This window comes from Saccoglossus kowalevskii, chromosome 4 (assembly GCF_978046115.1).
Source record: "Saccoglossus kowalevskii chromosome 4, keSacKowa6.1, whole genome shotgun sequence".
In the NCBI taxonomy this organism is placed as follows: Eukaryota; Metazoa; Hemichordata; class Enteropneusta; family Harrimaniidae; genus Saccoglossus; species Saccoglossus kowalevskii.
The window spans coordinates 22,674,629-22,746,717 of NC_140644.1; the positions used below are offsets into that span (position 1 = coordinate 22,674,629).

General features: G+C 35.8%; 7 protein-coding genes and 1 long non-coding RNA gene across 8 annotated transcripts in view; 7 read left to right on the plus strand and 1 right to left on the minus strand.

Annotated features, from left to right (window-relative positions):
- Window positions 1–990: 990 nt before the first annotated feature.
- LOC102800508 (fatty acid hydroxylase domain-containing protein 2-like) lies at window positions 991–6,647 on the minus strand. Its single transcript, XM_078008593.2, has 5 exons — window positions 6,366–6,647; window positions 6,032–6,147; window positions 4,452–4,660; window positions 4,013–4,285; window positions 991–3,778 (listed from the first exon to the last, which is right to left on the minus strand). Exons 1-5 carry the CDS (start codon window positions 6,460–6,462, stop codon window positions 3,592–3,594), a joined length of 882 nt encoding a protein of 293 aa, XP_077864719.1. The 5' UTR covers window positions 6,463–6,647; the 3' UTR covers window positions 991–3,591.
- An 8,388-nt stretch (window positions 6,648–15,035) lies between these two features.
- Window positions 15,036–21,126, plus strand: LOC146747196 (uncharacterized). The gene is made up of 2 exons (XM_085498324.1): window positions 15,036–15,737; window positions 20,401–21,126. The coding sequence occupies exons 1-2, from the start codon at window positions 15,036–15,038 to the stop codon at window positions 21,124–21,126; spliced, it is 1,428 nt and encodes a 475-aa protein (XP_085354450.1).
- A 10,764-nt stretch (window positions 21,127–31,890) lies between these two features.
- LOC100374823 (fatty acid hydroxylase domain-containing protein 2-like) lies at window positions 31,891–34,542 on the plus strand. The gene is made up of 6 exons (XM_085498325.1): window positions 31,891–32,002; window positions 32,417–32,567; window positions 32,982–33,159; window positions 33,269–33,474; window positions 33,742–34,014; window positions 34,351–34,542. Exons 1-6 carry the CDS (start codon window positions 31,891–31,893, stop codon window positions 34,493–34,495), a joined length of 1,065 nt encoding a protein of 354 aa, XP_085354451.1. The 3' UTR covers window positions 34,496–34,542.
- Window positions 34,543–43,619: 9,077 nt separating this feature from the next.
- On the plus strand, window positions 43,620–47,494 carry LOC102810269 (fatty acid hydroxylase domain-containing protein 2-like). The gene is made up of 5 exons (XM_085498326.1): window positions 43,620–43,659; window positions 44,568–44,683; window positions 45,738–45,946; window positions 46,318–46,590; window positions 47,281–47,494. The coding sequence occupies exons 1-5, from the start codon at window positions 43,620–43,622 to the stop codon at window positions 47,432–47,434; spliced, it is 792 nt and encodes a 263-aa protein (XP_085354452.1). The 3' UTR covers window positions 47,435–47,494.
- A 2,071-nt stretch (window positions 47,495–49,565) lies between these two features.
- Window positions 49,566–51,212, plus strand: LOC146747197 (uncharacterized). Its single transcript, XR_014929184.1, has 2 exons — window positions 49,566–49,692; window positions 51,119–51,212. It is a non-coding gene; the product is annotated as an uncharacterized LOC146747197 (long non-coding RNA).
- Window positions 51,212–57,299, plus strand: LOC144350406 (fatty acid hydroxylase domain-containing protein 2-like). Its single transcript, XM_085498328.1, has 4 exons — window positions 51,212–51,235; window positions 54,547–54,755; window positions 55,050–55,322; window positions 56,694–57,299. The coding sequence occupies exons 1-4, from the start codon at window positions 51,212–51,214 to the stop codon at window positions 56,845–56,847; spliced, it is 660 nt and encodes a 219-aa protein (XP_085354454.1). The 3' UTR covers window positions 56,848–57,299.
- Window positions 57,300–65,593: 8,294 nt separating this feature from the next.
- Window positions 65,594–69,902, plus strand: LOC100374674 (fatty acid hydroxylase domain-containing protein 2-like). The gene is made up of 4 exons (XM_085498329.1): window positions 65,594–65,614; window positions 67,505–67,713; window positions 68,134–68,406; window positions 69,622–69,902. Exons 1-4 carry the CDS (start codon window positions 65,594–65,596, stop codon window positions 69,773–69,775), a joined length of 657 nt encoding a protein of 218 aa, XP_085354455.1. The 3' UTR covers window positions 69,776–69,902.
- Window positions 69,903–71,854: 1,952 nt separating this feature from the next.
- LOC102808050 (fatty acid hydroxylase domain-containing protein 2-like) overlaps window positions 71,855–72,089 on the plus strand; it is a 4,529-nt gene continuing 4,294 nt past the window's right edge. Inside the window, exon 1 of the mRNA XM_085498549.1 lies at window positions 71,855–72,037. Within this exon, the coding sequence (XP_085354675.1) occupies window positions 71,929–72,037 (109 nt within the window). The 5' untranslated portion in view covers window positions 71,855–71,928. The remainder of the gene's footprint in view (window positions 72,038–72,089) is intronic.

Genomic DNA, 72,089 nt, shown 5'->3' on the forward strand with positions numbered 1-72,089 from the left:
ATCTTTTTTCTATTGATCCAATTTGCAACCCTTTTACTGTTTTTAAAGTCCCTCATTCCTCTTGTGTTAAATGAAACACTGATATTTTTAATTCCATACTGAGATTGGCTTTCATTAAATTTCGCCCTATTTCCTGTACCCATTTTTTTAAAACAAATAACATCAACAATAACAACAATAACACTGATGCAAAACATTGCACTCACTTTTAGATGCATACTGAATATAGAAATATAGATTAGGTACTGCGTCCCTGGACGGCTCTCGTTCAAGTTTAAACATCATCCCTGCCATAGAATTGTCATAAAATTCAACTTAAATTAAAACAAATTAACACTTTTGTTTTCCAAAGTCCCACACAACTACTCAGTCCGTCATCCCAGATCTTTCAATATGGCCGATTTCCTCTTTCCATCCTTTCCTTCAACCATGATTGTCGCTGGTACCCTCCATGCAATATACGTCTTTTTTCTTGGGTTCTCCTGATTGTATTCCTTACGAAATTGCAGCAGTCTCTTCCTTTCTGTTATGACTCCTTGGCTCACATCGTCAGTTATGAAAATGTTCTGACCATGAAATTTGTTTTCCTTGGGCGTTGCCGGACCTGTAAATTCATGAACTAGAGTTTAATCAGTTATCCCGGACATAAAGAAAAGAATGGAGGTCGCTGCAAATATCAATGTAGTACACAACTGCCGATACTGGCTCTATCAATTACACTTTCCCCACGCTTTGTAAGGAGTAATAATGTCATCATACCATACAGATTTGTTTAGGATAACTTTGGGTTCCCTTCTGTACTCAGAAAATCAAAAAATCTTTCATTCGGTTCAAGTTGTTATTGCTTCTTTAACGAATACGCCACCTGTCCACATACTCCCGATAGTTTAATTCAATTATCTCATCTCGTCTCTCTATCTCGTCCCCTTGAGGTACGGGATCGGGAATGTCACTTTAACTTTACAGTCAAATAAGGCACACACAACGAAATACGTTTCAGCTCTCGTCTTAGTCGGTCAATCGAGCACTCTATAAGACACAGCGCCCTGGGGAAAAGTCCCCAAGACTCTCACAAGGCTGAACCAAGACTCGCCCAAGACTGGACTGCCTCAAGGCTCGCCCCTGGACTGGACTCTCTCTCAGACTGGACTCCCTCTCAGACTGGACTCGACTGCCCAAGGCTGTGTCTGTCGTGGAGTATTCGCCAAGACCAACTCAAACTCTCTTTATTCATTTTCACAACTCTAACCAATTACAAAGCAGTAAAAAGACTCTAGGGCGTAACCTTCAATCATAAAGCCAATCACATAAGTACTGAATACGTCATATCTTTTGATTAATCGTTCACTACATTAATAACTATGAATATAAACTGTCAAAATCGCGACGGTTATCTGGTAATTAGTTCCAAATCACTGAGCCAAGTTCCGTCCAAAACTTCAAATAGGCCTACACGATGACAGACATAACACAGCAATTCGCTAATAATCAGTTAATTAAGTCGGTCAACAGATACGCGAAAACAAATTCATGACACAATCATGAATGAGCGTGCGCACGACGCAGATTATTAGTTACTTGAACACGCAGCATGCATTAATGTTCATCGTCGTTTACGAAAGGTATCTCAAAATATTTGCAAAGAAGTAGCAAACTAATTTAATGTTCATTATTTGTTTTCATATTGTATTTATTGTAATAATTAAATTTCTACAACAGTTGAATAGTTATTTATTATTACAGGAATGGAGGAGCTCGTTTAAATTAGTCGCAGATTCGCACATGTTCGTGGTAATCATCATATTGGAATTCAACACCGAGGCTCCGCCAATAGAATAACAGTTGTAAAGAAATTGAATCTAATGATTAGAAAGATCACAGAAAATGATTGCCTGTTCAGCGCAGCGTCATCCAGCTTACTAACTCAAACATTGATAACAACACTGTGCATGTTTAATTCCATCGGTTATGATTCCATTTACATAATTTACATTAATTTATCACTACTTGTACAGTATGACTTGCAGACAAATTTGACGTGTGTGAGCATTTTTTCCCAATAAATATGCTGCATACAGTCGATAATAAGTATTGTGTCTATTATAGATGCATACCGTAGACGGCATACAAAAGTGTCATGTATATAATCGGGTGTTTTACCTTGAAACATTGCATGTGTGTTTGTTTTCTGAAGTGCCTCAAAATAAAACAGTTTCAAAGAAAAGTGCTTTAGTTACTCTTATGACCGTTTGTACATGTCGTCTACATAAACACTTATAAAACATGCATTGCCGAGTGTTTTACCTTGAAACATTACATGTGTGTTTGTTTTCGGATGTGCTTCAACATAAAACAATTTGTAAGGAAAGTGTTTTAGTTACACTGATGAAATTATGTACATGTCGTGTACATAAACACATGTGAAACATGCATAGTCAAGTGTTTTACCTTGAAACATTACATGTGTGTTTGTGTTAGAAAGTGAGAATGTTCAGATGTGATTGGACTACAACGACCATTCACCAAATGCGGATTAACAAAAATTAGCTTCTAAACCATGCTTCTGTTTCCTGTCAAAATTGGTTTATTGGTACATCTGTTTACTGTGAAGAAAGTGCCGTCTTGAACACTGTCTACCAGTTGTCGATTTTGCAGGGCAGCAGCTCACATTTCACTACTTCAAATCTATGTAACACTGTTCAACCAAAAACAATGCCCCGACGGCGTTTTGAAGATAAACACATTTGAGAAAATATCAAAAGGTCAAAGCGTCTGCACTAAAAAAAAAGCTGAGATAATTGCTAATTTGCATAACAATTCACTCAGTAAAAAGTTTGCTAATTTAAATGTATTATTGTTTTGTTAAAAGTTAAATATAGAGCATAATATGGAGATCCCGTCATTTCTTTTTTCACCATGTTTCTTTTTTATTACTTATGTACAGCCTTGCTAGATTTTGCTAGCCATTCAACAGAGAGAATGTTTGCACCTGTTATCTATATTTTAAAGGCGTTTTTTTGAGTATGTTCCACTATTCACAATTCTACAAAATTTTAACAGTCTGTTTGGATAATAAAAAGCAAAAAAAATCACTCCCAAGTGCCCACGAACCTGCATCTCTACCTTAATAACTTCCTAAAACACTTTTCTGAAAATACTAAAACACTACTGTTTTGATACAGGTGTTTTATAAACACACGTTTTTAATTACAACAGTGTATGTGTTCTCAATTAAAACGGTGTGTTTTAATGAAAAACATGAAAGTGCTTCCAAGATTTACAGTGTGTCTATATTGTTGTCATGCAGCCCGACGTTTTTGTAAAAAGAAAAAACATATATATATATTTTACAGGCGTTGGATACGTCACACTGAACAATATAACTTTAGTATTAATGCCAAGAATTTTCGAGATAAATGACGTTAACGAAAGAGATCAGACCAAAACAAGTATAACTCGAGAGTGAGTGTGTCCTATAACTCAAAGTATATCAGTCCTCTTGATGAAAACGACATACAAGCCATAAATGCCACACTGCTACAAGTTTTTTTGATGAAAAATGTAAGATCAAGTGATCGCTAAATTATAAAATCATTTCTTAAAGATATTAAAGTTGTATTTGTCTACTGCAAAGGTTTTAGTATCGGGGTATGTCTTAGACATTGGGGTTGTTCCAAGCAGTATCTTGTGTCGCTTGAAGGCGATACTGTCTCTAAACATGGCGTCAGTGCCATGTAACCGATCCAGTATTCCAGTAGATCCATAGTTGGCGATGAATCTAGGAAACAAATATATTGAGAATAATTGAGTGTGTTTTTATCTTCACATTTCATTGCATTGTGTCACGTCAGTTCATATTCAATCACATCACATCACATCACATCACATCACATTACATCATATCGCGTCGTATTGTATATCACATTACATGGATCGAATCACATTTCGATCAAATCGCAAACACCAGATGACATAGATCTTGTATATCAACTGTGAAAACAAAATTACTCACTTTGAATGGTGGAAGTCGTGATTTTCAGGTGATCTACTAATCGGGAAATGATAACCACTATGACCCAAAATAGTGCTATACATTGCAATCACTAACCACAGCCAATGTACAATGAGATGAGATCCCATCACGATGGGTCCACCAATCACAGATATTATGTTTGAAAACACAAATTCGATTGGATGAGCGTAGATGCACGTTAGACCAATGGGAGCCGTCCATTCATGGTGGAGTTTGTGTACATGTTTATACATGAATGAATGATGCAATGCCCTTGTAAAGAAACATTATTGTTATAAGATAAAGATAATCAATGGGTCGCAGCAACGAAATATACAATGCAAACAGTGACGTGAAATATACACTGCACCAAGGACGTGAACTGTTATCATGATCGATTAATGGTCGATTAACTGCACCAATAGAAAAGTGTGCTCACCTGTGTGAGTAGTAAAATGTGACTTCAGCAAAGATCAGACAACCGAGTAAATCATAAAGTATTCTTTCGCCGCTGGGCAAGTCACTACTGCTGATACTGCACCCACGCCACATGGCGCTCACGTAGTACATCCACATCATCAGAGGGGCGTAAAACAGTTGGTTGAGAAGTACCACCTTGAATAACTTCTTGAGTTTAGCAACTTCGATCTAGTAGAGATATGACATCAACGAAATCTTGAGTTATATAATTCAGACATATTATATTGTTCAGGATAAACAAAGTCAATCCATACATAATTACTTTATTTTTAAACTTAAGGCGTATTTCAAGTTCATAGCGATATACATATTTCCATCATAGCTTTAGAATGAATCTCTTTATTGCGTTTTTTTCTAATAAATGATTCCTTAAAAGCAAGATGTCGCAACCAAATATTTGTTTGTCATTTTACATAGAATATCCAAATAAATGATAAAAACAATAAGTCATTTTTCATTTGTATAAGAATTCCTTAAATGGTATCCACAGAAGAATTATTGAACTTTTCTTATATCGCGGCTATAGCGACCAGGTTTAAGTAATTCAACTTGAAATCGCACTTTATGGTTCATATGGTTAGAGTGGTCTGCGCATTTTTTTTCGATAATTAGAATGAACGGAGTACTTTATTATTCGTATATAGACATGATTTTAAGATATATAGAATACATGTTCGATTTTGATTAACAATGATTTGAATAGATCTTGTTATTTGAGAATAAACCAGTGATTGAGTGTTATTTTTTCTTCTCGATCTATGACTCGTGACTTAAAACAATTTGTATTGACTTTCATATGGCGGAACAAGCCTACGTAGCGGACCAAGTAGCAGATCGATGTTTGTTCACGGAGCTAATCGATTGTATACTAGTATATAAGCTGCCATAGGTCACGTGCTTTTGGGTGTGACGAATATAATCCCCCATTTTGAACACATTGTATGTTTGCAAATTATGACATACTTGTATTTGAAAGGGGAAGTCAAACAACACAAAAAAAAACAAGACAAAGCTCCACAAATGTAGGAGAATGCTATTTACAGTTTTTTTTATATCACTTTCATTCTCTAGATATTCAATTTTTCATCAATTTATGTAGACCGCCATCTTGATTCTTCAGCAAAGGATTATGGGTGACGTATGACATCATAGAGTCTGTTGTCAGAAATTGAAAAAATGATCGAGAAAGCGATATAAACAAACTGTAAATTGCATGTTATTACATTTGCAGAGCTTTTTCATCGTTGTTAATTAAATAGGATACTAGAGTATTTATTTATTGTGATTATGATTAATTAAGTGAGTAATTAATAATTTGTATTTGTCAGGATTTGTGGACTTATTCGGGTCAGTTTTGGCACAATTTAAATAAGTTTGTGGTCGATTGTTATACAATTCATAGGAAATAAAAAAAAGTTGTTCTGCAATTTCGTTTATTTTTGTTTTTCTCGGATATCATATCAGTTGTTTTTTCTCAGAAAAATCTATTGATATATATATAGCATTGATATATATATATAGCATGTATATACCACTTACCGGTTTATCCATCTGCATTTTATACTGGTAAATGAATCTAGGTCTGTGCGTCAAATCCATACACAGTAGTGGTATACTAACGACCCAATATGTTACAAAAGCCGCCAACCATGACCCTGACAAAGTAAAATTACACAAAACTGCTGTGGACAAATCTTCAAACAAATATTCTTATAGAATATGAATGAAAACAGGACACAATATCAAAACCTTGACATACCCAGTTTTTGATGTCCGGGATGTATAATTGCACTTCAATTCATACAGTGCTTGATAAATTGTGTATTCCATGTAATGTGGTGTCACATAGGTAGCCTCTCCAAAGCATACTTACCTAAGCAAAATATTATGACATCGCTTTTGCCAGATAGCTGATATATACTGTCCCATGTATCCACAAATAATCCGTAGCTAGACAGCGTGTTTTCCATCGTGTATACTGCGGCAACAGAAGGTAGTATATAACAGACCGGGCACTGCCGTCTAAACTGCGCATGAGGACTGTGTGATAATATACGTAAACACAGATCGTAGGTTTAACAAATTTTAAATATATATATATTAAACAATTTAGATTATAAGTCCTCGGCTACGAATAATGATTTCCAAAGCAGAGCATCTAAAGATCTAACCAGCATGGATATGATGGGATGGATGACGTCACAATGGGTGCCCGTGCATAGATGAGCATAAATAATGACGTCACAATGATTGAATATTAGTGTGATTAAATATTTCTTAACACCTCGAAAAATACGTACATACATGTAAATGTGCGGCGTGGTTAAATTAATTTTTCACGTCACGAGAAATACGAGTACATAAACGATTCGATTAAATACACAGAAGAGTGAAAAGTCAATAATTATACAGTAAACAGTGAACAATAAAAATAATTCATTCTATATATACATATGTTGTTCATTGTTTATATTTTTTCAATTATTTTTTTAATTGGATGTTTTAATTATTTTTTAATTGGACGAGCGTGGACGTCACGAAAGATTTTTCAGAATGTATCGTAGAGGGCACTCACACACATACGCTAATAAATCCAAGGCATTTTGAAAACTAACGGAGTTTATTGCACACAAGAGGTAAACGAGAATGAAATATTGACATGGAGTATACATTCATGGCGTGGTTGAGTTTTTTTTTTAACGCCACGAAAAAAACATACGATGTGAGTAAGGAAAATAGTTGCATAGCACGTAAATGTATAGTGTGATTAAATATTTCTTAACACCTTAAAAAATACGTACATACATGTAAATGTGTGGCGTGGTTAAATTCATTTTTCACGTCACGAGAAATACGATTACATAAACGATTCCATTAAATACACGGAAAAGTGAAAAGTCAATAATTATACAGTAAACAGTGAACAATAAAAATAATTCATTCTATATATACATATGTTGTTCATTGTTTATATATTCTTACCTCATATTTGCTTTGTTTTGTTTGAGTAAATTATTTTTAACGACACGAAAAAATACGAGTACATAAACGATTCGATTAAAAACAGAGAAAAGAGAAACGTCAATAATAGTAAACAGTGAACAATAAATAATAATTCATTCTATATATACATGTTCATTTTTACATTTCTTACATCCTTTCAATGAGTCAAACAGCCTGTACACTTTTTTTCTTTTTTTCTTATTCCATCCCTCTAATCAGAATCGCTCATCTGTCATAAAAGAAAAAAAGAGAGAGAGAGAATAATATTAAAAACCAATAGTCACCCCGTAAAACTGCGGTCATAAAGCCGCTAAAATGCAAAGTATGCACAATCAGTACAGTTTGGTTTTCAAAAAATGGCGGACTATGCTACTATGAGTTAAAATATATATTTACCTGATCGTTTTACAGAATAACTTTGACATACATAATCATCACACGGAATGAGTTTACGGTGTAACGTAGCTATTTTCGTTTCCCCAAGGCAAAGAAGATCTACGCAACAAGTCATACAGAACGTATTGGCCACACATGGCTTGAAAGTATTCGATGATTGTAGATCCACGTACGAGAAATCTTTTAAATTCCGTGACATGACTACCGTACGAGTAAAAATAGTCATCGGTGTTTGATACGAGCGATGTGTATTACTCCAAAGCACACTCGTGAATGCCAGTTTGAACTAAATCACACGATTAAGTTTAAGGCATAGGGGTTATTTATAACTCGCTGGTCACAAGTTTTCCCAACGTGAAATAGACCTCCCACGTAGATGATAAACAACAGATGTTGGTGTATTTGTATATTTATGTTATCTAAAACATGAACACTCGCAAGCAGGGATATTGAATAGAGTTTCAAGTTTAAAGCGTCACCCATATGCATGAATTTCGACCTGCGTGTATTGAATCGCGCCTGGACATAACAAACATCGAGCAAACAAACCTAATCTCGTTTATGGCGATTAGTTGTATACTGTTCCGTTCGTGGCAGTGTAACTTACTACAGAGTTGAAATTCACCATGAATGAAAGTCGAAATACTCACATATTTCTAACATCAGTCACTTATAACAGGACTTGACATTCTGTTGACCCCAGGCACTATCAGTCAATTCACTTATTCTTATCGATTAGGCTTTGCTAAAATACTACCGTCCTTTTCGACACATAACAAAAACACATGACCCACAGCGGAGGGATTTGATCTCCCAAATAAATGAAATAAAACACGTACGTATGGATATTATCGGAGCGTTCAATCCCATCGTTTTTTCTTCAGATTTGATAACGTCAGACACCCTGCCAAAATAATCTCGTAAATAAAATGACGCGTTCCCCATGCCAATGTTATGATTATACTCCAAATTATACAATAAAAACTGGGTCAACTTGATTCAGTCAACATGAATCTGACCCAGGCAGTATGATGGTTCCAGTCCGTCACCAATTCACTTGTTTGAAAAAGCACCCCCCAAGAGTGTATGACGCCTTGTCTCAATTCAGACCGAATCAAAGACTGTGCACGCCGTCGATCTATATTTGTGATCGGTGTAGATGAGAAACATTCCACCACTCTGATCGTTTCTATATCATCGGTAATTCAGTGTACCGCTCGAATGTAATGCATCAATCAATAGTTTATTTTTGAAGGTTTTTTTTACAATGACTGGAAACCCGACCGAAATCGCGAAATTTTAGGATTCAATCTTTACTCAGTCAACCATCAAAACTATTCAGTTCATCTTCACTAATGAAATGGCAGTACTCAGCAAACTATCATTCATCGTTTTTTAAACATCATTTCGTGTATCCGCGATTTCGAAATACTAGAAGAGGCAAGAACGAACGTTACATTTGAATGGTCAAATGACAAGCTGCTGACCCCGCTCGAACGTGCAACAGAATGTATTAAATACATTGACCCATTTGAAAGACAGAGTCAACCTCAAAACATTGAGAGCCATAGCCGATGCTTCAAACAGCGAGTTTCTCTTTAAATGGTTCAAAACCAAATTAAATGAAGCACTATGATTCGTCACAAATTACGCTGACATCCTTAGCAGCCTGGCAAAAGAAATCACTCAACTAACCTCACCACCAGATTCAAATTTCCACGATCAACGACAAAAACGAAACATTATAGGCGATCTCCTGTTCGAGGTAACGAGCTTGGCTTGGCTACAAAGAGACAATTGTAGCTACTAGCTCGCCAAATTGACCACTTTGAAACGAGACATTTAGGCGATCATCATCATCAAGACATCGGCTCAGATACTGTACGCCTCGGCAAAACAGCCAATTGACGAATTCGTAGACTCAAATTCCAACAAGAACAATCCTGACATAATACTTAAACTACGTTCCTTGCAAGAACGTGTAGACGTCAACACAACATTTCTGGAGACCCACGAGATGAAGGACACAATTTTAGTATATCTGTTAATTACTGTTGATAGAACACATTTTATGAATGAATTGGTTTTCCGATTTGAAAAACATTGAGTACGTATTCATGCGTTAATTAATAATGTTCAACCCATTGAATTTGTGTCTCACCCCCCCAAAAAAATCAGAACAGCATTACTAGACATCTCCATATTTCTAAGACAAAATTAACCAAATTTTGAAATTATACATATTTTAATACCAAACTTGCTATTTTTACCATCAAACTACTGAATCACTGTACGTATAATTACGTATGCCATTGACAAATTCAGACTCCGCTTATAAATTATACTCGATTATGTCTTTACCAATCATTACTCCGCTCATCATTCACGATTCGATTGACCACGTTCTGAATAATTTGTACATATAGGTAAAATGATTTTTGCGATATACATGTACTTCTTGTTTTCAATACAAAACTTACTGCTTATTTGATCCCTCAATCAAAAGCTGTTTTACTTGAGATTGACGTTTGCACGTTTCCACGTTGAACTGATGTGACGACATGTCGGTCATCAACGTTTTTCAGAAAGGGTGATTGTCGAAAAGTAGGACACCACTAATTTAATATAAACAGTTATATTGGAGAGAATGAGATGAAATTTTATTATTATCATTGTAGATTCAATAAGCAAACGGGAAGCGGGTCAAGAAATCGTAAATGTTTCATATTATAGAGATGGTGCGTAGTTCGTTCTTTGACACGTACGCATTGCATACAGAGTATTTTCAATGGCGAACATCGACCAGTAATAATGGCATACACTTTGTATGCTAATTCATGTTTAATAAAATGCGCTAAGTTTTGATTATTGCCAAGATGTACAGGGAGCACTCGCTTATCCATTAGGCAGATTCCATTATACAATTATAATATCCTGACCGTATTGTTTACACTCTCATAAATCGACTGTTTGACGTGACTGGGGCACCGCTGGACGAGGAATGCGTGCGTGCACGTTACATTTCGTCAACACCTTCATTGATAATAGTATCATTTGCAATATGGCGTAATATCAATCGACGATCCTCAGAATACTGTATGTATGTATGCACGTTGTAGTTCGAATGATTAGATATTTCTTTTATTTTGCCATTTTTGGCGATTCTTTCATTATGAACAGTGTTGACTTGTTCTCGAAATAAATACTTTTACACCGATGTTACCGTTTGTAATGTTTATAGTGTGTACGTGAAAGATGTTCGCCTTTGAAATAATAATTGAAGACACAACTATATAGTCTTCAAATCAGCTGGGCGTTATTATTGAAGTAACGCATGAGGCGTGATATTGTTGTAATGTGGGGTCTGATCGCGTTTCATAACTCCTGTATTGAATAATGCCATGAATCAAATTGTCCTAACAACATGGTAAACACGGGTCAGCAATAGGTAGCTATATTATCAGTGAGGAAAGATCTGCTTCTTGATTGCGATTATGATTATGTCTAATATAATGTATAATAATCTATTACTCTACGTACACAACTTGAAGCGGGCTTTTCAATTCAACTCACTGCGGCCGTACACAACATGGCTAGTTACCCCTTCGAAAGAGTGCGTCCGTGTGTTGCGTTAGCAACACTATCTGTGACCACTGAGCTTGTCAAATATTTACAAAGCACGATGTGATAACTGAGGTGGTAAACTGACCATGATGTCAATATTCAACCACCTAATTTGCACAATAATAATTAAAATTGAAACCGTATTCATGCGTGGGATCTTGGTTGGAAATACAACGAAGTAACAAAAAAACAGCAAAGTGTAACAATAATAAACTCACAAACATGCGAATGTAAAGCAAAAAAAAAAATATGTGGTGGTTGGTTTAGGCATTTGGCATTTTAGGATTTTTGTTCTTGTCGTAACCTGAAACAGATGTGGACGAATTTTTCTAGCTCAATGATTGTTTTGTCATTTTAACTTTTTAGTATACCTGTTAGGTGTTCATCATCTGTCCTAAAGTTGATTTTATTGTATTTAATATTTTAATCATGATTTTTTTTATTGTTTCTCCTTGTATAGATTACAATTGAGAAGATATTGTTTTTCGTTCTCAATTTTCTAGTTGTCACAAACTGAGCAAATTCAGTCTTCAGCTATAAGGTTATATACGATAAAGCAACAAAAATAACCAAAGTGTAACAATAATAAAATCACAAACATGTGAATGTAAAGCAAAACAAAAATATGTGGTGGTTGGTTTAGGCATTTGGCATTTTAGGATTTTTTTTCTTGTCGTAACCTGAAACAGATGTGGACGAATTTTCCTAGCATAATGATTATTTTGTCATTTTATCTTCTTAGTATATCTGTTAGGTGTTCATCGTCCGTCCTAAAGTTGATTTTATTGTATTTAATATTTTAATCATGATTTTTCGTTCCTCCATGTATAGATTACAATTGAGAAGTTGTTTTTTCGTTCTCAATTTTCTAGTTGTCACAAACTGGGCAAATTTAGTCTTCAGCTATAAAGTTATTATATCTACCCCTTTCTATTTGAAGGGTATGAGCCCTTATTCCGAGTTTCGCCTTAGCACAGCACTATGATTTAGATTTTTGATTGTGGTGAGATGTTTTTCATATGCAAATTCTGTTTTAATTTTTCTGTAGGTTCGTAACTTGTTTTCTACAATTTGTACTTTTATTTGCATCATGTAATGCTTCTGTGCTATGGATTTCAAAGGATTGTTCGAATTACCTGTCAATGTTTCAATGATGTTTTTTTGTCATCCTGAGATTTATGTGTATTCCAAAATATTTTTTTTCCATAGTCAAATTGTCTAAAATCTGATTCATGTCTTTTACAAGGATATTTTCTCAACTCTAACAGGCTTGCCAAATTTCTTGGTTTGCTATTTACTTTGATTCATGTCTTTTACCCAGTTGTCTTTTCCTTTTTCGTCAAGATGTATTCCAAGTTTGTGAGCTTCGTGAACTAGCGAGTTTGGGTTAGAATTATTTATTTTGATCCAATATTTCAATCTAGTTGCTATGGGGGTGATATTTTCCCAACTCTAGCAGGCTAGCCAAATTTCTTGCTTTGCTACTTAATTTTAGAAGGTATTTGCAGTAATATATTTTCATTTTTTTCCATTGGTCTGGACAGATTTGCCGTAAGACGTGATTTTTTGTGTGTGGATGGTATTAAAATATGTATAATTTCAAAATTTGGTTAATTTTGTCTTAGAAATATGGAGATGTCTAGTAATGCTGTTCTGATTTTTTTTTGGGGGGGTGAGACACAAATTCAATGGGTTGAACATTATTAATTAACGCATGAATACGTACTCAATGTTTTTCAAATCGGAAAACCAATTCATTCATAAAATGTGTTCTATCAACAGTAATTAACAGATATACTAAAATTGTGTCCTTCATCTCGTGGGTCTCCAGAAATGTTGTGTTGACGTCTACACGTTCTTGCAAGGAACGTAGTTTAAGTATTATGTCAGGATTGTTCTTGTTGGAATTTGAGTCTACGAATTTGTCAATTGGCTGTTTTGCCGAGGCGTACAGTATCTGAGCCGATGTCTTGATGATGATGATCGCCTAAATGTCTCGTTTCAAAGTGGTCAATTTGGCGAGCTAGTAGCTACAATTGTCTCTTTGTAGCCAAGCCAAGCTCGTTACCTCGAACAGGAGATCGCCTATAATGTTTCGTTTTTGTCGTTGATCGTGGAAATTTGAATCTGGTGGTGAGGTTAGTTGAGTGATTTCTTTTGCCAGGCTGCTAAGGATGTCAGCGTAATTTGTGACGAATCATAGTGCTTCATTTAATTTGGTTTTGAACCATTTAAAGAGAAACTCGCTGTTTGAAGCATCGGCTATGGCTCTCAATGTTTTGAGGTTGACTCTGTCTTTCAAATGGGTCAATGTATTTAATACATTCTGTTGCACGTTCGAGCGGGGTCAGCATCTTGTCATTTGACCATTCAAATGTAACGTTCGTTCTTGCCTCTTCTAGTATTTCGAAATCGCGGATACACGAAATGATGTTTAAAAAACGATGAATGATATTTTGCTGAGTGCTGTCATTTCATTAGTGAAGAGAGAATGAACTGAATAGTTTTGATGGTTGACTGAGTAAAGATTGAATCCTAAAATTTCGCGATTTCGGTCGGGTTTCCAGTCATTGTAAAAAAAACCTTCAAAAATAAACTATTGATTGATGCATTACATTCGAGCGGTACACTGAATTACCGATGATATAGAAACGATCAGAGTGGTGGAATGTTTCTCATCTACACCGATCACAAATATAGATCGACGGCGTGCACAGTCTTTGATTCGGTCTGAATTGAGACAAGGCGTCATACACTCTTGGGGGGTGCCTTTTCAAACAAGTGAATTGGTGACGGACTGGAACTATCATGATTTATATTTCAGTCAGTTTGACAGTGGTTGCCATGACATATACTGATAAATGTTAATGACAAGACCAGATGGCGAGCTGGTCGAAATCAACCAAAAACATCTTATGACTCTGCAGTTTTTAAGATACAAGACAGTAGCTGTAATTCTAAACCAATGTTGTTTGTGATTTTAAATAAGGTAGTATCTTTGTGGAATGTTAGTGCGAGATTATTACCCCATCAATATTAGTTAGCGTTGACAATGTATAGAAATGTTTTCTCTAGACAGCTTGACGAGTAATTAATTGATTATGATGTGTAAAACTTTCATGTGATTGGTTGTTTGTTGGAAGGCAAGGCCTTGGAGTCTCTTATACTGATTGTAATTGGTTAAGGGGTGACAAGAAATAAAGATGGATTTAATGCTGTCTCGGGTGAAAACCAGGGACTTGGCAGAGAATCGTTTTGGGAACATGAACGAAGCTTGTGTGTGTCTTTTGTTAGCCTAGCGTGGAAACGACCGAACCCTGGTTACCTAAGTGAAAGGTTTTTAACCATCAAAAATACCTATCACACGTGGTGGAGAACCCTTGGGCATTGTGTTCAACACAAAAATCATCCTGGGAACACTGTATGATTACAAGACAAAAGACATACATGATGGAAGGGATTCGTGAAGTTTTAACGGAACATCTTGGACAAATGACAAGCCATTGCTGGAGACCAAAGAATGACACAACAAGCGGTAGAAGGAATTCAGGAAGTGGTGGAAGATCTTCAAAATCGTCCAACGCCTGTCAACATGGGAATTGGGCCAGCTCCGTTTAAAGGTAAACAATCAGAGAACGCAACATCCTGGTTACAGAGATTTAATGCGTACGCAGACTTTAACCAACTGCCGAATGATAGAAAAGCGGCAGGATTCAGAATGTTGATGACTGGCCCAGCCGAGATGTGGGTAAATGAGTTGCCAGCCCAAGTAAGAGATGATTATGAAGCTTTAACGGCGGCCTTTATTGCATATTTTGAAAACGCCGATTTAGACTGGATACTAGAACAAGAACTGTCTGAGCGAAAACAAGGGACCGACGAATCCGTAGAAGATTACGCGGCAAATATCAAGTCGCGTTGTGCCCGACTTCGTAAAACACCCGAAGAACAATTACGTTATTTTCGCGCCGGGCTACGGAATGACATCAAGAGTCAGGTGATTGTCCATCAACCTCAAACCATTGATGAAGCGAGACGAAGAGCCAGACTGAGTGAGATAGCTTGTCAGATGCAGGAAGGTGAGAAAAAAAAGAATGGCGCAGATCTATCAGCGATTGAATTCAGCGTGGAAAGGTTAGCACAGAAAACTGAACAATTATTACAACAACATCGACCGCAGTACGTATACAGCCCGCAGCAGTTCCAGGGACCAGAGAGTCAGGTTGGTTCAAACCTAACTTACCAAGGTAGACAATTCAATACAATTCCGATATGTGGCATTTGTAATAAGCAGGGTCATTCAGCAGCCGGCTGTTACAGCCGTGGAAATTATTTCAGTGGAAATTGTTATAATTGTGGCAAAAGGGGTCATAGGGCAAGGGAGTGTCGAAGAGAGGCACAAAAAGGAAATTCGAGAGATATAATTTGTTATAGTTGTGGGGCGAAAGGCCATATTGCTAAAAATTGTGATAACGAAAAACAAGGGGGTAATTTAAACCCAAAAAGTCTATTTTAGTAAGGGCGGAGAATAGACTGACTAGCCATAAGAAAAGGATGGTAGACAGCCCTCTTTTGTGTTCAGTATCAACCGATATCTATAGAAATAATGTAATTAAAGTAAAATTAGATAATGATTATGTATGGGCATTGGTAGACACGGGAGCTGAGATTTCAGTTATTTCAAGAAGTTTCATACGAAACTTTCCAAACTTGAGAAATCGTAAAATATATCCCCCCCTTCGAAGTTCAGCACGTACTGTGAATGGTCAAATAGTTCCGCTCAGAGGTCGAATCTATGTTAGGGCAGAAATAGCGGATCAAAAAGTGACTATTCCTTTCCACATTGTCGACTATACAAAAAGTAATGTGATAAGTGGAGCATACTTTCTAGCGGAACATAAAGCAGTTATTGATTTCTCATCCCGAAAGTTTCATTTGAGACCGAAGTCGCCAATATGGACACAAAATAGTATTACAATTCCTCCCAAGACACAGCAAATTATGACTTGTAAAACTCGATATCATTATCCAAACGGGGTAATTGCAGAAAATAAGTGCGTGAATAATTTATCTAAGTACGGGTTATTGACTGCAAAAGGCATATTTGAAATACATAAGAATAAGGTGCCAATTAGAGTAATGAATCCGTTAGACACAGAAATTCAAATTCCTCGAGGCATTGAAGTTGGAATGATACAATGTTTGACCCCGGATACTGGCATAATTAACATCGGCTCAGAGGGGGAGCACTTAAGTTTGAATGAGTTCAAGTACGATGATCACCCTAGTGAAACAGTAAACCCTTTCAATATTGACATGGCGAGGGCAGATTTAAACTCTGAACAAAAAGAAAGGTTAAGGAAATTCCTAAATATGAATGGAGATATATTTGCCGAAATTGCAGGACACATGGGTCACACGAAATTAATCCAACATAGAATAAGATTAGTAGGCGACCCCGACCCAATTAGTTGTCGGCCATACAGGGTCACTTCTCAAAAAAGATCAGAGATTGAAAACCAAATTAATGATATGTTATCTGAAGATATAATTTCACCTTCTGTTTCGGAATGGAGTTTTCCGGTTGTCTTGGTTACGAAACCTGGGGGTGCTTATCGATTCTGTGTCGACTATAGGAAGTTGAATGCAATCACAAAATTAGAACCATACCCCTTACCCTTAATAGTGGATTGTTTTGACTCCTTGGGAATAGCCAAACCCAAATATTTTTCGACGCTTGATCTAAAAAGTGGATATTTCCAATTAGACCTACATCCAGATAGTCGTGAACTCACTACGTTTACGACCCATGCTGGGAATTATCAATTTAACCGATGTCCGATGGGGGTCGCTGGGAGTGGACATTCATTTCAACGGCTCATGAATATTGTGCTTAGGGGATTGAATTGGAAGAGTTGTTTAGTTTATCTAGATGATATAATCGTATTTTCCGATACTTTTGAGAAACATTTGGGGGACCTGAATCAAATATTCCAAAGGTTAAGAAAGGCTAACTTAAAACTGAAGTTATCAAAATGTAATTTTGCGTGTAGAGAGGTTAAATATTTAGGTCACGTGATAAGTAAGGACGGTATCAGAGCAGATCCAGAAAAATGTGCAGCCATAAGGGATTTCCCCGTTCCACGTGATGTAAGAAGTTTGAGAGGATTCTTAGGTATTTGTAATTATTATAAAAAGCTGAAAGAAGCGCTAACAAATCCGCCTATATTGGCATACCCCGATTTTGAGAAGCCATTTATATTATGTTGCGACGCCTCTGGCCAAGCCATCGGTTTTATTTTATCGCAAATACAAGACGGACGTGGGAGAGTTATTGCGTATGGCGGGCGGGCGTTGACCCCAGCAGAGCGTAATTATCCTATAACACAATTAGAGGCTTTGGCCGTAGTGGTAGGAATTAAATATTTCGACCCGTATTTAAGGCACGCAAAGTTCAAGGTAATAACAGATCACTCAAGTTTAAAGTATATATTTGGGTTAGTAAGACCTAAGGGCCGAATCGGAAGGTGGGTCATTGCCCTACAACAGTATGATTTTGAAGTTGTACATAGGCCCGGTAAGGTTCACCAAAACGCGGATGCATTGTCTAGACGTACCTATGAGGGGCCCCAAACGATCACAGAATTAGAGGAGGACGATGATTTGATTGGAATAATATCCTTAGTAACTGATAAAGTCCAACCGGAAATTAATAATGAAGGAACAGTAGCCGTATATTGTGAAGAAAATGTAGTCGGTGGAACGCCTGCAGAAACAGGCTGGTGTAATGTTAGCGAAATGCAACGAGCCGACCCAGAAATAAGCCAAATAATAGATTATTTAATAAACGGGACCCTACCGCCTGAACCGCGCAAGGCGCGAATATTAGCATATACTAGAGACGAATATGTTATGGAGAATGGAAAATTATATCACCTCTGGTTCCCCAAGGGTAAATTTAGTAAAGAACAGGATTGCGTAAAACAGTTAGTCATTCCGCATAAATTAAGAAATCGCGTTTTAGAACAATTTCACAATGAAGTAACGGCAGGTCATTTTGGGTTTGCAAGAACTTATGCTTCAATCAGGCAGCGTTATTATTGGCCAAAAATGGCTTCTGGAATCCATAGTTGGGTGTCTACGTGTGTAGATTGCGCCACTAGGAAATCTCCTAAACTACGCTCTAAGGCCCCCTTGATACCGTTAAAAATAGAAGCCCCTTGGCATAGGGTCGGAGTTGATTTTATTGGGCCCATGCATAAAACTCGAGCGGGAAATCGGTATATTATTGTGTTTACTGATTATTTTACGAAATGGGCCGAGGCGTTCGCGACGGAAAACATGAATGCTCGAACAACAGCTAGGATTCTATTTGATGAAATTATATGCAGGTACGGAGCACCAAGATGTCTCTTGTCAGACAGGGGTCAAAATTTCTTGTCGGAAGTAATCAAAGCGACCTGCCAAATGTTTGGAATCAGAAAAGCAAACACGACGCCATATAACCCACAATGTAACGCGAATACGAAACGTTTTAATCAAACATTAATTCAAATATTAAGTATGTTTTGCGACTCTAGACAGGAAGATTGGGATGTATTTATACCGGCCGCGTTATTTGCGTATAGAGTGACTAAACAGGAAACGATTCAAGAAACACCGTTTTACTTAACATATGGGAGACGGGCGACGTTGCCAATAGACACAGTGTTATTAGAACCAGAACAAGAGAATAAAGTACCCCGAGATTATGCGGAATTACTGAAGGAAAAATTAAAGGTTGCCCATGAGACTGCTTTAAAATGCATTGAGGCTAATCAAAAAAAATGAAATATTATTTTGACATGAGAGCGAAAGAAAGTACGTTCCAAGTTGGGGATATTGTTTATTTGTACACGCCTAAAGCAACATCGGGATTGAGTAAAAAACTAGAACATCGGTGGCACGGCCCATATCGCACGTTCGAAAAAGTATCTCCCGTGAACTTTCGATTGCAACGCGTATGCGATGGGAAAATATTTAAAAATATAGTTCATGTAAACAGACTGAAACGCGGAGCTTTACGCGAAGAACAAAATGAAGGAGATATATTTGGGGAAGCCCCTGAGTTTGAAATCGTGAATGCTGATGAGAGGGGTACGGAAATGCAAAGTGAACCCCCACCCACTCAAGCGGGAATTCCTGGAGAAAATGTTCCTAATTTAGATGATATACCCGAAGGAGAAAATGATTCGGTAGGGCCCAGAGACACAGAGATGAATAGTAGGAATAGCGGATATTTTGGTATCGAAAAGATTATTAAGGGTAGGCTAAGGAACGGTAGAAAAGAGTATCTTATTAAATGGGTGGGGTACCCAAAAGATCAAAATTCTTGGGAATGTTATGAGAATTTAAACGAACAGGCGAGATTATTTTTAGAAGACCATCCGATACCCCTTATGGGGTCGACAAAAGCAAATAAAAGAAGGCGGGAAAAGTTGATTAATGGTTTAGAAGTATATTAAAAAGAGATTAGTGTGTGACAAGACGAGTGTTATTTAGGCCCTGGGACGCACATCATTCATTACTAACGATAATACTTAACGAATTCATTCATACGAGATCATTTCTCAAGGAGCGTGGAAAGAATCCATGATAAAGCCTAAGTTTAAATTACATGGAGGTGTTATGTCCGCACTATAGCTACGTACGGGTTTGGTGTTGGGGGTCACACTTTCATGAAGACGCCGGGCGGTGATGCCATGGACAATTTGATGAGAACATAGGAAACGCTTTAGGTGGGTACTTAATTCTACCATTCGACCACGCAAATTGAGAATTGGCCACGAATTTTTCATTTATCATGTGTCATACCCCTTTCTTTTCATTTCATTACTAATTTATAGTGCGTCTCCCGAGAAATTGATGTCAAGATGAGAATAGCGTTGATATTTATTAGTGTATTACTGGTCGTACGATGGAAACCGTCTGTGCAGATGAGAGATTATGTTCTGCGCCCCAATTATGGAGTATTGTTTGAACGGGTAGCAAACATCGATAACAGCCTAACGTACTGGCATCATACGTTCGCAATACCTTATTTAGATATTCCTATGATGAGTGTGAATGAGTCATTATGTTCGAACGAAACAGTTCACCTCATTCCGAAGTTTTGTGAGGAATACGGGGAAACTTTGAAGTTAGTCGAACAACAGAATAAGTTCTATATGTATCATATTTCGAGAGATGAACGAGCGATTCGTGTGTTATTTCCAAAGATAGAGAAAAAGAATTTGGGAAATGAACGGCAGAAAAGGGGATTATTAGACTTTGTAGGGAAGGTATCGAAATCTTTATTCGGAACGGCCACGTCGAACGACGTAAATATTTTGAGACGGCATGTAGCGGCATTGGAAAGTTCCACCGAGGTTATGACAGATCAAATTGTTGCGTACGAAGATGATTTAAACTCATATGTTTTCACAACGAATAAAAGAATAGGGAATGCTCTGAATGGGATTAAAGAAAATCATGAGGCCATTTATTCGATCGTATCTGATTTATCGCAGTGGAGAAAGCGCTTGAACAGAATGGAACTAAATCAAGAGGCGTTAGGCGATCCACACATTTAATGTTTCGATATGCTATTCAACGCCTACAAGCGTTACAGTTACTTGAAAGGGAGACACAACGTAGGGTGAGTTCGATTGACGTGTTATTACAAGAAAGGTTACCTTTGCAGTTGGTAGGACCGAGAGTGTTAGGGGATGCTTTAAGGGCAGTGCGAAAGAAACTACGAAAGAAATATCCTAATTTTGATATAGCATACACGAATTTGAATTATTATTACCATAATGCGAGAGTGACATTTCGGCGTACAGACAATAATGTGTACATAAAGATTGGAATCCCCATTACTATAAAAAACGACATATTGGAAGTGTATAAAGTGATAGTCATGCCTATGCCCCTCCCTTATGATTTAGGTGATAAACCTCAGCATTTCGACAATAATACAGCAAAGAACGGGCGCACGAAGGTAACGTCAGTTGCAGAGTATTTTGGGGTTAATGAAGATGAAACTTACTACATTGAAATGAGTGCAGACCAAATTTCGTCTTGTACTGGTCTGACAGTAAAATATTGTCCCTCTGTGATTACCATGATAAATATGCGTAAGTCGTCGTGTACGAAGGCCTTGTTCTATGATAATAAAGAGGAAATTCATAACACATGTAAAATAGATTTAATACTCAACCCAGTATACAACCCTAAGATTCTCGAAATCGGACAGGGGAATATTTTGGTAAATAGCAATGATACTAAATGGTTAATAGCATGTGGGGATGAAAGCCCTGAGCCTATTGAAGGTTGTACAATGTGTATAATTAAATTGCCTTGTGGATGCGCTATAAAATCCGACAATCTCTATATATCGCCATTGTTAACCAGTTGCACAGAAGACGAGGCCCCCACGTTTCTGCATCCGGTAAATTTGCCATTTTTAATACCCTTTTATGACCCAGATGATTTGACAGAAATTACGGGGGAATCGATGTTTGAAAACCCGTGGCGAGTACAACTCCCTAACATCACCATTAACAGAGGGAATTTCGAGGAAATTGTACGTTCTGATGCACGTTTGGTGGTAGATTTAAACAGAACGGCAGATTTATTAAGGAAAAATAAACCAATTTATTATTCTAAAGTAGACAAATTATTTAGCGACATTACGGATGAAACCCCTGCCTTACCGTTTTTGGAAGTCAAAACTATTACTATAATTGAAACCATTCTGGCTATTATAAGCACAGGGTCACTGATTTTGTCAGTATATACAGTTTGTAAGGTGAGAACTTTGAGCATATTGATTGCATCCCTTCCCAGGGTCCGGGCTAAAACGTTATATTTGCCAGTAGACGAGTCAATTACGGACCATCCCTTGCGAGATTTGAAGAGTTCCATGATCCAACTTCGAAATGAAACGTTAATTCTGATTTTAATGTGTTCAGGATTCTTATTAATATTGGCGGTTATTCGATTGTGCAAGTGTTATCGTAATCGCTCTATAATGTATCGTGCACCTAAATTGCCCCGTACTAAGTTAATTTTAGAGATATCCAATGACAAGCTGTATGTCTTGGTAAATGTTATGACCCTGCACGTGTCTCCGAGTCATTTGGCCTTTGCAAAGCGACCCGTGATCGAGAATTTAACAGTTGAACGTGGTATAATTTCGTCCGTGTTGAATATCGAATGGGGTGATTTAAAATACAAATTTCATGGTGTAGAACGTGTAATTCCTTTGCCCAAAGCCGTTAAGATACCAAAGTGGAAAGATAGTAAGTGCGTGGCTGTGGAAGAGGTAGGGAATCATTATAGATTATTGGTAGGTCTATCTGAAGTATATACCGAGATTCCCAGGGATATTACTAGTATGCAGTAGATAGGGAACCCAATACTGAATAATTGGGATAGCAAGTGAAGTGCTGGCACCTCTCCTTGATAGAGTAGGATACTCGAAAATATAACCAATGTATTTAACCTCATAATCTTTTTATTTAAATATATATAACTATTGTAATTTAGAATCATAACAGTAGTGTTTAAATTTATAGCTTTTTATTTGAAATTATAATTACCATATGTAATCATTGTATTTACTCATTTGAAACTATGTATTTTGTTATATTAGAGTGTATTTTACTTGCTTAACGATTGTTGATGTATTTGACGTGTGAAATATAAATGTGATGACATCCTTGGTATTGGAACGGTATGTTCGGAGAACATGCAGAATGTAAAACAGGGGGTTGTATCATGATTTATATTTCAGTCAGTTTGACAGTGGTTGCCATGACATATACTGATAAATGTTAATGACAAGACCAGATGGCGAGCTGGTCGAAATCAACCAAAAACATCTTATGACTCTGCAGTTTTTAAGATACAAGACAGTAGCTGTAATTCTAAACCAATGTTGTTTGTGATTTTAAATAAGGTAGTATCTTTGTGGAATGTTAGTGCGAGATTATTACCCCATCAATATTAGTTAGCGTTGACAATGTATAGAAATGTTTTCTCTAGACAGCTTGACGAGTAATTAATTGATTATGATGTGTAAAACTTTCATGTGATTGGTTGTTTGTTGGAAGGCAAGGCCTTGGAGTCTCTTATACTGATTGTAATTGGTTAAGGGGTGACAAGAAATAAAGATGGATTTAATGCTGTCTCGGGTGAAAACCAGGGACTTGGCAGAGAATCGTTTTGGGAACATGAACGAAGCTTGTGTGTGTCTTTTGTTAGCCTAGCGTGGAAACGACCGAACCCCGGTTACCTAAGTTAAAGGTTTTTAACCATCAAAAATACCTATCACAGAACCATCATACTGCCTGGGTCAGATTCATGTTGACTGAATCAAGTTGACCCAGTTTTTATTGTATAATTTGGAGTATAATCGTAACATTGGCATGGGGAACGCGTCATTTTATTTACGAGATTATTTTGGCAGGGTGTCTGACGTTATCAAATCTGAAGAAAAAACGATGGGATTGAACGCTTCGATAATATCCATACGTACGTGTTTTATTTCATTTATTTGGGAGATCAAATCCCTCCGCTGTGGGTCATGTGTTTTTGTTATGTGTTGAAAAGGACGGTAGTATTTTAGCAAAGTCTAATCGATAAGAATAAGTGAATTGACTGATAGCGCCTGGGGTCAACAGAATGTCAAGTCCTGTTATAAGTGACTGATGTTAGAAATATGTGAGTATTTCGACTTTCATTCATGGTGAATTTCAACTCTGTAGTAAGTTACACTGCCACGAACGGAACAGTATACAACTAATCGCCATAAACGAGATTAGGTTTGTTTGCTCAATGTTTGTTATGTCCAGGCGCGATTCAATACACGCAGGTCGAAATTCATGCATATGGGTGACGCTTTAAACTTGAAACTCTATTCAATATCCCTGCTTGCGAGTGTTCATGTTTTAGATAACATAAATATACAAATACACCAACATCTGTTGTTTATCATCTACGTGGGCGGTCTATTTCACGTTGGGAAAACTTGTGACCAGCGAGTTATAAATAACCCCTATGCCTTAAACTTAATCGTGTGATTTAGTTCAAACTGGCATTCACGAGTGTGCTTTGGAGTAATACACATCGCTCGTATCAAACACCGATGACTATTTTTACTCGTACGGTAGTCATGTCACGGAATTTAAAAGATTTCTCGTACGTGGATCTACAATCATCGAATACTTTCAAGCCATGTGTGGCCAATACGTTCTGTATGACTTGTTGCGTAGATCTTCTTTGCCTTGGGGAAACGAAAATAGCTACGTTACACCGTAAACTCATTCCGTGTGATGATTATGTATGTCAAATTTATTCTGTAAAATGATCAGGTAAATATATATTTTAACTCATAGTAGCATAGTCCGCCATTTTTTGAAAACCAAACTGTACTGATTTTGCATACTTTGCATTTTAGCGGCTTTATGACCGCAGTTTTACGGGGTGACTATTGGTTTTTAATATTATTCTCTCTCTCTCTTTTTTTCTTTTATGACAGATGAGCGATTCTGATTAGAGGGATGGAATAAGAAAAAAAGAAAAAAAGTGTACAGGCTGTTTGACTCATTGAAAGGATGTAAGAAATGTAAAAATGAACATGTATATATAGAATGAATTATTATTTATTGTTCACTGTTTACTATTATTGACGTTTCTCTTTTCTCTGTTTTTAATCGAATCGTTTATGTACTCGTATTTTTTCGTGTCGTTAAAAATAATTTACTCAAACAAAACAAAGCAAGTATGAGGTAAGAATATATAAACAATGAACAACATATGTATATATAGAATGAATTATTTTTATTGTTCACTGTTTACTGTATAATTATTGACTTTTCACTTTTCCGTGTATTTAATCGAATCGTTTATGTAATTGTATTTCTCGTGACGTGAAAAATGAATTTAACCACGCCACACATTTACATGTATGTACGTATTTTTTAAGGTGTTAAGAAATATTTAATCACACTATACATTTACGTGCTATGCAACTATTTTCCTTACTCACATCGTATGTTTTTTTCGTGGCGTTAAAAAAAAAACTCAACCACGCCATGAATGTATACTCCATGTCAATATTTCATTCTCGTTTACCTCTTGTGTGCAATAAACTCCGTTAGTTTTCAAAATGCCTTGGATTTATTAGCGTATGTGTGTGAGTGCCCTCTACGATACATTCTGAAAAATCTTTCGTGACGTCCACGCTCGTCCAATTAAAAAATAATTAAAACATCCAATTAAAAAAATTATTGAAAAAATATAAACAATGAACAACATATGTATATATAGAATGAATTATTTTTATTGTTCACTGTTTACTGTATAATTATTGACTTTTCACTCTTCTGTGTATTTAATCGAATCGTTTATGTACTCGTATTTCTCGTGACGTGAAAAATGAATTTAACCACGCCGCACATTTACATGTATGTACGTATTTTTCGAGGTGTTAAGAAATATTTAATCACACTATACATTTACGCGCTATGCAACTAATTTCCTTACTCACATCGTATGTTTGTTTTTTTCGTGGTGTTAAAAAACAAAACAAAAACTCAACCACGCCATGAATGTATACTCCATGTCAATATTTCATTCTTGTTTACTTCTTTTGTGCAATAAACTCCGTTAGTTTTCAAAATGCCGCGGATTTATTTGCGCGTGTGTGTGTGTGAGCGCCCTCTACGATACATTCTGAAAAATCTTTCGTGACGTCCATGCTCGTCCAATTAAAAATAATTAAAAAAATTTTAAAAAAATCCAATTAAAAAAAAATAATTAAAAAAAAAATTATGGTAATTTATGCAAATGTATTCACGATGACCTCGACACGACCTTGTATTCAAATCTATTTTATGTATGCAAATGTATTCACAATATCCCATTGTGACGTCATCCACATTCAAATTAACCCCTTTACGGCCATGGTCCTCATTTATGCACGAATTCTCATTGTGACGTCATTATTTATGCTCATCTATGCACGGGCACCCATTGTGACGTCATACATCCCCCTTATGACGTCATCGAATCCGAGTATGAACAGCGCCCTCATGGTCGTACCTATAGTCCATGCTAAACTACTGACCACTGCCAGATTTATTATCACCTTGAAGCAAATGCAACCCTGCACACGGTTCAGGACAGTAACCATAAATACGAAGTAATCGAAATTCGTATATTTCATACCTATGGAACAAGGTGAAATTATTAATAGATTAATAGACAATTTTGACAATTCTAATTCCTCTCACAATAAACATTCATTTGATTATACCAGCATGATATTGGGAAATATCTATCTTGAAGAAGCTTGTAAAAGCTTAAAAAAATATTGTAATGAAAATAGAAAAATATGAAATGGTTCAACAGTGACCTCTCTATTATAAAAAAGAGATATACAGATTGTCAATTAAACTATGTTCTAATCCATATGACAAAGACATGATATCTAAATGTTATAACCTAAATAAAAATTACAAACATTTACGAATGAAAAATAAAGGTGAAATAAAAAACCATGTATTGAACAAACTAGATAACATGGGTAAATCTAACCCAAAGGAGTATTGGGACCTAATTATGAAATTTAAAAAAAAAGTGAAAATTTTAAGAAAAGTGAAAATATTGAATCACAATTGAAATTCACAAACTTGAATAGTAACATAATCTTGGAAACGAGGTAAAACAATGTCAAAGTAACATCCTTCAAATGTATATACATTTCACAGCTAGAAATTCATGAAGCAATCAGCAAGTTAACAAATGTAAAAGCACCAGCTATGAATAACATTACAAATGAAATGATTAAGGCGGGTATTCCTACAAAACAAATCTATAATTTTGGAACATAGAGATTATCACCACAATTATTTGAGAATAGGTGATTCAGCTTTTTTAACTTATACATAAAGGACATTACAAAACAAATAAATCCCTCATACAATGACTCAGCAACTCTGCTTAACAACCAACTTCCATGCCTATTGTATGCAGATGACTTGCTTTTTCACTCAGAGACAAAAGCTTGCATATAGTTATTAACACCCTGCAATCATACTGTAAAAAATGGCAGTTAGAAATTATCATTACTAAATCAAAAGTAGTAATAGTCAATAAAACAGGTAAACGTAACGATTACGATTTTCGTAACCATGTATCCCATTGCGAATTCATCGAAAGCTTTTTGATGCAGTAATTAAACCAGTCCACTTGTGGACAAGTAACATAGTTGAATACACTGTGGATTTGTGTTACATTGCAGCTCCAATAAAAAAAAAAAAACTCCACGCCAAATTTTGCAAGATTATGCTTAAGGTAAATAGCAGAGCTCTCAATCTAGCTTGCTTACTTGAACTAGGTCGATTTTTGTCATAGAAAGCACAAGGTAAATGATAAACTATTAGATGCGGATAAAAGATATACAGGAAATACACTAATGAGCGAAGCATATAAGCTTGGTTTTAAAATGTACAATTTAGGTACACAAAATTCTAGTGTGATTCAAATATTAGATGACTTAAAACTCAATATCTGGAAAAAACAATGAATTAACACACACTGTACTTTCCTAGTTTGGTTCATTAGTTTTATATTCTTCAAGTTAATGATGGCATATATACTGTTTTGTTCCAAGTGTATCAGCCAAATGTAGTCAACTTATTGTATTAGTACGTGTAGCCTCTGTTATTGGAAAATATTGTACAGCTACGGGTTGAACATATCATTAAAAAATGCTGAAGATTTATCATCACGAGTTGTATGGGTCGAAGAGCTTTTTGCCAACAATTTACCCCACTGTGTTGCTTCAGCACTGAAACTATGCGATGAATCATAAATTGAAAACATATTTCACATGTGTTTTTTTTTTGATGTCTCAGAAAAATTTCTATATTTTTAGTGGGTTCATAAAAGGAGTTGAAGTCTATTGAGACCGCTGCTAAACTGCCACTGTATGCATATAATTTACCGCCCTCTAAAACAGATTTACAGGGAACCAAATATATTTACATACTGTAAGAAACTTGGTAGTATGCCATTGGTTAGTGCATTTAATTTGTTTGATGCAATCATTGTGCCAACTATTTCTTATGGTAGCGATATGGGGGTACGTAAATTCGGAAATCGAGAGGGTACAGATAACATTTTGCAGATATCTACCCGGTACTTAGCATTAATAGTTGTACAAACAATGTAGCGATGTTAGACGAATGTGGAAGGCTGCCATTGTGCTGTGGTTATTTCAAGCGTTGTATCCCATATTGGTTAAAATTACTGAAACCCCAAAACATGTTATATCATGCTTATACGATTAGACAAAACCCACATAAAAATCTCCTTTTCAAATATGGTTTCGGCATTGTCTGGTTTGAAAAACAAGTTGGAGATACTGCAAATGTCTTAGGGATATTTACTCAAAGAATAAAAAATAGTGGCATGCCTCAATTTCACAATCATCCAGGCTGTGTACTTTTGGAAAAATGAAAGTAGTATTATAACCTTGGAGATTTATTGGCAAGCAATTATAGACTAAAATATATACTGACGAGTTTTCGCTGTTTTGGCCATAAACATAATGTTGAAATAGGTAGACACACAAAAATACAGTTAAGACAATAATTTATTAGTTTTTGCAGTGATACGTTCGAATTTAGCATGGTAGAAAATGAAATTCATTTTGTTTTTATATGTTCATTATATAATGATCTAAGGGCTGATCTTTTGTCAAATAATGCAATATGCAATTTTGCAAATACTGATAGTCTGGGCTTACTTCGTCGCTACACAAACTGCCACACCTTTTATCAAATAGCTTTATATCTTTTAAAAGTTTTTAAGCGACAAGATGAATATGAATTCAGCTTAACTTAGTACCATATGTTTACATAGATGTTGTATTGTGTTTAGAACGTGCTATGCACTTTTCTACCCATTACATTTTGTACGATAGGCTGAGGCCCTGTACAGAAATAAACTTACATAATACGAAATTTACTGATACTAAAATGAATAATTGTAGACAGATTTCGACATGAAATTGTGTCACTTTTATGTGCGCTAACATCTGCGAAGAGCAAAAAAATCGGATTTTAAGTAGCCTTCTACCTTAAAATACTTAGACAATAATGCTAAGGTAAGTACAGTCTTGTCTTTTTTGTGTACATCATTTTGCCGTAGTGGATCAATGGTGTGGATGTACTTGTAGGTGGGGAATGGCTCAGGACCTCTTCGCTAAAATGGTAAAATTTTTCAAAGATGTTATGTGAAATATTTTACCAACGTAACACAGAGTAAATCAATTGAATTTAAAACTGATAATATAAAAATGTCTGTAACAGAGCTCAGAAACGCTTTTTGAATATTATAAAATTCACACATTTAACATCAAATATATGATTGTTGTTTTCAAAACCCCTATTCAAAAGTTATTTATTATTATTGCAATACTATTTTTAAAGTGTACGCATTGTGTCAACACAGGTGGCGCTATTCAGCACAGACCTGTGTCTTATGACGCATAACTAGCCTCTGAAGGCTAAATATCCATCCGCTACAATTTTCCTCAGCGTTTCTGCCGCGGAACTATATAAAAGTATTTTTCTTGTCCCCTGATTTTTAGCAAGATTTAATCTTTAATGAGTTGATCAATTAAAATAACACACAACACTCATCAGAATATCTTATTTTATTAACATTAAAATGCATGTAAATTGGGTCAAAGGTCTAATTTTTCTCAATATTGTGCATTGACACGCAGATCGCCGGAAACCAACCGAATAGCGCCACCTGTGTTGACACAAAGTGGAAATAGTTCCGACCACTTTTCCCATAGTTCCACGCGCGGTATGTGTCAGATCGGTCGGTTCGCGGCGATTTGCGTGTCAATGAAGTGTACGTAGTCTCCTATCCAACATTCAACTCACAAATATAATGTTTGGTTGAAAAGCAATTCTTTGTATGGTACCATAGCTTCCAGACATAGCCTATCCCATACATATACAATAAACATACATAGTAGACATAAATTCTACGAGACATTCTTATTAATGTTAACGATTAGTATAACAACAGTCTGGAATATCTAGAAAATACTAGTTCAGAATTTTCTTCTTTAGTAATATAACAGATATTTCATTACTAACATCAATCATTTTTAGTATATCAGTCATGTTTACAGGACTCCCTATGTTATGATGTAATCCCAAAATGTACAGCAGTACTCGGTATGAATGAACCCCGCGATAAACTCAACTTGCTACACGTTAGGTGACTACCTATCTATACTAGCTGAGGGTTGGATTAATATGAATCTCTGGGATGCTGGCTGTTTATCTCACTTTCGATGCCCACTAAAAGGAACATCTAAGTTCAATGTGGGATAAAACAAACTTAATATTTTTAATTTAGGGATAGGTGGAGTTTACAACTGAATAATTCTAAATAATTCACAAATGACTTTAGACTTAGCACCGAAATAACCGCTCTGATAGTGCCACTTTGTAGTCTCGTGTTTATTTATTTTTTGTGTGCGTATGGTCAAATACCGATTGAAGTAATTAAAATTAAGAACAATAGTGAAATTCCATCCTCGATATGAGATCGACTTTTAATGATGATATTGATATATAATTTGATCTATCTACAATAAAAAACGTGCACGTGTTTGTGTAAAAGCGTTTGTTCCTGCATTACTTTCCTATCGGTATTCACACAATTATAAACAGTCACGGAGTGATTAATATTGATCAATTAAGTTATAGAGGCAACACTGATTTTTAAGTTTTTCATCTTATATTGAACTTTCACAAGACTACGGGAGATTAGCAATCTGATCAAAATCCAATGTAGGTATAGATTCTATTTTTTCCATTTTATATATTTTTTTAATTTGAAATTGTTATTTTTGTTTGTTTATGAATATATTTTTGGTTTTACTTACCGTTAATAAGTTTTGTGTATATTGGGGGATTATATGCTGTCACACGGAACATGGAAGCAGAACTTGTTTGATGCAAATAATCTTAAGTTTTTTTAGACAATCATCATTATCAAATCGTAACAGAATAATATATTTGTACATGCTAAAGTAACAGCCTTTGCTTTGAGATAATTTATAACACTAGTGTATCCATGACAACATGCAGTGTTATACAGTGTTACTATATACTAGTAATTAGAAGCAGACTGCGCGCAACGTATTAATCGCCGGTGATAACAATGTGAACACACTATGTTGATTCGACTGAACTTTGACCCCGTTGTTGCATCTGGAACAAAAACATTGTTTCAGCTTAAAGTGTACTCCAACAGAAATGGACTCTTGGCGTAATATCAGTTTATTTTTACAACAAGATTTAATCCTGAGTATATGGACACCAATCTACAGCTTATTCAATGAAGATGATCGTAAGACGTTTCTTACAAGTAGGTATTTTATGCGATGTATACAGTAACAGTTTGATATCAAGTGTACATATCAGATGGTCGGCGAACAAATTTAAGGGTTGACCTATTAGAAAATTGGCGGTGCAGAAAAAACTATACTTTTCTAGTGTCCACTTGTGTCAGAGAAATGGAATTATTGGATTGGCCTTATTGTCTAAAAAAAGATGAATTCAAACTATATTCTATGGCATCCAATAATGTCATAGTACAGTCTCAGATACTTAGAGCACCCGCCTTGTAAACAAATGGTGTACCTGCGAAATATCAGTTTACTTGGGTACACAATTTCTATGAGTAGCGCCCTCTTATGTGGGAATGCTTCTGCGACGTCAAAATAACGTATAACGGTGAAGTCAATGTTGTTCAAATCGACAGCTGTGTTTGATTGTGTAGATGCTGATGCTGGTGTTTTTATCGGTCTTCTCGTCACGAGACTGCGCGATGTATATAAGAAAGATGTCTCAGTATCCGTAGTAACAACCATTACTAGGCTTGGAGATTTGGCGTACAAAATTAAAAAAATTGTTAGGGTTAAACATTTTAGGTAAGAATACGCATGTCGTCTGCCCAGAGAATCGATGACTTGCGGATTTTATGCTCAGAACCGCCCCTCCATCTGTAAATTGACTGTTCAATGGCTTAATATTTGGTAACCACAATCGTTTCAAATTAGATATAGAATTAATTGTTAATGGTCGACACCCGCCTAGAATACCCCGCACTATTGACGCCAGATAATCAAGCCGCGTGATTGATCGAGTATTTTTCAACTAAAATTATGCGTTGGATTTTTTTTTCATAAATTAACCATAATCTGCATACACGTGATCTGCTATTGTAAAGTTTAGGGTCGATTGTCATTGAAAATAAATAAAGTTGGAGTTATGTCTCAATCTATCTGTCTATCTGAACTGTGGAAAAGGTAAACAAAATGGCGGGCCTCCTACCACACCTCTCTTGTTGTAGTTATATTTCTAGTGTTCTCACCAGGCGTGTCTTTGTCATGTATTTGTATTGCAGCCATTGTTATCGTGTCGTTTGGTTGTTTCTGGGGACTCAATGGTTTCTTTCTGTTTGTCGATATCACCGGGAAACCATCTTTCATTTTAAAGTATAAAATACAACGTAACAAAAACGTACCGGTAAGTCCACAATATCACTACCCGTGTTTTAATTTATATTTTCCGTGATTTTACATACTTTTACTGTTTCTTCATATTTTCTATAATTTCTTTATCTATACAGGTTGATCTGAAAGACGTTTATCGAGCACTTCCGCTTGTAACTATTAACCAGATTGTTGTGACTTTGCCCTCATTTTACGCCTGGTTCTACGCCGCTAGATGGCGTGGTTGTAGTTGTGGTTATGATGTCCCAACGCTATGGGAAATTGGCCGCGATGTTGCCGTGGCACAATTGATCCAAGAATTTGTTTTTTATTATTCTCACAGGTCAGTGAATGTAGATCATTTGGTTTGGATTATACCTGTTCAATCTATGTTAATTCATACCAATTACGTAACATTTAGCTGCAAGCAGCATTGTGAGATAAACTAAAGAGACATGCCAATTGCAATAATATTGAACGGGATTGTGTTTTGCATAATTCATATTTTATTTTAAAAAAACTTATTTTTTGTAAATTGTAACTTGATCATATTTATACAGCATACTTAGTTAAATACCAAAAAATGATCTTTTTGATATTTTTTTTCTAGATTATGGCATCACCCATTGTTTTACAAAAAAATCCACAAAGTGCATCATGAATGGACATCTCCCATTTCTATTACTTCCGTTTACCTGCATCCATTGGAATATTTCGTTTCCGGAGTGCTGGCCTTCGTTATTGGTCCCCTGCTGATGAAGTCCCATTTGTTGACAACTCTGATCTGGTTGTACATCGCTTTACTTCTAACTAATATTCACCACTGTGGTTATCATTTGCCATTATTTCCGTCTCCCGAATTTCACGACTTCCACCACCTGAAGTAAGTACTCACAATCCTTTTATAGTGTTTTGTCTTTTGGGTCGGCAGTCATGATGAATTCGATACCATTTTTTTGCTAAAGACAACACATAGTATGCGAGTATTGATAATACCACATTGATGCGACTAAGACATATTATTAAATAGATGCAGACACATAAAATTCACATTTCTAATAGGAATTTGATAAATTGAATGCATGCTGCTCTCTTGAATTCATATAAAATTTGATAAAGTAGAAATAAAATCACACCACAGTTGATTTTCACGTTTTTCATAATGTGAATTATTAGTAATTATTGTACGCTAACATAAACATACTTTTTTTAATCTCAGATTCAATACATGTTATGGGGCCGTGCTAAATATCTTTGATTGGATCCATGGAACTGATGATTTATTCCGCCAAACGAAATCATACCAACGACACAAAACGTTCTTTAGCCTCACCCCACTATCAGAATCAATACCAGATAAATGACAAGGACAAATGATTATATCAGCAATTGAATTTTATTCCTATTTCAATATTAGGAAAGAATATATTTATGCACAATCTGGACGTTTAGATCCCAGTTTGACGCCAATTTGCTTGAAGCACTCACATCATCGAGCAGTGTTGTTTATGAAGAAAACAAAAGAGTTATTATACATGTAAAAGAAAATATATCCATGAGAGTGTAATGCTAGTTATGAAAAAAAAACTATGGAGTTATGTTAATCAACTTCGAAAATGTTACAATGACAACTATATATTATTATACTTTATTTCGAGAACTAGCTCTTATTGAAATCAACAAAATTACAGAAAAATAAGAATAAATACCAAGAAAATGTACATAATAAATATATAAAATAACTTGGCTCAAAAGTGTACTTCATTTCATTACATCTGGGCTTACAAAAGGGTTATGTCCATTAACCACTCTGTTACTGTAATGCGTGCAAATAGACCTTTTCAAATTATGGATCAAAATTTATCCAAGTGAACTCATTTATAAATATACACGTATAGATTTAAAACATTGCATAGTGGTAACTAAATTTAAGGGTTGTGTTTGAATTCACACTAACATGTCTGTTACTGTTGATTTTCAAATTATGCATCCGATGTCACTTCGTATGTATTAATTTTGAGCAAATGTCACGTGTTCAATATACCCTTATGTTCTATACATTGTTCTATATTGAAATTCGTGAGATTGTTGTTAAAAGTATTGAAGTTTTAATATTTGAGATATTATCATTGTATTCGCGGTATTCATATAACTCTAGACTTAGACTTCCTTGCAGTCTGTTGCGATTCCGATGAAAAATTCTTGAAAAATAAATATAAATTGCGTGAACGCGAAAGTCATGTGACTATCATGATTTATATTTCAGTCAGTTTGACAGTGGTTGCCATGACGTATACTGATAAAGGTTAATGACAAGACCAGATGGCGAGCTGGTCGAAATCAACCAAAAACATCTTATGACTCTGCAGTTTTTAAGATACAAGACAGTAGCTGTAATTCTAAACCAATGTTGTTTGCGATTTTAACTAAGGTAGTATCTTTGTGGAATGTTAGTGCGAGATTATTACCCCATCAATATTAGTTGGCGTTGACAATGTATAGAAATGTTTTCTCTAGACAGCTTGACGAGTAATTAATTGATTATGATGTGTAAAACTTTCATGTGATTGGTTGTTTGTTGGAAGGCAAGGCCTTGGAGTCTCTTATACTGATTGTAATTGGTTAAGGGGTGACAAGAAATAAAGATGGATTTAATGCTGTCTCGGGTGAAAACCAGGGACTTGGCAGAGAATCGTTTTGGGAACATGAACGAAGCTTGTGTGTGTCTTTTGTTAGCCTAGCGTGGAAACGACCGAATCCCGGTTACCTAAGTGAAAGGTTTTTAACCATCAAAAATACCTATCACACGACCACGAAATCCTAACATTCGTTTCGCCTACGGAACAGCCTATCCTGTTTTACTGTTTGTCGCATTCTGGTGTAAATGAAGCCAGTCATATTAAATCAGAGTTCCTGGACCGTAATCTATCAATTCTCTGGTGTAAATGATGTCATTATATAAAATAGGCAGTTTTATTCACACTAACCACACTGTTTATACATCTATTAAACGGATTCAAATACTGCTATGATGTCTTTGGTGTATAAGACTGGGTAAATGGTATAGATGCAAGAATAAAATTAATTAAACCTTTTGGATCCTAACATCATGCATTGTACTCATGAATAATCAATATACAATTTAAATTACATTATATTAAATTAGGGTGTGTTTTCGTTATTAATAAATTTGCAATAACCATGTGGACCTGCAACTGAAGTACGACTCCATATACAAGTTCATCTCGTTTCGACCATTTTCAGATGATACATTGCATGTTTTGACGTATTTTGTTTCACTTTGTGAATATTCATTATTACAAAAATATTACATAAATATAGTGTAAAACCTAATTACCGTCCCGAGTTTGACACAATCAGCAAAAAAAGCTGATTTATAAAATAAAATCTAATAACATGTAAATACAAGCTTAAACATCGGCAATATGTCCGTCCCATCGGCAATTAAACTCATTAATCACTATAGAACACTTGTTCCCTTATCTATTAATTTAGTATTTAAATTAATAATAAACGGTAAGCTTGGGTTCATTGATTGGCCTTTCTAGTAGTCATATTCGCCTGTTGTGGTTAGATAAATAAATACGTGACGTGCCGTCTTGCAAAATGATATTCTTTCTTAACTGTAAGTCTATGATTTTTTTAGACAACATATTGGTCATGCCGGGTCAAAATTAATGATAATGACGCTATCCGGTCAAATTGATGGGGTTTCATCCAATTAGACAGACAACACTGCTGATTGTCGTGCTGCAAACCTGACAACACTGACTACATGTGGCACCTACAGTTGCCATGGTTACCGCTACATTTACTGCCCTTTGATCATGTACATCTTATCAACTAAGATTAGACTGTATGCGATAAATATGCCGACCGACAACATAAATCGAGTGACTTTTGACACTGTGTACGAACAAGGATGGGCGACATGAACCTCACTAAAACGACGCAGTATTCTGGAATCCTTGTAGAAATATGGGACACTATTTATCGGTCGTCGGGACACAATGATGCTGTAATGTTTTGCTTAGGTATGGCGATTAGTTTTACAAGTGTAAACAGTAACGATAATTGCATGTTGATTGAACATTCATATTGCATTTCTAAAGTAAGTCTTGTCGACTATGATTACATGTTCTGAGCAAAAAACATTATAAATGTATATTAATGCGACATCACTATTCAAGGATTATTAGAATTATCAACCCGGTGCCAAGAATTTGCTTCTTTAATATACTGTATCCACCGATTCTCCATATTATTGACTTATTACAGCCGCCTTTGACATGGGCCATACTGATCAGACTAATGTGTACCCAGTTAACATCGATTCCATTTAGCATTGTTATTGAGAACGAGGACGTTACTCTACGACCAATAAACTGTTAACATGCCAAACAAACATAGATGAAGTAAAGCCATATGTTGTTTTTATAATAAAAACTATTATGAGTTGTCACAATGTTTACATTGTGTACAGTTATTATGAACATAAAGTATTAAGAGTTGTTATAATGTGTACATTGTGTACAGTTATTATGAACATAAACTATTATGAGTTGTCACAGTGTGTACATTGTGTACAGTTATTATGAACATAAAATATTATGAGTTGTCATAATGTGTACACTGTGAACAGTTATTATGAACATAAACTATTGTGAGTTGTTACAACGTGTACATTGTTTGTAGTTATTATGAACATCAACTATTGTGAGTTGTCACAATGGGTACATTGTGTACAGTTATTATGAACAAAAACTATTGTGAGTTGTTACAACGTGTACATTGTTTGTAGTTATTATGAACATAAACTATTGTGAGTTGTCATAGTGTGTACTTTGTGTACTGTTATTATGAACATAAACTATTGTGAGTTGTTACAACTAGTACATTGTTTCTAGTTATTATGAACATAAACTATTGTGAGTTGTTACAACTAGTACATTGTTTCTAGTTATTATGAACATAAACTATTGTGAGTTGTTACAACTAGTACATTGTGTACAGTTATTATGAACATAAACTATTGTGAGTTGTTACAATGTGTACATTGTTTCTAGTTATTATGAACATAAACTATTGTGAGTTGTCATAGTGAGTACTTGTGTACTGTTATTATGAATATAAACTATTGTGAGTTGTCATAGTGTGTACTTTGTGTACTGTTATTATGAACATAAACTATTGTGAGTTGTTACAACGTGTACATTGTGTACAGTTATTATGAACATAAACTATTGTGAGTTGTTACAACGTGTACATTGTTTCTAGTTATTGTGAACATAAACTATTGTGAGTTGTCATAGTGTGTACATTGTTTCTAGTTATGAATATAAACTATTGTGAGTTGTCATGGTGTGTACATTGTTTCTAGTTACTGTAAAGGGAGTAATTATTCACTGGGTTTTAATTTAGCTTATTTCGCTGACTGGAAAAATGCGCTAAATTAAAACACAGTGAATATGTAAAATTTAGCATAGAACACATTATCTAAATGACGAAACCGTGAATTTAAAACCCACTGAATATGCCTGAAATGGTAAATCAGTGAAATTTAAACCCAGTGAAAATTAGTCATTTTACAGTATTATGAACATAAACTATTGTGAGTTGTTACAACGTGTACATTGTTTGTAGTTATTATGAACATAAACTATTGTGAGTTGTTACAACGTGTACATTGTTTCTAGTTATTATGAACATAAACTATTGTGAGTTGTCATAGTGTGTACATTGTTTCTAGTTATTATGAACATAAACTATTGTGAGTTGTCATGGTGTGTACATTGTTTCTAGTTATTATGAACATAAACTATTGTGAGTTGTTACAACGTGTACATTGTTTGTATATATATATTTATTCAGTACCATTGGCCATAGGCCATAATGTACACACTTAAATGTAACACAAATAAATAAATCGTTTGACAAGAATAATCACTGCTACTGCTTGTCTGAATATTACAAATTTATACTTCACCTATGAATACCAAATTTATATTTCAGTTAAATTTCCCTCCAACAAACTATGACGTTTTTGTAAAGAGTAGAATACGTATTTTGCAAGATTTTGTATTGTATGTGTATTTTCAGATTGCAGTAGCAAAATAAATTTCCATTCAAGCGCTGGGCAATAGTAAAACTTGTCTATAAAACGAGTTCTAATTTCCTCAAATTTGGGGCATTGTAATAGAAAGTGGAACTCGTTTTCAATGAGATTACAACCAAGAGGACACAATCTTTGGTCAAGTGGTATTCCCAATGCCCTACCCTTTTCAATCATGAGCTCATGAGCAGATATTCTAAAACAAGCGAGAGATTTTCTAAAAACACTTATAGTAATAGAATCCAGATATTTTTCCCCGGCTAATAATTTTTTAAATTTAGAATAAGTGCATAATTTTGAACTATTACCAATCTGATCATGCCACTGTTGCTGGGAAATATCTAGACACCGTTGGTTAAATTGTAGCAGAAAACAATTTGGGTTATTAACATACTGGCTTTCCCATACGTGTGCAAAACCAAAATTACATAACAAATCCTTAACATATGTTGCCCAACAATTGAATCCCCTTTGTACCCTGTCATATTGATAGCCATAACATTCTTTTACTAAAACAGAGGAATCACCATCTATACATTTTAACCAATACCGAATTATTTCTTTGTTCACATGTGTTCTAATTAGATGTCTTCCCAACTCCCCCCTCACAGCAGAGTTTGTGGCCTTTGGGTGTACCCCTAAAACAAATTTACAAAATTTATGATGAACTGTTTCTATATCGTAAGATTTAAATGTTCCCCATATTGCACTGCCATAAAGCAGGATTGGGAGAATTTTGCAGTCAAAAACACGAAACGCAATAGCTGGTTTGAACCCATCATATTTATAAAGAATACTTTTAATACTGTGCATGGCTTTCGTTGCTTGTTCAGCAATGTGTTTTTGGGCCTGATACCAGATACCTGAACTAGAAAAAAGAACCCCCAAATAGTTATATTTTGAGACTATTTCAATTTCATTCCCGTTCCAAAACCACTTTTCAGATTTCTTTAGTCTACCCGATTTGCGAAAAACAACAATTTTTGATTTATTCAAATTTACTGTTAACCTCCATCTTTTACAGTAATTTGCTAATCTATTTAGAAGACGCTGTAGACCAATGGGAGATTTACTAAATAATGCGAGGTCATCAGCATATAATAGATACATTAATTTTAAAGTGTTTACATAGATTACAGTTTCAACACCTTGTGTAAGAGCCTTTTCTATATCATTTATATAAAAACAAAAAAGTAATGGGGAAATAACTGAGCCTTGTTGCAGGCCTGTTCCAATTTTAAACAGATCAGTCACACCATGTGGGGTTTTAACTACTGCCTTAACATGTGTATACATTGAGAACAAAGTTGTTAATAGTCTGCCTCTCATTCCTGCCTTTGTTAATTTATAAAATAGTGAAATATGGTGGACCCTATCAAATGCTTTTTCATAATCTATAAAAGCACAATATAATCGACTATTGAGATGAAATACATATTTATCAATAATTGTGCTCAGAATAAACATATTATCTAATGTGCTTCGTTTCTTTCTAAAACCACTCTGATTTTCAACAATTCTACTATATTTATCAAACCATACTGTCAATCTTTCTGTCAGGATATTCATATATATTTTACTAATAACATTTAAAAGCATAATGCTCCGATAATTTTCAGGGTTATCCTTATGCCCTTTTTTATACACTGGTGTTATTAATCCAATTGCCCACTTTTCAGGAAAATAACCTTGTTCAAGTAATACATTAAATAAAATAAATAACATTTCAACAATTTTCTGTGGTGCATCTTTCCAAAATTCCGAAGAAATTCCATCTTGCCCAGGGGCTTTATTATTTTTTAGTTTCTTTATGCTCTTTTTAATTTCCTCTTGTGTGATAGGGCAGTCAAGGTCAGTATTATCAACCTCTGTGTTCTCAATGTCATCAAAATTTAACCTTGTTACATAATCATTTACTGAATCAAAAAAATCCGCCATATCCTCATCCCCTATAAAATTGTTATTAAACAGATGTTTAAAATAATCATGCCACTCTTTCTGGGTAATAATTTTAGACACATTTTCGTTTCGTTGCCGAAATTTCTGCCAAAATTGCCGTGAGTTTGAATAAGCAGCTAAGTTTACAAGTTCATTTTGTCTCATTTCCAAATAATTTAACTTTTTCTCCTTAATCAATTTTCTATATTTCTTTTTTAATTTTAAGTAATATTCCAAACTTTTCCCATTTTGAGAATTTCTAAACTGATTTAGTGCACGTAATACTTCTTTTTTAGTTGCCGAACACTCTTTATCGAACCATAAATTTTCTCTCTTTTTAATATTATTTTTGGTCTCAGTTTTCATGTCAGTGGCACACAAAGAGACAATGTTCACCAAACCCGCTGCTGCTTCCTCGAGGTTTCCCATAATAATACTATCGTTAAAAGTAAGAGTTAATTGTTCAATTGGTTCAGTTTGAAAGTTATCAAGATACTGCTGTTTTTTCTGTTGCTCCCACCTTAACCTAGATGTGTCATTTTTGTTAACAATACAATTGTCCGAACTATCCTTAGTTGGATTTACCCCCACCTCATTTTGGTAAGTTAAAACAAATTCTAAAGGCATGTGGTCAGATTCAACTCTATTGCCCACTGTAAAATCAGTAAATTTAACTAGAACCTCCTCTGTTGTTAACACATAGTCAATTACACTCGTACCAAGTTCTGATATAAAAGTGAAATTGCCACTCCCTCTTTCCTGAAATAATCTCCCATTCACAATTTTTAATCCAGTCACTGAACAAAATTCAAGTAATTCCATCCCATAATTATTTACTACCACATCTTTTGAAATTCGTTTATCAGCCCTTTGTCCCATATTTTCAAACCCCTCCATTGGCAAGTATGTGCAATCCAGATCAATACCATCAGATTTGCAACCTGTTCTACCATTAAAATCTCCTGCAATTATAATATTACACTCGTATTTACTGGTATAAATTAACATTTCAGATTCTAAAGTATCGAAAAAATCTTTGTCAGCAAATTGTGAGCTTTCTGGTGCTCTATATACATTACCAAGTAACAAAATCGGGTGGTTTCTCTGTGTTATCAAAGCCCAATTTATATTTTGTGAGTTACTAGAAATAAACTTTATATCAAAATTATCTTCATTATTTTCTCGAAATAAAATTGAAATCCCACCTGATGCTCTACCATAATTCCGTTCCCTCCTACCAAGCATATGAAAATTTTTAAATCCCTCAAAATGCATATCAAAAGGCTTATAAAGCCATGATTCAGTGAGACAGGCAAAATCAAAAGATTTTAAGTAATCACAAAAATCTACATTTTCTATTTTTCCCAATAAACCGTTGTTTGTAGTTATTATGAACATAAACTATTGTGAGTTGTTACAACGTGTACATTGTTTGTAGTTATTATGAACATAAACTATTGTGAGTTGTTACAACGTGTACATTGTGTACAGTTATTATGAACATAAACTATTAAGACATGTCATGATGTGTACATTGTGTATAGTTATTATGAACATAAACTATTGTGAGTTGTTACAACGTGTACATTGTGTATAGTTATTATGAACATAAACTATTGTGAGTTGTCACAATGGGTACATTGTGTACAGTTATTATGAATATAAACTATTAAGACATGTCATGATGTGTACATTGTGTATAGTTATTATGAACATAAAATATTGTGAGTTGTTACAATGTGTATATTGTGTACAGTTATTATGAACATAAATTATTGTGAGTTGTTACAACGTGTACATTGTGTATAGTTATTATCAACATAAACTATTATGAGTTGTTACAATGTGTACACTGTGAACAGTTATTATGAACATAAACTATTGTGAGTTGTTACAACGTGTACATTGTGTATAGTTATTATGAACATAAACTATTGTGAGTTGTTACAACGTGTACATTGTGTACAGTTATTATGAATATAAACTATTATGAGTTGTCACAATGGGTACATTGTGTACAGTTATTATGAATATAAACTATTAAGACATGTCATGATGTGTACATTGTGTATAGTTATTATGAACATAAACTATTGTGAGTTGTCATAGTGTGTACTTTGTGTACAGTTATTATGAACATAAAATATTGTGAGTTGTTACAATGTGTACATTGTGTACAGTTATTATGAACATAAAGTATTATGAGTTGTCACCATGTGTACAGTTATTATGAACATAAACTATTGTGTGTTGTTACAACGTGTACATTGTGTACAGTTATTATCAACATAAAGTATTAAGAGTTGTTATAATGTGTACATTATGTACAGTTATTATGAACATAAACTATTGTGAGTTGTTACAACGTGTACATTGTTTGTAGTTATTATGAACATAAACTATTGTGAGTTGTCACAATGGGTACATTGTGTACAGTTACTATGAACATAAACTTTTGTGAGTTGTTACAATGTGTACATTGTGTACAATTAGTATGAACATAAAGTATTGTGAGTTGTCACAGTGTGTACATTGTGTACAGTTATTATGAACATCAACTATTGTTAGTTGTTACAACGTGTACATTGTTTGTAGTTTATTATGAACATAAACTATTGTGAGTTGTCACAGTGTTTACATTGTGTACAGTTATTATGAACTTAAACTATTGTGAGTTGTTACAACGTGTACATTGTTTGTAATTATTATGAACATAACTTATTGTGAGTTGTCATAATGTGTACATTGTGTACAGTTATTATGAACTTAAACTATTGTGAGTTGTCACAATGAGTACATTGTGTACAGTTATTATGAACATAAACTATTGTGAGTTGTTACAACGTGTACATTGTGTATAGTTATTATGAACATAAACTATTGTGAGTTGTTACAATGTGTACATTGTGTACAATTATTATGAACATAAACTATTGTGAGTTGTCATAGTGTGTACTTTGTGTACAGTTATTATGAACATAAATTATTGTATGTTGTTACAATGTGTACATTGTGTACATTTATTATGATCATAAACTATTGTGAGTTGTCACAATGTGTACATTGTGTACAGTTATTATGAACATAAATTATTGTGTGTTGTTACAATGTGTACATTGTGTACATTTATTATGATCATAAACTATTGTGAGTTGTCACAATGTGTACATTGTGTACAGTTATTATAAACATAAACTATTGTGAGTTGTCACAATGTGTACATTGTGTACAGTTATTATGAACATAAAGTAAAAGTTATGTCGTGTCTTGTTTAATAAACACAATTGTTGTTTGTGTACGAGCATATCATGGTTTTGTCTTCGGTTTTAAATCTATTGTTTTACGATGTATATACTTTTTTTTAGGGTCATGGTTTGCAACTTTTGGTACATATTGGGTCGTTAATATCCCTCTACTATGTATGGATGTAACACGTAAACCTAAATCACTTTACCAATATAAAATTCAGTTGAACAAATCGGTAAGTTATATTTATAAATAAGTTCTGATATATTTATAAATATGGGTATTTATTTTCTTTTTGCTGTACACGTGCACTGTTTCATAAGGTATGTTCTAAACTTTGTGTATGCCTCATCGAATTCTATATTTTCAAAGATATTAGTTTTAACCAAACGTAATATGGTGACTACGATTGTGTGATGTGATGACTCAGGAACACACGAAACATCAAAGAAACCAGAGAACTTTCATAGTGAACACATTGTTTTCCAACATTTTGAGCTTTACCATCCTACGTAATAATACACTAGGGTGATCAGATGACGTATTATAGGGTACCATGTGTGCATTTATTTATATCACGTTTTTATGTGTGTTTTTTTATGTACAAATTCCTCAATTTTACATTTCAAATCAATTATATAGAAATCATTTTGTTTGGTATATAATTTCACGTTTTCAAGGCGCTGGTTTATCGAGCTTGTACACAACCCGACACAACATTGACGGCGCGACAATGAAAGTACTGGACGCATGTCTGAAGCAACATTGCGAACTGACTAGCAAATTTGCGCGCTAACGCACTGCGTGTGATGGTATATGTAAATACATTTAGTTTCAGTGAAATTGAAAACATAGATTTTCTATATTCGTAAAAAGGCATAAACTATTTATCAAGGGTTCTCAGAGAAGCATCATTCTTTGTTGTCATAGGTGTATAAATGTTCAATATATAATCGCGTATTATGCTACATTGGTACATTGTAAGAGATGTTATTCTTGTTCAACATTACCTCAGTCACAACAACGTAGTCTTTCAAGGGTGGGGGGTATTTTGGTGTCATCCTAACTCAATGTTTAAGCAACGACCAGATAAGATATTTTTACACTGGCGTTTGACTTCAAAATGTTGTTTCGTTCGCAGCTTCCTTGTTGTACCATACTTCGGCAAATCCGTAATGAAATATAATATAGCCTTGGAAATAATATTTAATCTTAGACTACATTTTTTATAACATGATGCACTGTACGTATGCTAAAATTACGTAGTAATTTTCTTCTCTCCTTACTAGCTTGACATTACAAAACTCAAAAAGTTATTCAAGGTGATACTAATCAACCAACTATTTTACGCCTTGGTCGCCATGTGCGCGTACTATATTATTGCTAAATGGCGTGGATGTAGTACAAGGAGTAGTGATTTGCCGAGCGGCGGAAGGATACTGATCGATCTACTCGGTTGTGTGGCTTTTGTCGAAGTAACTTTCTACTACTCACACAGGTAAGAAAGATGGACCTCGGCATTCTGAATGTTATTACAATAGGGTAATCACAATTTACACATGTTATAACGTCAATGAGAAGGTATATGCAAGATGATACCTGATTGGCTAGTCAACCCTAACGCCTGATAAATCAGAGATCAGTTTGTTTATGTGTTTGTTTTATTACAAAATAATAAATGATCTCCGTGGTATTTTCTGTCATTATTTACATGTTTTTTTTCTACAAGGATAATTCATCACCCATTCCACTGCATCCCATTAGTAGGTGACATTATATAGTTACATTATTAGTATGGGAAATCAGTTGTACCCCTTAAATTTCACTCAAAACTGACGTAAGACTAATTCAACTCTTTTTTTCTACAAGGATAATTCATCACCCATTGCTGTATAAACACATACACAAACTCCATTATGAATGGACGGCTCCTATTGGTCTAACGTGCATCTACGCTCATCCAATCGAATTCATGTTTTCGAATATATTACCTGTGATTGGTGGACCGATCGTGATGGGATCTCATCTCATTGTACATTGGCTGTGGTTGGTGATTGCAATGGTCTTCACTAGTTTTGACCATAGCGGGTATCATTTTCCGATGATGAAGTCTCCGGAAATTCACGACTTTCATCATTTGAAGTGAGTGTCCTCGGTTAATATATATACCGTTTTATAATTCTCTTTTTGAAGTGTGTAGTAAATCTTTTAAAGCGGGAGGGTCGTCACCTGCGTACGCGCGGGAATTTAGTCCCAAGCGATGATGACAACACACACTAAAAACGCAAAGGCTCATGGGTAGACCCTTGTTTGTAAACAATGACACGCTATGGCCATCTGACGCATGCACAGGTGACGACTCCTCCGCTTTAATATGTCAAAACATCAGACGTTGGTGCTCGAAATCAGGTAAAGAAGCAATACAGATAATTTTGAGTATTTTTGAGTAATTTAAATAATGCTCTAGGAACAATAGAAAATGATTTACCATAAAATATATGAATAAGATGAATTAATGACGAAATGCGCATGCGTCTAGATTTATCTGAACGTATATTCAATTCATTATTTAATTGAATGAATACTGCCTTGTATGCTGCAATTTGTTTGTATGAAAAATCACACCCTTTTTTTGTTCTGGGTGCAGTATCAAAAAACAATATTTAAATATGCTCAAAAACACTGAAACTTATTCATACTGCTTCATTTAATTGACTAGTATATATGCAAACTTTAAAACATGAATTAACAACTGCACGTACTCACTACAGCTAAGTATACAGTGGTCGATATTACAGCTACTATTACCCTCGATATTTACTTTTTTCGCAGGTTCAACGTCAACTACGGATTCACTGGTGTACTGGATTGGTTACACGGAACTGACACTATGTTCAGAAACAACGTCGCCTTTAAGCGGAACAAGCCATTCATTGGAATAACCCCAATGTCTAAGACATATCCTGATGATCGAAAAAAACATTAGACATGTTATAAACATTGATTACGTTTCAATGCATTTAATATAGCATCGAACATAATTGTATTTTCTTTGTATCTATGCGAAGTTTCATTTACATGGAAATTGATATGTCATTTGTTTGATGCGTTTGACGGAGTGCAAGTACTGATTTGCTTATGAACATGTCACATGTCACTGCAAATATATGCAATGCATTGTGGGAGATAACTTCATATCGTATGCAATAATGGAAACTATTATCACATTGCAAACCGACTTTATTATATGTTTTTTTTAAATGTTCTAACAATAATACGATTACTATCAATACTAATACATTTCATGTCACCGAGCCAAATTGTGGCGTTTCAAAAAAGAATTGTTTGATCCCCGGGATAAGTGGCGACTTTGAACCTCGGGCTGATCTGTATTTCTCTGACATGTTCCAAATACTATGAAGTCTGAAGAGCAAACACGTCTTTTGCATTTCAGACCATTTTGACATTTGTGATAAAAATATCATCGCACAAAGTTTATTCTTAATTAAATAAAAACATTATTTTTAATCAAAAACAATACGTTTGTTGTACCGGATTCTGCCGTAAATTCGCCTTGGGCCGTTAAATGGCAGTTCGGGTTTTTTTAAAATGAAATGGGACCAAGAAATCACCCAGAGCGGTTTTTCGTCAGTTTTTAAAGTTTTTTTTTAATATTTTGGCTTAATTTTTCGGACATTTCAATTGTTTCTGACGCGTAAAATAGTCCATTTAGTTTTTATTCAAAAGTATGTTTATTGTGACTAGCGTGAATGGGTAAACTTCGTTTCGACAATGAGCTGTTATCACTGTAAACAATGTTAAATTATTCTTCTAATGCTCAGTTTATCTTTCAAAATCAACTATTTTTTATTTGGAAAAAAACATGCCATTTTCCCATCAAAATCCAAGCCAAAAGATCGTACTACAACATCGGCAAATCTTTTCCGCGTTGCGTTCAATAACATTAACATATTTAAATAACTATGGTAATTTGAACATGTTGGCATCATCCAGCATTTTGATTGGTTAATTCGCGACCTATTCGGTCATTTCTTGCAAAAGATGGCGAATACCCTACCGCATCGAGCGTTTATATGCGACCGGAATCATTTGCTCACGATGAAACTAAGTTGAATTTTATTTGAATTTCATAACAATTCAACGAATTTATTTTTTGTGCGTTATTATAATCACTACTAAGTAATAATCAACAATTGTGAATCGCAGCATGACCGGATTGCTACTACGCAATGCAGTTATGTTCGGTTTTTTTTGTTTTGGAACTTCGTTTAAAATATACTTTCGTTGCCAATAAATTTAAAAAAAAATATATTTGAAAAATGACAATGGGTGACATTGGAATGATATTTCAGGCGGTCTACTTTTTAATTCAGCAAGAGAAAAAATGTATCAAATTTTAGATTAGTTTCCGCAATACTTTCTTTCGTCTTGTGTGGCCCAACTGGCGGCGTTGAAAGTCTCCGCAGTTGGATTTTTCAATGAAAATAGAAGTCCCCAAAACGTTTTTGATGATTATTTTTCGAAATTTTGAACCCCAAATAAGCGCCCACTTGGCCGTGAAATCATCGCCCAGGGCTATTTTTCGAATGGACGAATTTATGGCAGAATCCGGTAGTAAATATGATTTTTAATACATGAAATGCACAAAATTTTATTGAATTTACGAGAAAAAAAAATCCGACCGACCGACCCATTTTTTTTCAATTTTCCTTAAACCCCATGCAAAAATGCGATTTTTGACTATTTTTCATGACATTTCGGACTCCAGCATTTTTCAAGTTTGACGATGACCCAAAAGTGTTGATATTGCATGTATTTCAAAGTGTTGTAGTATGGGTGTATTTGAGGAATGATTTATGTGATATTTTTTACTCTTACATAGCAGTCATCTTGCTTTTACGTGTATAATATGTTGTGGACATTTTGTAATAGGCATTCTCAAAAGTCGGTGCAGTAGTTTATTTCGAGAATAACCGTGATGAATATTACCTTTCAACTTTGGCAGTGCACAGCGTAACTGATACTATAAAGGCTGCATGCATGCTGTGGGTCAATGAAACATATCCCAGCATTCCCACTGTGTGCTCGCCATATTGCTGGTATTAATTCGTAAATCAAAGCGAATTCGTCAGTAAAAATAGACGGGTCGGATGGTAGATTCAGTAGAGTATATGGCATTGTAAACGAGCGGGGTCCGTCGCGTTTTCCTGTTGACTGTTGTAGGTAAGTGTTCCCTAATACCACACTTTCTATACAGAATACTTTTCCGGTATTGTGCAATATATTTTATTATCTCTTGCGTTGGCATATGCGTTTAAAGAGTGGTAGTCATAGCAACATACATACCGCGTGTAAAACAGCAACGAACGTGACATGTCTATTATAATTAAATACTATTTACAATAAGCAAAATGGCGAACTCACCAGTAACATCACATTGAAACCGCACTGATTTTAATTGTCATGGTATCATGACATCAAGCTTAAATATTCAAATGGTGCTAGAGTAGTAAATACGATGGTATAGTAATTGAAGTGCCTAAAAGGCTGACGTCAGCGTAACATGGCGATGATACGGATTACGTACTGATGTGGGCCGGGTCAGTTCACCTTACTATATATAGAAAGCGTGTTTAGGCGTACTAATGTGTCGTGAAATCAGAAGCCTTAGGTTGGATAAGTGGTAAAAAAACGGTGAACACAATATTGCATTTCAGCAAAGTGGGTAATCATCTAATCAGATATGGTATTCTAAACGATTGTTGTTTCTCTTGAAACAGATTAAGGGTTGGCCATATAAAATTGAGGGGGTCTTTTACATATAAATATATCAAAATATTTTGGTTTTCTCTTTTTATTTTTAAAGCGGGGGGTCTGGCATAAATTAGACTTCCAAATAACATATGTAAAATATTTTTTTTTCTGTGCGTATTATAAACTTCAATACTGTAACGGTGGTTCACATTGATTGGTATCTCAAATATCAGGCACATACTGGTTGCCAAGCTTCTTGTTTGAATAGCAAATCTTAAATTTTCAATTAATTTTTAATCTGCATCCAATATTTTCAGCACACGGGAGTTTTTTTTACAGCAAGTAGCTATGTTTTGCTCTTGTTACACTTGTTTATATGTATTTATCTGTTAATGTTTTACAATGTTTGACAGTTTATCATTTTACTTACTAATACATTATATTTTGTTTTTACCATACCAAAACTCATTTGAATTTTTTTCTATATTTTCCATCCAATTTGATTTGATTTCAATTGATTCAGTTAAGGCATTCTTCAGAAATTCACTTATTCTAAACCAATATTGTATTTGCTCAGTTGTAGTTATAATGTTATAGTTATATTGTTATACTAATTTATAACTCGCAATTGGGAAACGTTCCAATTCTCCTTTAATTGCAATTTTGAGAGTTATTTCACACAAATATGTACACGCTTTTGCAATTGAATTGGTAGCTTATCTCGTTTGCCCAGTACAAATGGAAGCGTCTCTGTTTCCCCGCAATAGGCGAATGCCCACGAATGACCTTACTTCGGTGACTTATATCGTCAAGGCCGATTTTCATTAATATCAGGATTGTTAATATGTCACTAGAGCGCCAATTACCTGTGTTGAGTTAAATTATATTACTGTAGACATAATGGTGGACACACGAATCAACATCACTCTGTCCAATCCTGGCTTATTTGTGGACACTTGGGACAGAATATACCAATTTTCAGGGCAAAATGAACTTGTCATGTTTTGCTTCGGTAAGTATTTTTTGAAAGTTTAAAAGGAATGACGATCTAGTCTATTTAAGAATGTACCAACTCCACGGAGGTAACCAAAACTATCGGGACATTGCCGTATTTGTAATGTACAGTTTTACATAATACGTCTATATTTGGGTTTTGATGGGAACGTGGTGTAATAACTCTTTCGTTATGTCTTTTTAAGGGTCGTGGCTGGTGACTTTTGTAACATATTGGGTAGTTAATATACCACTACTGTGCATGGATTTAACGCGTAAACCCAAATTTCTTTACCAGTATAAAATTCAAATGGATAAACCGGTAAGTTCATTTTTATTTTAGGCGCTGTTATATGTTATATGTTTTCGAATTCTTATTTTCAAATCCCCCATTGTCTATTTTAATGCAGTCCCATTATGGTTCATGTAAATCTGTACTCTAATGTACCTTTTTCGGTTTTGTGGGGTTTATACTATTTTACCCACAACTATCAGGTTTAGAATTGTAAATCTACGAGAGCCCATACATTTAACGACTTACACCACAAAATATCAATAAAATTACGGTGTTAAAATAAAAAAATTACGTTTCGCAAGCCGCAAAGAACACAAAAACTAACGTGCATACGAGAGTATGGAGTATCGAGCAGCGATCTATGTCAATGCCCTGTCCTGTCCGTGTCATGAAAAGCGGCTAAGAAATTATTATTCTGGCTGTCATATTGTTGAACTTTGTTGTACCAACACACTTCGACACGGTGAGTGTCTGACAAACAGTACGTAAGATTACCGAGTAGGATGTAATTTGTCATTAACATAGTACACGTAATATTTCCAATCGCAGAAAATGACTTGTGAAATGCCTGTTTATGATACGTACATATTTGTGTACCGTTATTTTGTACAAACGTTTTTTTCTATTATTATTACTGTTTTGTTCAGATTATTGTAGCGAAAAAAAATAAGAGCAAAAATGCCCCCCCCCCCACACACACACACACACAGAAAGTACGATATGATGTTCTACAATCATCAGACCGTGTAAACTTAGATAAACTATCAAAAACGTCCGTCTAAAACTAAAATTTGAACTGAAATTAATGCAATAATCGAATTGGATGTTCATTCTTTCTAATGTTCATGTTTATTCTCCATAATTATTAGTTTACAAGTTGTAATTGTACATTTTACAAACTGTAAAACAAATTTGATTTGCATAAAACTACTTGTGTATATTTTGTCTATGCAAATTAGTAAACATTCATGTTTGCATTGATAATCAAATTAGTAAACATTCATGTTTGCATTGCTAATCAAATTAGTAAACATTCATGTTTGCATTGCTAATCAAATTAGTAAACATTCATGTTTGCATTGATAATCAAATTAGTAAACATTCATGGTTGCATTGATAATCAAATTAGTAAACATTCATGTTTGCATTGATAATCAAATTAGTAAACATTCATGTTTGCATTGATAATCAAATTAGTAAACATTCATGTTTGCATTGATATTCAAATTAGTAAACATTCATTTTTGCATTGATATTCAAATTAGTAAACATTCATGTTTGCATTGATAATCAAATTAGTAAACCTCACGGTTTTATTCGTGTTAGGTCTAATCATAAATTATGATTCAATAGTTCAAATAGCAATGTATCCGTGAAGGTTTACTAATTTGCATACAAACAATAGTTGTTGGAGTAAAAAATGAATGCTTGAAACAATTATTCACATGAGAAGTAGTATATTTTTTGAAAAGACCGTTATTTTGGCGATTTTTACTGCCGATCAATGGTTCGATTAGCTTAGTACTAGTATGCATGTGTCTGGGCCTATGGTTTGATTAGCTTAGTACTAGTATGCATTATCTGGGCCTATGGTTCGATTAGCTTAGTACTAGTATGCATGTGTCTGGGCCTATGTTTCGATTAGCTTAGTACTAGTATGCATGTGTCTGGGCCTATGTTTCGACTAGCTTAGTACTAGTATGCATGTGTCTGGGCCTATGGTTCGATTAGCTTAGTACTAGTATGCATTATCTGGACCTATGGTTCGATTAGCTTAGTACTAGTATGCATGTGTCTGGGCCTATGTTTCGATTAGCTTAGTACTAGTATGCATGTGTCTGGGCCTATGGTTCGATTAGCTTAGTACTAGTATGCATGTGTATGGGCCTATGGCTCGATTAGCTTAGTACTAATATGCCTGTGTCTGGAGCTATGGTTCGATTAGCTTAGAACTAGTTTGCATATGGTTCGATTAGCTTAGTACTGGTATAGTTCGAATAGCTTAGTACTAGTATGCATGTGTCTGGGCCTATGGTTCGATTAGCTTAGTATTAGTATGCATGTGTCTGGGCATATGGTTCGATTAGCTTAGTACTAGTATGCATTATCTGGGCCTATGGTTCGATTAACTTAGTACTAGTATGCATGTGTCTGGGCCTATGTTTCGATTAGCTTAGTACTAGTATGCATGTGTCGGGGCCTATGTTTCGATTAGCTTAGTACTAGTATGCATGTGTCTGGGCCTATGGTTCGATTAGCTTAGTACTAGTATGCATTATCTGAACCTATGGTTCGATTAGCTTAGTACTAGTATGCATGTGTCTGAGCCTATGTTTTGATTAGCTTAGTACTAGTATGCATGTGTCTGGGCCTATGGTTCGATTAGCTTAGTACTAGTATGCATGTGTATGGGCCTATGGCTCAATTAGCTTAGTACTAATATGCATGTGTCTGAACCTATGGTTCGATTAGCTTAGAACTAGTTTGCATGTGTCTGGGGATATGGTTCGATTAGCTTAGTACTAGTATGGTTCGATTAGCCTAGTACTAGTATGCAAGTGTCAGGGCCTATGGGTCGATTAGCTTAGTACTAGTATGCATGTGTCTGGGCCTACGGTTCGATTAGCTTAGTACTAGTATGCATGTGTCTGGGCCTATGGTTCGATTAGCTTAGTACTAGTATGCATGTGTCTGGGCCTATGGTTCGATTAGCTTAGTACTAGTATACATGTGTCTGGGCCTATGGTTCGATTAGCTTAGTACTAGTATACATGTGTCTGGGTCTATGGTTCGATTAGCTTAGTACTAGTATGCATGTTAATTGTTCTATGGTTCGCTTTGTAATGCGCAAAGTTGTAGCTGACATACATGTCAATCAACGTTGTCTGTGCTGATGTAAAGATATAATTAAACTAGATAATTACCCCCATGTATGGCAGTACGTTTAATTAAATTAACAATATTTGTTATTTTTAAAAACAATATAATATATGTAATATATGTGTCAGCTCAAGGGTGCACTTTTTCCTCACTAGATCAACGTTGCTAAACTCAAGAAGTTATTCAAAGTGATAATTCTCAACCAACTGTGTTACGCCCCTTTAATGACGTGGGCGTACTACGTCAGTGCTATGTGGCGTGGATGTAGTATCCGTGGTAGTGACTTGCCGAGCGGCGGAAGGATACTGTATGATTTACTCGGCTGTGTGATCTTTGTTGAAGTCACATTTTACTACACGCACAGGTAGAACACTTTCTGTATATACTACCCGAGTCTGATTCGCTGTCGCAAATAGCTAAAGATTTAGTGGGCGGAACAGAAATCGTATAGCATATGTTATATTTCGGTAGCGGGGTAAATGTTTTTGTATTGGTACAGTAAATTGATAATTCATTGATCGCCACAGATAATGAACCAGTTAGCAGATGATATTAGAAAAAAACATCAGTTTAATAATCGCAAAACTCTAACCTTCAATATACTAGTAGTTAGATAGTTAATACTGACATGAGACTAATCCAATTCTTTTTCTACAAGGATAATTCATCACCCATTGCTGTATAAACACATACACAAACTCCATCATGAATGGACGGCTCCTATTGGTCTAACGTGCATCTACGCTCATCCAATAGAATTCATGTTTTCAAATATATTCCCTGTGATTGGTGGACCGATTGTGATGGGATCTCATCTGATTGTACATTGGCTGTGGTTTGTACTTGCAATGTATTCCACTAGTATAGGTCATAGTGGTTATCACTTCCCGGTGGTTAAGTCACCTGAAGGTCACGACTTCCACCACTCAAAGTGAGTAACATTTTTTTCTAGAACATATCTATCAAGTTATAAGTAATGTATGTGTGTTGTAGCCAAGCAATGTGCTAACACGTGACGTCATGCGTCACACACCGCGAAGCAATGTGGTAACACGTGACGTCATGCGCCACGCACGCGAAGCAAAGTGGTAAGACGCGACGTCATGCGCCACGCAGCGCTAAACAATGAGATAAGACGTGACGTCATGCGCGACGCACCGCAAAGCAAAGTGGTAAGACGTGACGTCATGCGCCACGCACCGCGAAGCAATGTGATAAGCGTGACGTCATGCGTCACACACCGCGAAGCAATGTGGTAACACGTGACGTCATGCGCCACGCACGCGAAGCAAAGTGGTAAGACGCGACGTCATGCGCCACGCAGCGCTAAACAATGAGATAAGACGTGACGTCATGCGCGACGCACCGCAAAGCAAAGTGGTAAGACGTGACGTCATGCGCCACGCACCGCTAAACAATGATATAAGACGTGACGTTATGCGTCACGCACCGCGAAGCAATGTAATAAGACGTGACGTCATGCGCCACGCACTGCGAATCAATGTGATAAGACGTGGCGTGATATGCCACGCTCCGCGAAGCAATGTGATAAAACGTGACGTCATAGCCACCCACTGCGATTCACTGTGATCGCACGTGGCGTGATGTGCCACGCTCCGCGAAGCAAAGTGGTATGACGTGACGTCATGCGCCACGCACCGCTAAGCAATAAAATAAGACGTGACGTCCTGCGCCACGCACCGCGAAGCAACTATAAACATGTATATCATGGCCACAATACCATCTACCATGTGACTACGAATATTACAGCAGTGATTGTATCACATTATAGACCATTTACCGTTAAATGCAAGACCCAGCGTTATGCGTGAAGACAGACGTAAAAACAGGACAAGCAAAGGTTATAACGTCGTAGTGGCGTCAAAACATCACGTGTTTGTTGGGGAAAGGACATTTCTGCGCTTGTAATGATGTGCTATACACATTTGATAATGTTTAATTTTGAAACACTATTAATGCTTCCAATCCATTCAAGACACAGTCACTGTCTGGTATTAAGACTGGTCTTAATGAACTGAGCTATGGGAAGTGACATATGTTTGTTGCTCATAATTTAAATAAATTAATAATGCAATATGCTGTGAACAGCTACAAGAGAATTGTGATTTAATGTGATGTGATGTGATGTGATATGATGCGATGTTATGTGATGTGATGTGATGCGATGTGATGTGATGTGATGGGATGTGATGGGATGGGATGTGATGCGATGCGGTGTGATGTAATATAATGTGACATTAAGTAATCATCACACTGAAACTTCCTTATGTTTTTTTTGCAGATTCAACGTCTACTATGGATCTACGGGATTATTGGATTGGTTGCATGGAACTGACATTATGTTTCGAGACAACGTCGCCTTCAATCGACACAAGAGACTGATAGGAACAACCCCAATGTCTAAGATATACCCCGATACTAAAAAAAGGCAGTAAATGAAAACTGGGCGATCACTTCACAAAAACATCATGTGATACAAGAAATTTTTCATCACATTCTTCATCTGCGTGTTTCCGTAGTTTTAACATGATAGTATTTATATTGATTGCACTGTGTATAATAACAAACAATGAAATTCGATGTCTTCTAATTTCTAGGGTTGAAACTGTATGGAATTGACAATATACTGAAGCCACAGAGACATTTAAAATAGGAAATGTTAGTTTACAAATGCAGAAGATGTTGCTATTATGCATTACCACACCTTTTATTAAAAGTTCAACCAATAATGTTGATAGCTAAAAATGTTCAGATAGCAAAGAATATAGATTACGCAGTAAGCATTGAACAGAAAGGAACATCCATACCTTGCAAATCATATTCAAATCATAAATAAATTTTAAATTATCCAATGACAGTAAATTAATAAATAATGAATCAAAACTGAGTGATATGAGTGTGTTGATTCTGTAAATAACATAATGCATTCGGACTCGGTCAGTTAAAGGAACATGGAGTAATGGGATTTAGAAACTCGCGTTGTGCTGAATGCAATTGTGTTATATGTATCTGCCGAGTCAAGATATCACATACGATAATGACGTTATCGTAGTATTCTCGGTATATGATTCTCTCCCAACCCAATAATGGGGGTAATATGAGTCAATACGAAGCTGCTTACAAGATTGTGCCTGATTGGCTATCTAACCATAACACCTAACAGTTAGACCAATCAGAGAGCAGCTTATATGTTGTCATGTTTTTGACGTATCAAATCCTGTCTTATTAGCAAGTTTGGCATTTTGTTTTTCGATTGACCCGACCTATATCCGCAATTGTATCTCCAGGCAGTCTACCTCACAATGTACTACTCATTAAGATAACTGTAAATAGAGTGTATATATAGGTAAACAGTTCACTGGATTAATTTTGCGTGTGTACGCGTACTTTAAACTCAGAGATAGCAACTGAATTGGTGATTCTAATGAGTCAACAACAAAAGTCAGTAAATATTCACTATTTATCAGTGTTAAAGGACGCAATGTATTCCTTTTTGTTGTTGTTAAACGGGCTGTTCGAGATATTACATACACATCCTGGTGGCGCAGCTTTAAAATGACATCATTAAGGTGTATATTACTGCCAAGCATGGACAGGGGAACGTTTGGGCATATCCCTCTTAATGCACTCCTGTGAAATAATATGTCATTTCTAAGGGAGTTTGTAATAAAATATAGCTGCAAGCAGCAATGATAGGTTTGCGGCCTATAGGCAGTTGCACCCGATTGATGTAAACATGTCAATCGTTGTAGGAGACACACCCACAATCAAGCAGTTAGTGTATGTAATGTTTTCTTTATATTTAATATATTGCCAATCATGTGTTTGTTAATATTAGCGTAGTGTTGGTTAAAAGTGACACCTAACCTTACTCTTCTGATGAATGTAAGCCTTATATATGTGTGGTAGCATATCCGTACCTATAATGGTTTTATTGTGATCACTTGTATGCATATCAATGAGGTCACATGACCATCCAAGAGATTAGTACATTCTGGCTCACATATGATATTCTATGCTATTTCTCGCTTCAACAGGAAATGATGTTAAAGTAGTTGCTCATAATGATTAATATAGTATTGTAAAATACTTTATTTTCGTGTAAGAAGAATAAAAAAATGTTTGCAACGGGATTTCAAAACTGAAGTAAGCGGTTTTTCATTGACCTCTATACAGTATCGCTACAATCACCATAACATGATGCTGCAATCATTGGTACCCGACTTTTCAGTGTAAAATACACAAATACACAGCATGCATCGGTCGCCATGTCAAAAAGTGCGTTGTCTGGCCATGGTCAGTAACCTCATTTAGGGCATTCTATGAAAAAGATATTTCCAGTCTGGGTTCGTCTAATTTTTATCGACCATATCGTCTGCAGTTAAAGTAGTTTCCTTTTCAATGCGACATCATTTAAGATTTGGTTTCTGAATTTGACATTGCGTATCACTAGCGATTGAGTAGTAAACACAGCTATAATATCAACAAGTTTCCGTTGCCTTTTTTTCCGCTGAATCACTAACTGTAGGTCGACCACGTTTACCGGGCATGACGAACTCACAAAAACATACACATGATTAAAACAATCAAAGAAAGCTTAGGAAGAACTCCCGTGTGCTGAGAGTATTGGAGACACATTAAAATTAATTCAAAGTTTAAGATTTACATTTCAAACGAGAAGCTTAGCAACTAATATTTGTCTGCTATTACGATGCACAACATGAAAACAATGTGATTCACATTATCAAAATTTATAATACATACAGAAAATGCATTTGATTTTTCATCCATGGTTTTTAGTCTAATTAATTAGAGTACCTCTATGATGAGTTCAATCTAAATTTGATTTTTCAAGATATCAGGAATAGGCTTATAATAGATAAACAATCTGCATGTTTATCAACATTAAACTAATCACGTCTGTGGACTGCCTCAATGAACCAAATGAATTATTATACAAAATAAACAATTATTATGCATAGATTTAGTTCTTTATATTGTTTCAGGGCGCACATGTTCAAAGTTTCATTACAATGTGATGATCAATCCTAACTAAATTAGTGGAAAACTGAAAAGTAAATTGTTATGCAAAATAGTTGATTATTATTAATGCATATAAACCTAAAACTAATTAGATCATCACATTATGTTAGAGTATATATGTAGTTGAAAATTGGCTAATTATGCAAATTAGGTAATTAATATGCACTGCTTTCAACCCAAAACTAATCAGGTCTGCGAATTGTCCTAAAACATCTATGTACCAGGATTCATTGAAATGGGATAATTAGTACTTACGATATCAGTCTAAAAGCTGAAAATTAACTAATTATGCAAACTAGTTGATTAATATGCACACATGTTTACCCAAAACTGCATTGTTATTGAAACGCTATGTACCAAGTTTCATTGAAAATAATGAAGTGATAGTACTTGAAATATCAAAAACTAAAAACCCATTAATTATGCAAATTAGGTAATTAATATTTCATATATCTGTCTGTGCATTGTCCTATGTATTTATGTAAGTTTCATTGAAATGTGATGATTAGTATCTGATATATCAGTGGAAAAGCCGAAAATTTATTAATCATTATGCAAATTAAGTTAATTATATGAAAGGATTTTTACCCAAAACTAATTAAATTTGTGCATTAGTCCAGGGCATCTATGTCCAAATTTTCATCAAAATCCAATGAATGGCTCTTTAGATATCAATGGGACAGTTATGGAACAGCTAACAATTAGCTTATTATCATGCAAATTAGGTTAATTATATGCATGGATTGTTACCCAAAACTAATCAAATCTGCACATTAGTTTAGAGCATCTATGTACCAAGATTCATCAAAATCCAATGAATGGCTCTTTAGATATCAGTGGCACAGTCATGGAACAGCTAAAAATTAGCTAATTATCATGCCAATTAGGTAATTAATATGCATAGATTTCAACCAAAACCTAATCAAATCTGTGCGTTAGCCCAAAACATATATGCACCAAGTTTCATTAATAACTAACATACGGTTCTTGAGATATCAGTGGAAAAGACGGACACACACACACATACACACACGGTAACTGCAAAGACTCTCATTGTGTGCTTCGTACACGGGAGTCAAAAATGGCGGTGTCTGCTGTGAGCCTCGCTTTCACATTAGCTCGAGACTCTCTAGGTCAACTGATTTCAATAGCAAAGCCGAGTAGCTGACGTTCGGCTCTTTGTTTACGGGTGGGCCACCAAAAAATAAATTCTCGCCAGTCGCTGTCTGTTTCGGACCGATTTCTCGCTATCCGCGCATGTTCACAAGCCCAAATACCTCTCAATAGACTCTATATAGTGAGTTCTAACAAAATTACGAAGGCTGAATGCCACTTCAGTCCCTGATAAAACCATTGTGTACGATTCCTTTGTCTCGTGTGATAGACGACGCGGTGAATGCCCACTGAACTATCAAATGCACAGTGCGCAGTTGTGGTTGAAGGTTATTACTCATGGGTATTCAGTTCCTTTTTATGTTTTACGAAATGTCAATATTGCTCCGAGAAGTGTAAAAATCGGATTATTTTAGGGTAAGTTATGACAATTTAACCTGTTTTTCAGACCACGAGAATGATTCTAAGTTTTATAGTCCTACCGAATTTGTTAAGTTCTAAAGAAAGCTTGATTTCATGAATCGCCAGGATGTCACACGGCGACCATTTTGAAAACGCCATTTCAATCACCCGTGTTTTAACAACATTCACCTTCGCGTAATCTCCATAGCAAAGCATCGTTATCCGTTTCGTTAAGAGATTTGAGTTTAGAGAACGTGTATTTACAAGCAAGATTTAGTTCAAAATAAAGCTTAAGATGTGTTAATTCCGACTGGCTTTGTTTTCACAATGTCCAAATTTGAAAATGCTGTTTTAATTTCGCCTATTTTCACCGTATCGAAGACACAGGGACTATAACATGTCCATGCTATAACATAAAACCCGACATTGGGTAGTAACCAGTTACAATAAACAGATATTGAGTCACATTACCGCGTTCATTCAATCTCCCTGCTGATACCAAATAAAATGGGTACACTGGAAATGGTGACAGTTTCATCAATCATCTCCGTTGACTCGGGGAAGTGTATTGGCATGAGTGCCGGACGGTTAAGCCACCCGTATGTCTTTGACCTTGACGTTTTGATCGCTGCTGCTATTCTTCAAGGTGGACGTTTTGGCCGCGGGTTAATACAAGTGTTTTGATTATGTTTGCATCTTCTCCCGGTGAAGTCAGTTAATTATGGTCATAACAATTCCCTGTTGAACTTTTGGAATAAACTAGACTGCAAATATCATATGTACATCAAATTTATTTTCTGCAAGTATTATAAATTTCAATACTTGCCAAGCTTCTTGTTTGAATAGCAAATCTTAAATTTTGAATTATTTTTTAATCTGCATCCAATACTTTTAGCACACGGAAGTTCTTTATACATCAAGTAGCTATTTTTTTCTTGCCACAACTGTTTATATGTATTTATCTGTTTATGTTTGACAGTTGATTTTACTTACTAGTACATTCTATTTTGTTTTTACCATACCAAAGTCATTTGAGTTTTTTTCTGTATTTTCCATCCAATTTGATTTGATTTTAATTGACTCAGTTAAGGCATTCTTCGGAAATTCACTTATTCTAAACCAATATTGTATTTGCTTAGTTGTAATTATAATGTTATAGTTATATTATTATATTAATTTATAATTCGCAATTGGGAAACGTTCCAATTCCCCTTTAATTGCAATTTGGAGAGTTATTTCACACAAATATGCATACGCTTGTTCAAGTGAATTGGTATATTTGCTAATCTCGTCTGCCCAATAAGAATGGAAGCGTTCCCCCCCTAAATAGTTCAAAGCCCGTGAATGACCGTTTTTCTTTAATATCAGGATTTTTAATATGTCACTAGAACCCTAATTACCTATGTTGCGTTAAATTATATCTCTGTAGACATAATGGTGGACACACGAATCAACAACACTCTGTGCAATCCTGGCTTATTTGTGGACACTTGGGACAGAATATACCAATTTTCAGGGCAAAATGAACAAGTCATGTTTTGCTTAGGTAAGTATTTTTTGAAAGTTTATTAGAAATGACGATCTTGTCTATTTAAGAATGTACTAACTCCATGGAGATAACCAAAGGACGTCCTATTTGATGCGATTTAAAACTATCGGGATATTGCCATATTTGTAATGTACAGTTTTACATATTACGACTATATTTGGGTATTGATGGGAAATTGATGTCATAACTTTTTCATTATGTCTTTTTAAGGGTCGTGGCTGGTGACTTTTGTAACATATTGGGTGGTTAATATATCACTACTGTGCATGGATTTAACGCGTAAACCCGAATTTCTTTACCAGTATAAAATTCAAATGGATAAGCCGGTAAGTTTGTGGCTGTCTATCGCACGCATTCGATCAGATCCAAAAAACTGCGAGAAGGTCACTATTAAGTATACATTGCGACTTAATCCGCTACAAAGTTGCGACTTCTCTTGCGTTCGCTGTGATAAGAGAGTATTTGTGACCGTTGCGTAAATGGCTTACATAAACTGATATGCGTTTCTTTGTAATAGCATGAAACGACTTCCAACGAATATATCTCAGGGAATATTGCTTGGAATCGAATGAAACGAAAACGAACCAATACAGAAAATCATTGTCTATCGATACACACTGAATACGAATGAAAAATAACAATTAGAATTAAACAACAACAGATATGAATAAATCAAGAAACACACGTGGATAAGCATCCACGATAAAGTTCATTTTCATTTTAGACGCTGTGATAGTTTTTCGAATTCTTGTTTCAAATCCCCCATTGTCTATTTCATTATGGTATACGATTCATGTAAATCTGTAATCTAATGTACTTTTTTTTGGTCTCGTGGGGTTTATACTATTTTAACCACAACTGTTAGGTTTGGAATTGTAAATTTATGAGAACCCATATGTCAGCATCCTTTATTTTATGTTGTTGTCATATTACCTCAACCCTGAAGTGTGCATGGAATCATGGGAAGAAACTGTGTGCATTGCCGTGTGATAACTGTCATTAAGGTGATTGACAGGTCATATATGTTTTCACCTATGGTAGGACAGTTGGAATCTACCAGGTGTGCTGTTATTTGAATAACAACAGATGTTTATGATCTACTGAGTTGTCTACGAACCACAACTGCTAGCAAGATCACATTCTGATTGGCTCATGTGGGAACCCAGGTGGTGTCACTGAATCTGGGCCATTTATGTCTATAAATTAGACAGACTGTGGACAGTTGGGGTCCATCATTTCTGCTGAGTATCGTGTGTGTAGCTCCTGCGATATTGTGAGACAGGTCATTCAAGCTTCAATCTTCATTCTGTGAGACTTGTATAAACTTGCCCTCTAGAATAACAGCGTTCCTCTGCAAGCAAGACTCCTGTATTTCTTTGTTGTTGTGTTGCAGAAGCTATTGACTGTCGTCCATTTCTCACCCTGAGACCGTGGGTTATCACCAATGCACACTCCCCTAAGCAATCCCCCATTTTAGTGAATTTATTCATTGTATTTTTTATGTAATTATTTTGAGAGGTATTACAGCCAGGAGCTTTAACTTGATATTAGTGTCTGCGTGTATTCCATTTACAGTGCTATTGCCTTGTCTACCCTGTGCTAGCAGTGAGTTCTGTGGGTAGCCCTATTGTTAGCGATAAACTGGCCTTACATTGTGACACCATACGTTTAACGACTTATACCACAAAATATCAATAACATTACGATTTTAAAATAAACATTGCTTCTTTGCAAAAACTACTAATTAGCGAACATAAGCAAAAAACATAAGCAAAAAACTAACGAGCATACGAGAGTATGGAGTATCTAGCAGGGATGCATATCAATGCTTTGTTTGTGTCATAAAAGGCGACTAAGGAATTATTTATTCTGGCTGTGTCGCTTTATTGGACTTTGTTGTACACTTTGTCGACTCGGACCAACACACTCCGACAAGGTGAGTGTCTGATAAACAGTACGTAAGGTTATCAAGTGGGATGTAAATTATCATAGTAAAATAGCACATGTATCACTTTCAATCGAAAAAAATGACACGTGAAATGCCTGTTCATGATTCATACACATTTTTGTACCGTTATTCTGTACAAATGTGTTTTTTTATTATTTTGATTGCAGCGAAAAAAAGGGTAAAAACATAAGAGACTCAATACCCCCCCCCCCGCAGAAAGTATGATGTGATGTCCTACAATCACCATACCCTGTAAACTTACGAGGGGCATTCAATAAGTAATGCTCCTGACCCATTTCCCATAGCAAGAGATTTATGAAACTTGGCACAGTTGTTAGTCTTTCTCTACATAGAAAAAAAAAACAACTTCATGGTTGGGAAAATATGAAAGTCAGAGGGTGCAAGGTCGGGAGAGTAAGGAGATGGGGGAGGATTTCATAGCCACACGCCCGTGCTTCTGATCTTGCGACAAGCGAGTTGTGGACGGAGCGTTGTCCTGCAAGAGGAGGATACCTTTGCTGATCTTGCCTCGCCTCTTTATTTTCATAGGATTTGAGCGGTTCCCCTTTAATTTCATCAAAAGTAAAGTGTAATAGGCTCCTGTAATTGTGGTACATTTTGCCAGGAAATCTTTCATCAATACTGCGTTCTGGTCCCAGAAGACTGTGAGCATGACCTTGCCAGCGGAGGGCTGCACCCTTGCCTTCTTTGTAGGTGGTGATTCCGAGTGCTTCCACTGCATTGACTGGGCTTTGGTCTCTGGATCATAGTGATGGACCCAAGTTTCATCCTGTGTAATCAGTCTTATGAAAAACTTTGACTAATCTTCTTGGCACATCTCCAAATTCATCCTTGAGCACTCGACGCGTTCTTGCTTCTGGAAAGATGTGAGCAACCTGGGAATCCATCTGGCAGACACCTTATGCATATGCAAATGATCATGAATGATAGTTTCCACAGACCCTATGCTAATCTTGACCTCTTTGGCTATGTGGCGACCATTAATGCGTTGATCTTCCAAAATGGCTGCCTCAACTTGACTGACAGATGCCTCACCAATGGCAGAAGAGAGACGGCCAGGTCTGGGAGCTGTTTCCACAGACCTCCGGCCATGTTTGAATTCACGATGCCAGCGTTTCACAAGTGGGTCAGGGACATTACTTATTGAACGCCCTTCGTAGATAAACCGCCTAAAGGCGCGGGGAAACGAAAACATTTTCATTTGTTATTATGTTATTAGTTTACAATGTGTAATTGTTCATTTTACAAACTGTAAAACAGGCTCGATTTGCATGAAACCACTTGTGTATGTTTTGCCTATGCAAATTAGTAAACATTCATGTTTGCATTGATATTCAAATTAGTGAACCTTTTATTCGTGTTAAGTATATTAATGAATTACTGCAGGGTTCACAAATTCAAATAGCAATGTATCCGTGAAGGTTTACTGATATGCATTCAAACAATAGTTGTTGCAGTAATAAATGAATGCTTAAAACAATGATTAAACGTGAGAAGTAGTATATATTTTTGAAAAGACCGTTATTTTGGCGATTAGCTTAGTACTAGTGGGCATGTGTCTGGGCCTATGGTTCGATTAGCTTAGTTCTAGTATGCATGTGTCTGGGCCTATGGTTCAATTAGCTTAGTACTAGTATGCATGTGTCTGGGCCTATGGTTTGATTAGCTTAGTACTAGTATACATGAATCTGGGCCTATGGTTTGATTAGCTTAGTACTAGTATACATGAATCTGGGCCTATGGTTCGATTAGCTTAGTACTAGTATGCATGTGTCTGGGCCTATGGTTCGATTAGCTTAGTACTAGTATGCATGTGTCTGGGCCTATGGTTCGATTAGCTTAGTACTAGTGAGCATGTGTCTGGGTCTATGGTTCGATTAGCTTAGTACTAGTATGCATGTGTCTGGGCCTATGGTTCGATTAGCTTAGTACTAGTATGCATGTGTCTGGGCCTATGGTTCGATTAGCTTAGTACTAGTATGCATGTGTCTGGGCCTATGGTTCCTTTAGCTTAGTACTAGTATGCATGTGTCTGGGCCTATGGTTCGATTAGCTTAGTACTAGTGAGCATGTGTCTGTGCCTATGGTTCGATTAGCTTAGTACTAGTATGCATGTGTCTGGGCCTATGGTTCGATTAGCTTAGTACTAGTATGCATGTGTCTGGGCCTATGGTTCGATTAGCTTAGTACTAGTATGCAAGTGTCAGGGCCTATGGTTCGATTAGCTTAGTACTAGTATGCATGTGTCTGGGCCTATGGTTCGATTAGCTTAGTACTAGTATGCATGTGTCTGGGCCTATGGTTCGATTAGCTTAGTACTAGTATGCATGTGTCTGGGCCTATGGTTCGATTAGCTTAGTACTAGTATGCATGTGTCTGGGCCTATGGTTCGATTAGCTTAGTACTAGTATGCATGTGTCTGGGCCTATGGTTCGATTAGCTTAGTACTAGTATGCAAGTGTCAGGGCCTATGGTTCGATTAGCTTAGTACTAGTATGCATGTGTCTGGGCCTATGGTTCGATTAGCTTAGTACTAGTATGCATGTGTCTGGGCCTATGGTTCGATTAGCTTAGTACTAGTATGCATGTGTCTGGGCCTATGGTTCGATTAGCCTAGTACTAGTGAGCATGTGTCTGGGCCTATGGTTCGATTAGCTTAGTACTAGTATACATGTGGCTGGGCCTATGGTTCGATTAGCTTAGTACTAGTATGCATGTGTCTGGGCCTATGGTTCGATTAGCTTAGTACTAGTATACATGTGGCTGGGCCTATGGTTCGATTAGCTTAGTACTAGTATGCATGTTAATTGTTCTATGGTTCGCTTTGTAATGCGCAAAGTTGTAGCTGACATACATGTCAATCAACGTTGTCTGTGCTGATGTCAACATATAATTAAACTAGATAATTACCCCATGTATGGCAGCCATCTACATAACAGTACGTTTAATTAAATTAACAATATTTTCTATTTTTAAAAGCAATATAATATATGCAATATATATTTTTCCTCACTAGATCGAAGTTGCTAAACTCAAGAAGTTATTCAAGGTGGTACTTCTAAACCAACTGTTTTATGCCCCTCTAATGATATGGGCGTACTACGTCAGCGCTACATGGCGTGGATGCAGCATCCGTGGTAGTGACTTGCCGAGCGGCGGAAGGATACTGTATGATTTACTCGGTTGTTTGATCTTTATTGAAGTCACATTCTACTACTCACACAGGTAAGAGCACTTTCTACCTAAACTGCCTGAGTCTGTTTCGTTGTCGAAAATGGCTAAAGGTTTAGTGGGCGGAACAGAAATCAAATAGCATATTTTATATATCTGTAGCTAAGCCCGACGGGGGCTGCAGGAGTAAACATTTTCATATTGGCACAATAAATCGATTATTCATTGATCGTGATAATAGTATGAAATAATAACTTTATTGAAATCGGAGTATTGATAAATAGATAAAAATAGAAAATAGTTTATATCACTGTATCGCCTGTGGTGAATGTTACGACACAGATAACCAGTTAGCAGATGGTTAACGACCGTGAAACTCTAACATTCAATATAGTTAGTCACATTATATAAATAGGAAACCAATACTTTCATCAAAAACTAACATAAGACTAATTCAACTCTTTTTTTTACAAGGATAATGCATCACCCTTTTCTATATAAACACATACACAAAATCCACCATGAATGGACGGCTCCTATTGGTCTAACGTGCATCTACGCTCATCCAATCGAATTCATGTTTTCGAATATATTACCACTGATTGGTGGACCGATCGTGATGGGATCTCATCTGATTGTACATTGGCTGTGGTTGGTACTTGCAATGTATTCCACTAGTATAGCTCATAGTGGGTATCGTTTCCCGGTGGTTAGGTCAACTGAAGCTCACGACTTGCACCACTCAAAGTGAGTAACATGTTTTTTTCCAGAACATATATATCAAGTTATAAGTAATGTATGTGTGTTGTAGCGTAATGTGATGTGACGTCATGCGCCACGCAACGCGAAGCAATGTGATAAGACGTGACGTCATGCGCCACGCAACGCGAACCAATGTGATGAGATGTAACGTCATGCGCCACGCAACGCGAACCAATGTGTCAAGACGTGACGTCATGCGCCACGCCACGCAACGCGAATATATGTGTCGAGACGTGACGTCATACGCCACGCAACGCGAATCCATGTGCGAGACGTTGCGTCGTGCGCCACGCAACGCGAATTAATGAGACATGATTTCATAAAACGCAATGCAAAGCGGTGTGATTAGACGTGAATAGTACAACACATGGGATACTGAGCGCATTCATACTCGTATGTTTTAAACATGCGCTGTTCACATACACAGTGACACTCGCGATATTAATTATTAACATGTATTTACCGTTAAATGCGAGACCCCGCGTTATGCGTGAAGTCAAACTTAAAAACAGGACAAGCAAAGGTTATAACGTCGTAGTAGCGTCAAAGCATCGCACGGGATTCGACACACGCTAAAGTGTGTTTTTTTTGGGGGGGTCCTTTTGCGTTTGTGCTATACACATTTTATATTTTTGATGAAGTAAGGGTTTCAACGCTGTATTCCCATCTTAAAGATCGACATTTCTACTCTTTATTGAATTATAACAAAAAGAAATTCAAGCTCGAAATCAAATCATTCGATTTTTGCGGCAGGTATTAAAATGCACAAACCGTAAAACACACTACTAATTAACGAGGATTGTTTCATGACACGGTCACCTGATATTTAATGTTTTCTAAACACATATAAAAGTGTAGATATCAATATAATATAATGTATACCTATTGAATTGAATTATGAAGATATGGAAAATGATTAAGAGTCTCGACCAATACTAACGGGTGTTGACAAGAATAATGTACTCGATAAACAGATAAACAAACTATAATAAAAATACATAAAATCGTTTGAAATTAATGAAGAAAAACTAAACAAAAAACATAATACAATATGCTGTGAACGTCTACAAGAGCGACGTGATGCGATGTGACGCGATGTGACGTGATGACGCGACGTTACGCGACGTGACGCGACGCGGCGCGACGCGATGTGATATTAAGTAATCGTCACACTGGAACTTCCCTATGTTTTTTTTTCAGATTCAACGTCTACTATGGATCTTCAAGATTATTGGATTGGTTGCATGGAACTGACATTATGTTTCGAGACAACGTCGCCTTCAATCGACACAAGAGACTGATAGGAACAACCCCAATGTCTAAGGCATACCCCGATACTAAAAAAAGGCAGTAAATAAAAACGATCGAATGCAATATTATAAAAACTGGGCGATCACTTTACAAAAAGGTCATGTTATACAAGAAATCTGACATTCTTTATATGTACGTTTCCGTAATTGTAACATGGTAGTGTTTATATTGATTGTACTGTGTATAATAACAAACAATGTTATTCAATGTCTTCAAATTTCATCGGTTGACATTGTATGGAATTGACAATATACTGAAGCCACAGAGACATTTAAAATAGGAAATGTTAGATTACAAATACAGAAGATGTTGCTATTATGCATTACCACACCTTTTATTAAAAGTTCAACCAATAATGTTGATAGCTAAAAATGCTCAGATAGCAAAGAATACAGATTACGCAGTAAGCATTGAACAGAAATGAACATCCACACATTGCAAGTGAGGCACGCGTGAGTAGTCATGGACAATGTAGCCCTTTTCAATAATAGACTAGTAGATCACATTCAATTATTAAAATAAATAAGTTTTAAATTATGCAATGACAGTAAAGTAATAATAACATAGGGTTAGAAACTCGCGTTGTGCTCTGTGTAATTGTGTTATATGTATCTGACGTGTCAAGATATCACGTACGATAGTGAAATTATCGTAGTATTCATGGCATTTGAATCTTCCCCAACCCAAAGTTTGGGGTAATATGAGTCAATACGAAGCTGCTAACAAGATTGTGCCTGATTGGCTACCTAATGTTAATGCCTAACACTCAGACCAATCAGACTGCAGCTTATTTGTTGCCAGGTTTTTCGACGTATCAAATCCTGTCTTGTATATATACTTCGACTCAACTGGGTAATATTGATGAATCATCAAGTTTGGCATTGACCCAATCTATATCCGCAATTGTATCCCCTGGCAGTCGGCTTTCTACCTCACAATGTACTATCCAGTAAGATAACTGTAAATAGAGTGTATCTATAGGTTCACTGGATTAATTTTCCTTGTGTACGCGTACTTTAGACTCGGAGACAGCAACTGAATTGATGATTCTGATGAGTCAACACAAAAGTCAGTAAATGAATATTCATTATTTATCAGTGTTGAAGGACGCAATGTTTTCCTTTTTGTTGTTGTTGTTGTTAAACGGGCTGTTCAAGACATTACATGCACATCCTGGTGGATGTGCGTTGTCTGGCCGTGGTCAGCAACCTCATTGAGGGCATTCTATGAAAAAGATATTTCCAGATGTCTGCCATATCGTCTGGATATTTAGCATTTAGGATTTGGTTTCTGAATTTGACATTGCGTGTCACTAGCGATTGTTCATGATGACCTTTTACATGAATGTTCTTGCCCCCCACCCACCCCGCATAAAAAAATGTAACGAATATGAACCACATAGCTGAGACAGTTCTCAAGAAGCGAGCACATAGTTTCCCTGTGCTTGCACATGTGGTATTTCTGACTTTGTTTATGTACGTACACTTACATTGTAATATAGTACAATGGCTTAAATGTTGGTGATCGCCATGCCGTTTCCAGTTCGATACGGGACATGTACAACGCGTTTAAAATACATTCTTTATTGTGAAAATTGTACGCACGCTGCGTGACGACCACGGCCCTTTAAAACCTTCAATTTCCATATTTTGGTGAAATACATGCCAGAATATGACAACCATTCTTGTAGTTTCATGCTCAAAAAATATCGGCCAGTTAACAGTTCACGAGATGCTTTGATTTCAATACGTGACCTTTCACCTAATTAAGTCTGGCATCAATTAATTTCCTCGCCCGACAAACTGCAAGTAAAATGGCTTTTTGGTTATGAGAAGAAGATCGATTTAAAAATCGTAATCGTTACATATTTTCAAAATTTACGAACGGATTTCATCACACTTAAATTTATAAGATGCACAGCTTCATACAACTATGCGACCGCAAGCCCAATAATGATGAATCCAACAACATGAGTATCATACAGAAACGTTTTCCTTAACGACAATGAAGTGCGTGTTTTGATATGGCCTGATCAGCCCCCGGTCAACACCCTTGTTGTAGCTGACCTCGGGGCGAGGCAAGTGATCAGATGAGCAAAAACAAATATTGTCTGTACTAGATATAGGTACAAAGTGATATCACTGTTTAAAGACTAGTCACCTATGACAGAATCTCTACACCACGAAATCGCTGAACATGGACGCCTTGGACGCTGTGAATTTGACGCAAACAAGTTTCCTTGTCCCTGCCTGGGGAAAGATCTATCGAATGACTGGTGAAAACGATATGCTCATGTTTTGTGCGGGTAAGTTCCGGTAGAATTGGATGTTGACCTACTTCCTATCTTAAGGGGTTGA

Bases quoted from the DNA above. Each gene is read 5' to 3' on its own strand.
- LOC102800508 (XM_078008593.2), bottom strand. From the start codon at position 6,462: ATGGAAAACACGCTGTCTAGCTACGGATTATTTGTGGATACATGGGAC. The intron at 6,148-6,365 runs GTAAGTATGCTT...TTACTTTGTCAG, and splicing joins TGTCATAATATTTTGCTTAG to GGTCATGGTTGGCGGCTTTT. The intron at 4,661-6,031 runs GTAAGTGGTATA...TATCTCTACTAG, and splicing joins AAATGCAGATGGATAAACCG to ATCGAAGTTGCTAAACTCAA.
- LOC146747196 (XM_085498324.1), top strand. From the start codon at position 15,036: ATGACACAACAAGCGGTAGAAGGAATTCAGGAAGTGGTGGAAGATCTT. The intron at 15,738-20,400 runs GTTGGTTCAAAC...ACTAATTTATAG, and splicing joins TCCAGGGACCAGAGAGTCAG to TGCGTCTCCCGAGAAATTGA.
- LOC100374823 (XM_085498325.1), top strand. From the start codon at position 31,891: ATGGACTCTTGGCGTAATATCAGTTTATTTTTACAACAAGATTTAATC. The intron at 33,160-33,268 runs GTACCGGTAAGT...TTATCTATACAG, and splicing joins AAATACAACGTAACAAAAAC to GTTGATCTGAAAGACGTTTA. The intron at 33,475-33,741 runs GTCAGTGAATGT...TTTTTTTTCTAG, and splicing joins GTTTTTTATTATTCTCACAG to ATTATGGCATCACCCATTGT.
- LOC102810269 (XM_085498326.1), top strand. From the start codon at position 43,620: ATGGGTACATTGTGTACAGTTACTATGAACATAAACTTTT. The intron at 43,660-44,567 runs GTGAGTTGTTAC...ACTTTTTTTTAG, and splicing joins TACTATGAACATAAACTTTT to GGTCATGGTTTGCAACTTTT. The intron at 46,591-47,280 runs GTGAGTGTCCTC...CTTTTTTCGCAG, and splicing joins CACGACTTTCATCATTTGAA to GTTCAACGTCAACTACGGAT.
- LOC144350406 (XM_085498328.1), top strand. From the start codon at position 51,212: ATGAACTTGTCATGTTTTGCTTCG. The intron at 54,756-55,049 runs GTAGAACACTTT...TTTTTCTACAAG, and splicing joins ACATTTTACTACACGCACAG to GATAATTCATCACCCATTGC. The intron at 55,323-56,693 runs GTGAGTAACATT...TTTTTTTTGCAG, and splicing joins CACGACTTCCACCACTCAAA to ATTCAACGTCTACTATGGAT.
- LOC100374674 (XM_085498329.1), top strand. From the start codon at position 65,594: ATGCCAGCGTTTCACAAGTGG. The intron at 67,714-68,133 runs GTAAGAGCACTT...TTTTTTTACAAG, and splicing joins ACATTCTACTACTCACACAG to GATAATGCATCACCCTTTTC. The intron at 68,407-69,621 runs GTGAGTAACATG...TTTTTTTTTCAG, and splicing joins CACGACTTGCACCACTCAAA to ATTCAACGTCTACTATGGAT.